The sequence below is a fragment of the Seriola aureovittata genome, chromosome 4 (assembly GCF_021018895.1).
Source record: "Seriola aureovittata isolate HTS-2021-v1 ecotype China chromosome 4, ASM2101889v1, whole genome shotgun sequence".
Classification (NCBI taxonomy): domain Eukaryota; kingdom Metazoa; phylum Chordata; class Actinopteri; order Carangiformes; family Carangidae; genus Seriola; species Seriola aureovittata.
In genome coordinates, this window is record NC_079367.1 from 4,456,372 (window position 1) to 4,507,441 (window position 51,070).

Here is a 51,070-nt window from a genome sequence, read left to right on the forward strand (position 1 = left end):
CAGTGTAACATGTTCATTCAATCAATCATTCAATCTTAATTTAAGATAGACTTTATGATTCCCCCTCTGTACTGACCCATGTTAACTATTTAGGAGCGTATTTGTACTTAATATATATTTTCCTATTCAGTATAACATTCATGCATCTCCCACCCCCCCCCCACCCCCACCCCTCCAACTTCTTCTCCTTCTGTAGGCACCAATAAGAGGAGGACGGTGTATAAACTGAATGACAACAGTAAAGTAAAACACAGTGATAATTATAATAAAATATCCCTTTTATAGCAGAAGTTGTATGTAAACACACACACACACACATATATAACAATTGCTTCATTATACAATTCCACCTGCCTCTTCACACCCTGACGCCTTTATAACTCTCATCACTGTCACAACAACATCGTTATTATTTAAACACGCCTCTCAAAACAGGATCTTTACTTAATGATGAGGTTTAATGAACCGTAAAAAGAACAATCGGTCGACTATAACTGCAGGGACATGAAAAATGTAAAGACTTGTAAATCAATTACACACAAGATGTGGATGTTGTTACAGTCTTCAGGATGCAGCTGACTGTCACGTCAAGCTGCTGAAGGACGGACTTTGGTCTCACATTGATTGATTGATGAGACAGAAGAAGTTTATAGACAGTGGCAATAAAACTGCAGTTAATGTGTAAAATGTGTCTGATAACTCGTCTGTAATCACAGTCTCATGTCTGTGATCAGTGTCTAATGTGCTAATGAGTCTTTTTTAATCAGGTGTATTTATTCTCCCTCTCTCACCAGGCTGTCGCTCTGTTTGTGCTTCCTGCGTCTGACCTCGGAGGCTGCCTGCGCGGCATGACGGGCGGCGTGACAGGTAGGACGTGTGGAGGTCGGACACGCTGGCTGACACCCAGCGTGTCCCGCTGCCCTCATTAGTAAAACCAGGGCGGCTCTGCGTGGCTCCCCGGCTGGAGCTCCTCTGCCTATCCTGGGCCTCCCCAACACGCCAAAAGCTGATTGAAGCAGCCAGGTCTTCCTGTTGCTATAGTAATAGGCAACACTGGCTCACCCCTTTCTCAATAACATGTTTTTGGCATCCCTGTAGCCGTGGCTTTTACGGCCTCCCCCTCAGAGCTCATACAGTCCCATTGTTTTCACTGTTCGTCTCAGTATTTTTGCAGGCAGTGCAGTTTTTTTTATTATGCACGATGCACCTCTTTAGTTACGCATGAATTTGTAATTCGAGGTTGCGGAGATCAGGAAAAGTTGTGGTGATACGTGCAATGCCACTGCAATCATTTTATATTTAATCTGTTCTGTAACCTCTAACAAATCACACATCAAGAGTTACTGAACACATCAACAGTGTTCATTCATAAAAAAATATTAACTCATTATATTTCAAATTAATTGAAAATCACATTATTACTGTCAATGCAAATTAAAAGAAATAAAATGTTGAAATTTGCATTTGAAAAAAACCCATAAATCTCTGACCTTGGCCTGTAAATAACATATTCTGTTTGATATTAACCTCCCACTGTTGACTTTACATACTGTATATGTTTACAGTCCACAGATTTCAGTGTTGTGTGCAACAGTGAATCCACAATGAATTCCTTAACTTGCAGGCGTTTTTGTGTATTGCGGCAAAACGATTGCCTGTTTTTGTGCAGTATTGCCCTCCATCTGTCCTTTTGTACTGTACAACCATACAGGAGCCCTCTCCAGCAGAGCATCGTGGGATGGGAAGAGCCTCCTTCAAAGATGCAGGCGGCCATGCACTCCCCTACTATGGCACATTGGTATCAGTTACACCATAATTTCATCACCAGCAGCTCTCTGAGAATCCTGCTTACATTAACTTTTTACAGGGATTGGCAACACAGAGGCAGAGATGCATGGCAATGCCAGCACTTGAACCCGTTTAGATTTAGCCCTCCTATTCAATAGTTGGTCTCAACATATTGTTATTTGTTGATGAAGTGTTGTATTTGTATGAACAAATGGTCTGCATTGTGAATAATCCCTGCAGTTACAGTGGGATTACATTGAGAGAAAAGGCGAGGGGGGATTAAAAAAACAAGAGGACGGGGAGACTTCAAAGTGGCAAAGTGTGCAGGGCTGTGTTTGAATGATGGCTGGCGTATTGTTTTGATAAGTGTTCCCTGAGGAGAACATGTGAAGCTGCGTGTCACTTGCTCCTCTCATCTCTGCGATAGGGAGCCGGGCACCGAGGGGATGTCAGAAAAAAACCAGCCGTAATTACAGCGTTCACACAACAATGCTGCGGAGCAGTTGGCTCACACTCGCTCAGCAGCCCAAATGTGAAATGCAAATTAATTAATTTGCTTTAAACATGAAATTAAATTAACATGTTAGACCCAGAGATGGTGATAATAACACTGGTGCACAGGGAGCAAGGGAAGAAAATAAAAGAATATAAAATGTAGACGATGTAAATCAACTCCCGTGACACACACAGCTGCTTTCATCACTGTTCATTGAGATATTATCAGCTACTGTGAGAGCTTGTTATGATGTCAAATACACTGTAAATTTCCATATTTGTTTACAGTGTGTGAAACTTTAATTAACGTTATATTGTTTCTGCTCACAAATACAAATTACAAGAGCGGCATGAATAAACATGAATTAATTAACCCATTAGTTTGGCCATGAACGTCTTTTAGATGATGAAATGATGATGATCATGGGAGGTCTCATTAACAAATCTGTTTATTGTGACATTTTGACTTATTTCATACATTTATATATTAAAATTTCACACACACACACACACTATAGTACCTCTAAAACACGCACAAGTCAAAATGCAGGAAACCACACGCACCATGTTTATGCATTAAAATAATTCAGCAGAATCAAGCAGCCTCTTATGTGCAGCTGCAGTGAAATATTTTTATTTCATTTTTTTAAAACAGCTTCATGGTGATATTTAGAGAAGCTGAAGTGACACAAATTATTCAAAGCAGACGTTTTCATAACAGATTTAAATAATGTTCCATATAACTGGAGGAAGAGGCCGTGACCACGACAGTCGTTTCATTTAACCCACAGCTTTGACCATTATACTGATAATTCAGTGTCAGTCTGTTGCAGTAGTCCCCAAACTAAGGGTCAGAGGTCACGAGATGAAAGAAGAAATGTTGCTTTTTAAAAAAAGGAAAAACAAATCTTTTTTTGTGAATTACTGTTTTACTCTTGTTTTCTCTCTTTAGACGTCAAAACCTCACAGACACAGAGGTGACGGGAGTCATGAATCTTCATCTTCCTGTTGAGGCTGTTGCAACCAAGTAAAGTCAAGTCTATTTTATTTATATGCCCCAAATCATGTATTTGTGTTCAGGTCTTTACGGTCTGAAGAGAAAACTGCCCTTGGTTTCAAAGTGGAAAAAGAAAATCCTTCAATGACGAAACATGGACGACGGATAAACACAACATCGTGTATCTTTATTAAAATGAGATGTGATGCAGTGTTTCTCACCTGTGACATAGAGTATTACGTATTTATTTTACCTAAACAGAACAAATTACATTTTTGAATTGGGTTCAGTATAAATGAACATTTTACTGAGCGTGAACAGAGAGCTGCATTTTGGATTTATTTCATAAAAATAATCAAATTTAATAATGATCAGCACTGGGCTGATGTATTGGTTTGATTCTGGTCTAAATATTCATCTTTAAATCCCTAAAATGTCTAAAAAATAGCCAGAGACCTGAATGGATGAACATAAACACACACAGTGTCTTATCCTATATTAAATGAGCTCAAAGTGAGAACAGGTGAGGTTTATAGAGAGAGACAGGTGGGGGGAACTGAGGGGGAAAAAACCTGTGACGGACCAATAACGTTATTTCTATGCACATGAGCGGGAATGCTGATTCTTGTATTATAATATTTATTAAATCTCAGATTCCCAGTTCTGCAGCAGCATCACGAAGCTGAGCAGATGAGTTTACACCCGGAGAAACCCACATTACTAGATTACTGTTGTGTTTCTCAGGGTGTTTCACTGCAGTCTCTCGTAACAATGTTGTGGTTGGGGGAGAGTGTACCAAGCCATCCCAGCTATTTCAAGTCATTGTGGTCTCATTACAGCAGGCTGTTGGTAATCCTCTGCCTTTGATCTGGAAGCTGAAGGGAGCTGCGTTTTACTGTAGTTCAAACAATGTTCTGCCTGCTCCCTCAGCACCTCCACCAGGAGCCCCGTGGTAACTGAAGAGCCACAGCCCGACAGTGGGAAGTGGAAAGTTTGTTTTCCAGCCGAACGCAGGTGAGACAGAAACACAGACGAAGCTTTGTTGTGTATTGTGTGTGTGTGTGTGTGTGTGTGTGTGTGTGTGTGAGTCAATCTGAGGTTAAGCAGAAGGAGATTCACTCCACTGGGGGCTTCAACAACGGGGTCAGAAGGAGCGCTGCTTTACAATACAAGTCGATTCAGAATATTTTATTCACGCCTGAAGCGATGATTCAAGTCAGGCGAGTCCACAACTAATGAGAGACGAGAGCACAGAACGCCATTCATGCACAGAGACCCACGAGGAAGACAATAACAGTGAACAACAGCTTCATCATCACAGAACAAGTCTGTTCATTCATCAGTTTGTGTATCTGGTATAGACGCATAACAAAACCAAACCTACTTGTGTTTGTTTTATAAAGAGTAGCTTATCAATAGTTTAATATAAAAGACTTATTGTGACGTTAAGTGTGGTTGAAAACAGACTGTGTTTCTGTGTCTGGATACAGCAAAGAAAACGCAGGTATAAATACACGCAGAATGCATTTGGATCAGAATGTGGATTTGGATCAGCCGGACCACATTCGGAGGTGGTCAGGATCGATCTGATCTCGGGCCAGGTGTCAATACAAAACAAAACAAAACAAAAAATCTGCATAATAAGTTGAAAGGACACCTAACTCCACCTTCGGAAGCGGATAGCGCTATGTTGGTTGACAAGTCGGACTAATTTGCTTGTTGAGATCTAATCACAGTGAATTTTCAGACTTCATTCATGTCCAGAGAGATCCAGATTTAGATCATGTGGTAATTACAGGTGTGAATGGGGCCTTGAGTGACAGGTTGGGCCACAAGTGTGAACATGCATCCGTTCCATGTAGAAACAGAAACAGCAGAGCACTGATGTTGTTCTGTATCACTTTATGTTCACAGATGACATTAAAAGTTTGAATATGCAGTATATGCACAGACAAAGGTCACGCCATTTGAAGAAATACTGAAACATTTCAGGAAATAAAACGAGCTTAGTTTATCTTAGAAGAAAAAATGAGGGGAAACGATGCACCTCGCTCTTGGTTAAAAGGTTAAAAGTCAAGAAATAGGTGCATTATAGTTTCAGATATTAGTCTTTCTTTTCTTTTTCTTTTTTGTATGGATGAAACAAACATACAACATGTCCCTTAGTGAGCTTTAAAGGTGCTGGTAGGCGTTTCCCCTTGTTCCCAGTCCTTAATGCTAAGCTAAGCTAACCAGCTGCTGACTGATACAACAGTTGTCTGCCTCAGTCAAACCGAGCTGATGGGAGCGGTGAGGGTTTTTCCCTTCACACACTATTAGTCATGTGATCCATTATTAAGATAAAAATGTCGATTATAGCTGAACCTTAGTTGTAATAACTTGACTCCATGTCTCCGTGTTGCACTGACAGCTCTTTGGAGCGCTGTGGTGTTTCTATACAACCCCGCTCCGCCGGGCTTTCACCACGGCTGCTTATGTCATCGACTCAGACAAACCCACCAATCAGGGACAAGCAGCTGCAAGAATAAACAAGAATTGCAACAAGAACTGTTACAATGTTTTTAACCAGAGAGAATCTGCTCTGACTTACAGTGAGTTTATGCACCTTTCTTCAGAGCTGTCAGAGGGCATTCTGGGAAATGGGGTGAATAAGCACCACAGTCTTTTTGTCTTTAAGGTTTTATTTTCTTAAAAGCTTTAAAAAAAAAAAAAAAACAACAAATTTTAAATGAACTTGTGTAGTATTTCTTATATTGTCATTTTGTAATTTGCCTTAATTCTATAAGTGACATATGTTATTGATTATTGTTGAAGATTTGTTGGGATGGCAGTCCGGTCTGTCTGTCTGTCTGTTGTTCTGTGTCACGTTGGTCCAAATAAAACACAATAATAATACTAATTTTGGAGATTTTCATCCATCACCTTCAGGTTTAAGTTTTGATTTGTCCAACCTTTTGGTTTACAACCAAAAACCTGAGAAACTACTGACATTACTAGTGACATTCTTTTTTTTTTTATATAGCCTATTAAATATTAGCACGCTCAGATGCTAAACTAAAGCGAACATGGAAAACATTATACCTGTGTCCCAATTCAGGGACTGCATCCTTTGGAGGCTGCATTGAACACCGATTGCGCAACTATTAGGCTGTCCTATTTCGAAGGCTCCTTTAAATGCCTTGAAGGAGCAATACCTCCATCAAGGCTCCAACAGGTGAATCCTTCGTGGCCCAACCTAGATTCATCACACTCTGGTAATGAAAATAATATGGCAGCAGACAGCGCCGTCAGTGAGCCCTAAGATTACACTTTTAAACGTAAGTATTGGGTTTCAGCTCAGTTGAACAGCTAATGGTACAACTGTTTTTGTAATAAAAAAAAAGAAAAAGTTACCTGTTGACACGGTTGCTAGGCAACAGGAGCAAACTGTAAGGGAGGGCACAGCTGGTGATACAAAGCGTAAATCCTCCATAGTGGAGGCCTTCATGGTCCAGACCACGTCCTCCGAAAGATGCGGCTCCTGAATTGGGACAAAGCTCATCACCTGCTAAACATACGCACGATAGCATTGTCATTGTGAGCATGTTAGCATGCTGACGTTAGCATGCTGACGTTAGCTTGTCACTCTGCTTGGTGACCAAGCTACTACATTAGTTGCTAAGAATCATGATGTTGGGCATTGCCACTGTGAGGATGATAGCATGCTAATGTTAGCATTTAGCTTTACTGTGCCTAAGTACAGCCTTGACAGAGCTGCTAGCATGGCTACTGTTGTCTTAGTGTTGTTAGGATTTAATTATGGGAAGAAATGACCGATTCTTTGGCTGTAGATGATTCAGTTTTCTCAATTTAAACATGAAACAAATAAGTCATCAGAAACTAACTAGATTGTGAATCTTGAATGATGATCTCTAACAGAAAGTATCTGAGGGGGAGTTCTCCTTTAAATCTTAAGTCATACAAGTACAAAGCATACTAAAGCTAAGAGGCAGTGTCCGGGTCTCTGGAGCACCCATGGGACTCTTGAAACAAAGCAAGGCGGTGCTTAATAAACCTCTAGAAACTACACAGCCAAAAGAACCGAGGAAACCAAAGGCAGCCAGCTCTCTGCTATATCCACCACCTGAAGCCCAACATATCCCTGCTCAAGCTCTGTAGACACACACACACACAGACAAACACACACAACCCGTGGATTTTTCTTATACCAATATGGGACTCGTACAGTCTGATATGGCCTCACTGACAAAAATTCTCTGGGATTGTGCTCATCGCTGGCTCATGTACCACCGCTGTGGGCTTCTGTTTGTCCCTGATCTTCAACATTTTGGTAGAAGTGTGGATTCCAATAAAGGCTTGTTAAACAACAGATTTCATTCTCTGACTCAAGAGGGCCCTACATGGCCCAGAGGCGTAAGCTGCTCCTTTGAACATCTAAATCCCCATGCAGCGTCTGACTTCCCTTTGTTATTCACTGGTGGATGTTCCTCCACTGTTTTTCCGTGTGTGCTCTCGCTCTGGAAAGGCTCCAGTGGACCGTGTAGAGGGAGCTTTTAGCTGTAAAAGATCATCTCATTGAGATCATCAAGCCCCAGTTAATTGAACTTTTATATGATATCCTTGTAGGAGCACAGGGCGAACATATTGTTTTAATAAAGAATTCATCAGCCAGAGATGGGGAGCCAGATTTAATGAGCCCTTCCCTGAGAGGGGGATGAGAGACATGAAACAAACACTGTGCTCTCAGCCCTAATGTCTGCTGCCCTCCCCTGCCTGCTGCTGTGAACACACACATTACATTCAAATGCCTCGTGTAGCAGCTTCATGAAGCCACAGCAGTGAAAGGGTTTTAGCACCAAAGTACATGTTTTTTTGTTTTTTTAAATCATCATTTAAACATTTAATTTGAAATGTGCCGATCATGGCAGCATTCCCTTTATGAGCATTTTATCAACTGCAGATTTATTTGATCAGGACAATGCAATTTAACAGTTTCAAAGCAAAGTATGAAACTAATGTGTCGCACAAAGAGTTTGTGGCTGTTGCTAATTCTCGACTTCTGTCCCTAGTTGGGCTTCTACATGTATAATCTCATTAAAACAATCAATAGCAAAAACTACACAATTTATAATATCCTGCAATCAGCTGAAATATACAGATGTGCAGATGTGCAGAGACGACAACAGCACAACAAGCAGACAGGGTGCAACAAAGACGATTAACAACAGATACAATTACCTAGAAGTGGCTGCAGCTCTGCTTTGCTTTAGTATGTAGCTTCTGTTGAGAAGGAATTTATATCTGCAGTTAATTGGATTTCAGTTGGTGTGTGTATGTGTATGTGTTGCAGAGTTGTCAGTCCTTTATGGAGAAAGCTGATTGTACAAATTTAGAATCTTATTAGGGAATTTGTTTGATCAATGTTCAACACAAACCAATACAGCTCCTTTATTATCAGAGAGAAATCTAGTTTTATTACCTTTATTACTTTTACTTAAAGCGCCACAAACGACGCCATGACTGACTCACAGAAAACCAGGGGTCAGGTCGTGTCCTAGTGTCAGAGCAGTGCAGTCTGGGAGGAGGGTACATAGGGTGTAGGGTGGTGGTGGGGTCAGTAGGGGGCTCCACTGCTAATATTTGCCCTGGTGCCCCCTCACAGGTTAATGTGTTTACTCTTTACTTAAAGTGTTAAAAGTACATACTTTGACATTAAATGGATATTGTGCAGGATTCACAGCTTGTTTTAAAGGCTGAAATGATTCCATTATTTTTTTTAGATGAACCACCAACAGCTGTTCTCTCTGGCAGTAACTTCAGTTTAAATGCCATTCATGAGACACTGAGTATCTGCATAACAACACACTGGAATAACTGACACTGAATGCAGCTCGAGTGAAACCTGCATGAAGACCGCTGATTGAAAGCGAGATTGCACCTTTTCCTTTAGGGCTGTCAAACGGCATTCTGGGAAATATATGAAGTGGGGTTTTTTTTGTTTGTTTTTTTGCCAAACTGCAAATGCAGTGAGAGTATTTTATATTGTTTCAAAAATGAAAACAATGTGTTCCCAGTATTATTTTTTTCTGATTGTTCTGCAGGGAGTAAAGAGGAAGAAGACGATGGATGATGAGCGAAGTGTAAACAACTTCAGTTTAAGTAAAAAAGAAAAGAAAAACGTCTGTTGTGACTGATTAATCCCTATAAAACGTTTGCAAAGCTGTTTTTTTAAAAAATATTTATACTAAAATATAGTCAGCGTATGATGTCACTTCCTGGTTAACCTCTGCTCCACCAGCTTCTGTAACTCCGCCTCTCGTCCGTCATTTCTAAAAATATGAAGCGGGTTCCTGAGGTTTATTTTCCATGATATAAGTTAAACAACGGTTCCTGTGTGTCAAGGGTTCATGGGAAATGGTGTTTGTCAAAGGCAGCTAAAAGCATAAATACTGAATTAACAACAATGTAAAGAAAGAAAGAAGGACTAGATCATCCCCATTCAAAAGTCTCATTCAGTAAAGTTAAAGTACCCGTTTAGTATAAAAGCTTTTGTCTGGTGTTTTAATCGCACTGAAGCCACGTTAGAATCAATTCAATTAGCCAATAACTGTCTCGACTGACCAGCTTAATGTCTCTAAATTGTTGCTATAAACACTAAACACTCTTTTCTTTCCTCTGCTTCATTATGTTCCATACAAACGTCCCCTCAGGACATATAGAGTGGTAATCTTTACTCTCGCTTTTCTTGTTCCCAGACGAAACATTCAACACAATGATTATTGTTCTGAGCGTCTCCGACCTCAGACAAACGCCCAGACACTGTGGATGAATCCGAAGCGTTTACAGACAGAATAAGAACAGTGCTGCACACAGTCAGACTGAACTACTCTGCATTGTTTCACTTTCTGGCCCATTTATTCTTATATTTGATTGATTTTTCTTTTCTTTTCTTTTTTTTCCAGCCGCAGAGATCAAAGGCAGGAGGAGACAAAAGATAAAAGAAGATAAAGGAGGAGCTGCAGAGAAGACATCCTAAAAGCTGTCACCATGTCACCTCCAGTTGTGGAAAACAGGTTCTGCTGCAGACCTGAAGTGAATGAGAATGTGGCCCCGTTCGTATTCTTCTGCCAGTATCTGATCTTAACTGGCCAATTTGCAAACTGGGAAAGTCGGACCTTCCTGTCCTCACGCAGGAATGAGCAGAGGGAGGGCGGCTCGTCAGAGAGAGTATTTTTTAATATCCTGAGAGGAATTCTCCTCATGCTTACCCTCGCCTCGCAGGACGACGGGCCCTTGACACACAATGTCATGAGCCACATTCCCTCAGCTGTGTCTGGTTACTGCTGGATCTTGTTGTTGCCAAAAGCTCAGGTAGAACAGCTTCACCCCATCTACCTGCAGGGTCCGAATGTTGGAGGGAGGAGGAGGTCAATCCTGTCAACGATGATGAAGTGTTTTCTTATCAGCAGCTTTTAAGCTGAACCTTTAAAGGGTCAGACCGCAACTTTTACTCATCAAGATAAGCTCACTTATGAGAAACACACTCAGTCTGCGAAGCAGTTTTGTAATCTGTTATTTTGGCAAATACAAAAGCTTAATGAAAATCCTGGGATTTTCTGGAAACTGGAGATGTGAGGTTTAGAAAACACGGGTAACGTGGTCTGACGAAGAGACGCTTTCGAACGGCCTCATGGCAATTTGTTACGATTTTGAGGCTTGATCCATATTCAGGGTGATCTGCGGAGTTTCCTCGTAAACAAACAAACGTTTCCAATCAAAAGACAGTGAGTGTGTTTCTGTCCTCGCGAAACATTTGCGAAGCTGAGTTTTTAAAACTATTTGAACTAAACCATAGTCAGTCTGTGTAAAGTTTTCCATGATGGCACTTCCTGGTTAGCCTCTTAGCTGGTCAACGACACTACAGCTTCAGCGACTAGACTACAAGCATCCACACAACTCTAACTCACGAGCTGTGAGGGTTAGCCTGTGACTGTCTAAGGCTCATGGGAAATGATGTGTTCATTAAAGGCAGGTAAAAACATAAATATTGAATTAACAACAATGCTGGATCTTTTAAAAAATGAGCGTCCCCATCGGAACATATGAGGAAAGCCAACACAGTACTGAGAAAAAGAGCTAAAGATCCAGTTTAACTTTGTTTCTCTGTTTAGCTCAACGTCATAATTAGCGGCGAGCTTGCTTTAAGCCCCTGTGGAGGTTTCAACATTTACTGCTGCAGTGGAGATGTGTTTTTAGGAGTGCAGCTATATTTTGCTTGGCACCAACACACACACTGTTTTCACAGTATTTCTACAGGTGCTGGTAATGCACAGAAACACACCAATGCATTGTTTTTCAGGTGATTTAGGACTGAAGTAAAGCGCACAGGTTTGACTGTGAATTATCAAGTAACACAAGTCATTACTGTACTTTCTCAGGGGCCCTCCATGAAGCCACTCGGGGCCCCACAGACGCAGGGGGAGGCGTTTGTGGGCGCATGTTACTTCATATACCCGTGAGACGACCTGAAGTCCAGCGGGAGGAGCAGATTTTTGTGTGTGAAGCTTGTGACACCCACAGGGAGCAGGAGAATGTCTCGAGGAGAGCTGGGATCTGTGCTGCTGCTGCAGTCAGGACTGCTGTTGCTCAACTGTGGTGAAACTGCCCGGTCACTGCGCCTGCAGCAGACAATGCCTCCTGTATTTGCACCTTCCCACCTACCCACCCTCTCTGCACCCCTCACACAGTGCCATATGGAGTCTTACTGAGTTCTTTAGAAACTGGAGGAGTGGACTCTGGCAGCAGGCAGGACTGTGTGATTCAACTTTTGGGAAATGAAACTCTGTTGGGAATAGGGAGGAGGCTGCAAAAGGTCCAACGAATTTGGGGGGAGTGACTCGGTTGGAGGGGGTGGCGGTGGTTTGGGGGTATAAACAGCAAGCCACTGCCACCGCCCCCTCCGTTTGAGCGACTTTGTGCCCTGCACATCCCTCTCTCTCTCCCTCTCCCCCTCTCTCTCTCTCTCTCTCTCTCTCTCTCTGAGTCCGGCCCGCAGTGAGGGTAGCAGGCAGGAAGTGCGTCCTTCTCCTCTGGTGCAGTCCGGTTCGCTCGTGTGGTCCCGCTGCGTGCAAAAGCACCGGCTCTGCTCAGTCTGCAGACATGACACCTGCCCTCCACGTCTGTGCCGTCATCTTCGCCTCAGCGCTCCTGCAAACTGCGACACCAGCCCTCCTCAATGACACGTAAGTAAAACAAGTTTGTGATGAAGCTGCTGCATCTCACGTTGTCTGCAGAAAGAAAAAAAGTTTTGGTTTGTGCGTCACTCCAGAGGACGCCAAGTGCACGCGCCAGTCTTTGCAGGAGGAGCAGCTGCACGTGATTGAGTTAGCAAAAAGTTGCAATGGTTTTTTTTTGTTGTTTGTTTGTTTGTTTGTTGTTGGGTTTTTTTAATCAATTCATGTTGTAACTTACTGTGGTGTGTGAGTATGACATCGTCTCACCGTGAGCCAAAAAGTCGAGTGGTCGGCCTCAGGATACTGTTACGCAATAGAGAAGATGTACCACCAGTGTGTGTGTGTGTGTGTGTGTGTGTGTGATAAAATAATCTGGACAAAGTAAAACAGTGAGAGATGATTGAACCAAAGTGTTTTAAAGGATTCACCAGATGTTTTGGTTTTTATCAAGATCAAAAACAAAAAGTTCACTGTCTCAGGATATTGATTTCCATTCTGATCTTTGTTTTTCACTCCTGTGTGTTATCTGCTCTGTGGTCATCATGTCTCAAATGCCTTTCATAGTTTAGTATCAGAGTCTAATGACTTTTCATCATCGTGCAACTTCCTCTCTGGCAGAAACAGCATCAATATGCTCAACAGCACCACCTCCCAAAACTCAATTAAATGTGTCCTTTATTTCTCATTGGCAGCAGCAGATCCCGAACCAGCCAACCAAATACTGATCTGCACGCCTTTTTTAAAGAAAGTACAAACAACACATTGACTTCATTCAAAATCTCACATAAGTATTAATCTCAAACTTGACCTCTGAATCAAAAGTAAAGTTCTGTGAGTGATATTTTACAAATGCAGTAGAAGTATAACGGAGCATGAAGTGCTCAAATGTTAAAGGAAAGTACAAAATTAAAAGTTGTACTTTGTATTTTTGCACGTTTAAACCTGCAGTGACTGTTATTGGCCTTTTGGGGGCAGCACAACACAGTTTTGACATATTACGACTTTTCAAGTTGATGTGTTCGCACCATAGACTGTAAATAAAGATGGACGTAGCCTCCGTGACATCACCCGCAGGTTTCTGAGGAGCGGTTTTGAAGCTCAGAGTGAGCCGCCCCACCGTCGCCATTTTGGCAGTGCCTGACTCCGCCCCTAACCTCTGGCTAATCCAAAAATGGGCAAAGAGGAGGGGCGTGTGTGGAGGCCAGACTTATGTATTATGCAGACCTTTAAGTCTTAATAAAATGTAAACAGGTGAGTTATATAAACAGGTGTCATGAAGGAGGAAATCAGCTCTAGAGAGCAAAACTGTTTTTGTACCAGGCTGTGAACATGTTTATTTCTGCTGTAAAGTTGGACATTTTAACATGGGAGTCTATGGGGACTGACTCACTGTTGGAGCCAGACTCTAGTGGCCATTAGAGGAACTGCAGTTTTTAGCACTTCAGTGTCGGCTTCATTTTTCAGCCCTTTATGTTTCCGCTTGGTTAGCACACAGTTTTCTATTTATATCTAACAGAGCAACATTATTTATGTGTCGTTGTGTTTGCAGAGGAGAGATTAATTAAAGTCCAATGTTCTCTCCTTTTATCTCTGTGTTTAACTGCTAACATTAGCCGCTAACATCATGTTCCTTTTTCTACCTACAGTATTTATGCAGTGACTGTGAGCTCCCGCTTGACGGGGGGTAAACAGGAGACCCTGTGTGCCCAGATCCACGGCCCCACAGAGCCCGTCTCTCTGACTGTCCTCCTCGAGGTGAACTCTGGCACCACCATCGTTCTAGCGGAGGCCGTCAAGCAGGACTTTTACCGCTGCGTCGACTTCCAGGTCTGACTCAACATTATGCACACACAGTTTGGCAGCTTGCACGAGAATGTGATATTTCCGTCTGTTTGCTTTATGGTTTTCCAGTGCCAGTGAGGTAGAGTAGAGCAGAACAAATATTTTCTATGTTCAGTGGTTAGATGCATCTGTGAGGTTTCCAGGCATAGTGCGTTTTTTCTCTCCTCGTCCCGTAGCCCTCCATTAAACTAATGGCACAAATCCTGGCGTCATTATGTACCTAATTATCCAGCCGGCGCCATGACTGAGGCTGTCAACGCCAATGGCTCTCTGTAAATTACTGCTCTGGTTTCTGTCACAGCGTTGGGCGCTGTTATGCAACTTAGAGGCCTTGCTACATATTGATGCGAAACGACCCGACAACCCCAATCAGCTCTATGACAATAGCACTTAGTTTCACTTGGTTCCCCAGTGTTTGGCCCTGCCGCAGGCCTGGTCTGGAATTTGTTTATCTGCCACTAAACAAAGGCTGCTTTCTGCCAGAGGCTAGCTATGTACCTGCATTCCTCTGGAAAACATCCTCTGCCCCCTACTCTCAGTCTCACAACACACACACACACACACACACACACACACACACACGCATACTAAAAAAAAAAAAAAAAAAAAAAACACCCCTTGCAAATTTTGGAAGTGGTTCCAGCCTCTGTTATGTAATGGCAGCTCTATTAGTAAGTGAAAACATATGCTATACAAGGATGACAGCATTTCATAATTAACCTCATGTAGTGGAGGGGGTCTGTTATTGCTCAATATCAGACGATTTCAGATGGATTTGCTTCCAAGCAGTTGTTCTATAACATTATAGTCGACAGATGTTTCGCAGGAAACACACTCCAAAGGAGGACAATGAGAAAAAAAGTGCTTGTCAGCTGGGCACAAATTCTGGTTCTGCATTAAAACAAAATTTAAAAGTCCTCCCTTCCTTCCTTCCTCTCCTCCTGGACATTCAAATAACCCGTGGTCCCGGTCCTGTCCGACAGATGTGATGTGTTTTCTGATACTGCAGGTCCCTACGGTGCGCAGCAGACTGGTGGCAAACATTAATGTCACAGTTCAGGGTGAGAGCGCCTTGATGAGCAAGAAGACCAAGGTTGTCATTGAGCCTCCTGGTTTTATGCACATCATTCAGACTGACAAACCCATCTACAAACCTGGACAGACCGGTAGGTGTCCTAATGCTCATCAGTAACACTCTGGTACTGCTCTTAAATAGCGCTTCATACACACTCATACATACTCAGGAGCGATTCAGGGTTCAGTATCTTACCCACTTTGACATGCGGACTGGAGGAACCGGGGATCGAACCACCGACCTCCTGATCGGCGGACGAGCCGCTCCACCTCCTGAGCCACAAGCCTCATAGTTTTAGAGTACGCTGCGATTCGGTGATACTCTGCTGCAGTTGTGTTGTTCATCTAGCGCACATTATTCTCTCTGCACTGCTTAGCAATTCAGCTGCACTCGCACAAATGTGGACTACTTTATGATATCTGCATAATGCTGAGCCACTCGTTGACAACTTCAGGAACTACGTCTATGTTCAGCACACAGAAGAACGGCTGTTCCTCAACAGTTCTTGGGGAGGTTGTTTGGATTTTTCCTAAAGAAAAAGTGCTTTGAGTAGGTTTTTTTTTTTTCCCCCCTTAATTTTTGCAACGTGTTTGGAACCATTAATATGTTATTGCTGAATTAATATAACCTTGTAAAAAGTTTGAGATACTGGTTCAGCCGACTTATCGTCTCTTTCTTACACCAGTCATATTTTTAGGATTGGTATTTCCTAACGTCCCATAATGCACCTCAATAGCAGCCGTTATTAGACCACTTGGTAAACACCTGCTTCTTTCAAACTCAATGTCCCAGAAGCCCAATCTGAAATAACCCTGATGACATCATCCTTGTGATCATCCTTAAAAATCAAATGGATAATCCAATCAATTAGACACATTAAAACCGACTTGGTTATTTCTACTAAACCTTTGACAACAGTTGGTTAAAATGTCTTCTGTGGCTCTGGAGGAACGTTGTCGAGCCTCAGGAAAAAACAAAACCTTGATGACGTCATAGTGATGATGTCATGGTGATGTCAATAGGGTTGCCTTGGCTTGAGTTTGGAGAAAGCCTGTAGTTAAACTGGGGGCATGGAGTTTGAAAGATGTGGATGTTTAACAGGAATCTTATATGCTTTTGATTTGCATTATGGGAAATGTGGTCCAGTGTCTTTGGCGAATTATGATGCGTCTACACGGAAAGCATTTCAGCCGTGTTCGTCATTCGTGACTAATGGAACAGATACACGACCTGAAGCATATTTTTTTACACTTCAAGTTTATTTTCCTGTGTTTTTTTTTTGTTTGTTTGTTTGTTTGTTTTTTTCAATACTGTACCTGAACGCATCCTGCGTCGACCCAGATGGAGCAACGTAGCTGCTGCTGCTCTGCTAGCATCATGTTCATGCTAACCCTTCTGTAGACACGGTGTTACCCATACTCGGGGCTAATATCAGGATATTTTGGCCTCTGCTGCTTCAGTTTGAATCATTTCTTCTCTTTTATTAAATTAGACCTTGTTTCTCATTAACCAAAGACTGGTGATAAATACCTTTTTTTTGATTTTTTTTATTTGTTCCTTACACCATCTGCTATCTCCAGAAACACTGTCCTATAGCAAACCAGCAGATTTCCCTCGAATCCCATCTGCTAGCGCTCAATTGAAAATGCAGTATATTGAAGGATTTCATTCTGTTTATTAGCTTCATTTCTTTGCTGTTTCACTATATCATTTATTTCTGTACATGTTTTACATTATGTTTTTTTTTTTCCTCTTTTTCTTTTTCTTTAAAGTCCAGTTTCGAATCGTCTCCCTGGATGCCAACTTCATCCCCGTAGCTCGAGTGGTAGGTTTTTATTTATCTTCTCCAATATCATGTGACACCGTGTGATGTATGTAATAATTCCAACCAGTGAACTTTGTAATCTGTGCGTGCTTTCCACTAAGCAGTCGGTGAATGTGAAGAGTGAGGTCTATTTTGGTTCAGGAGAGTGGGAGGTGAAAGGAGGGCTGTTTGTTGATTTTGAAGACAGCGTGGGTGTGAAGCGCTGTGTGGAGTAGTGTGATAAACATGCTGTCAGAGTTCATTTGGCACACACTGCATTTGACCCAAACATCTGAATCAATATGGGCTCAAGGCCTTTTCCGTTTGTGATGAGAGGCTGAAAACACAACTGCGTGCATTGACTATGAAATCCATTCAAATATCATACGATGAAGGTAGTTCGCTGGAAAGTGGTAAATCCCATCAGGTACAAAGAAGATTTCAAATGGTCTCAACATTAAAGCTGTAAGATATGAAATCTAAATGTTTTCACACAGATGGTATGACACTTAATCCATCTGCTTGTTTTGACACTTCGTCTGAGCTACATGAATGAAATATTTGAACCCAGTATGTTTGTTTTTTTTATAGCTGCAAAATTATCTAAGGTCTCTTGCATCATTTTATATAAACATTTACTGACACAAATACTCATGTAAGTAGTTATTTAACTACCCTGCTCTTCCTGTGCATTAAAAGTTGCTGCTATGCTTCTGTGAATTACCTGTAGATCAAAACCACTATTATACTCCACTATCAACAGATATACCGACACATAGAAGAATGTTTCACAAACGTTCCCATTAACTCAAATGTCATTTAGTGTAAATTGTGCAAATATGACATTAATTTTTTTGGTTGTTTCTTTTTTTTTTCAGTACAAAGTGGTGGAACTCCAGGTAAGACTTTTATATTTATAAACATATACACTCGAGAGTTATTTGATCAAATTGTTCATGGATTTAATTGATCACTCAAAAGTGGGTGTGACTGAACCTTTTACAGAAGAAAAGACAAAGATTTTCATTTATATTGTAGAAATACACAAATATGACTTTTGACTTAGACACAGAAACCAAGAATAACATAATTTACAGCTTAGAAATGCAATATTTATTTAAAAATGAATAGGATACTTAAAAGTATTCATGCACATAATTGTTTTATTTACAATGTGCTATTTTGAGAACATTTTAAAATCCATTTCGTGCTGGATTTTAAAATGTTTGACTTTGGTGATATACAGTGATATCATTACAAACTGATATTAACTAATCAAGGTACATTGAGATGAATAGGCTGAAATCTGATACTAGACTGCACCACTTTTCAATATAATTGTAATTTTTTCTTCACAGAAATTTTGTGCCATCTGCATAATTTGATATAATAATCACATGACAGTATTACACCTAGGGGCTTTAATATTAATATAATGCAGAATGGAGCAGCCGCCAACAAATGTGCGTCTTTCTTTACCGTTTTTGTAGGATCCCAATTCAAATCGCATTGCCCAGTGGTTGGAGAAGTCCATCGATGGCGGCATCCTTGATCTTTCCCACCCCATGATTCCCGAGGCGGCACAAGGAACCTACATCATCTCTGCCTCAACAGACAAAGGAGAGCAGATCTCCCACAGCTTTGACATCAAGGAATACGGTCTCCTGCAGTTTCATACTAAACAAATTTAACCATGACTCGCATTTATCAGAATAATGACTTTAATTTATGTAAGGTTTTTTTCCACAGCAAGATTTTTGACTCTGTTTCTTTTGTTTTAGTTTTACCAAAGTATGAGGTGAAGGTTCACCTGCCCAGTGTGATAACCATCCTGGACCAAGAGGCGACGCTAAAGATCTGTGGAAAGTGAGTGTCGCACTTAAAACAAACAGAGGTTAACAATGGCACTGATGTCTAGCGTAGACGACATCAGATATCACACGTAGCCAATTTAATTCTCCCCATTTTTTGTACAAGGAAACATAAATTGTAATGATTCTGCAGCCATTGTTTATATTTTCCTATTTTCTTAAGAGGATAAAACCTTTTTTTAGGAAACTGTGTCTAAGCTTCAAGTCTTTTGAGTGGGTGTTTCCCATGGCAGTGGTTCAGCAGCAACACAGCTAGGATATCAATTTCCATGGTGTGCTAATTACTGAGAACGTCACACTGTATTTAGCTACGTTGGTAGAAGACGTGTTGTCCATTTTTCAACAAGCCCACGCAGCATTAGCTGTCAACAGTTGATTTAAACTGTTTTAAATTTAGAAAACCTATTGTACTGTTAAGTTTGTATTCTACTTGGAAATAAGAAGCTAGCAAGCTAGGCTAACTAGCTTTCACTATTTGAACGTTGATTCCCACCAGCAGCTCCAGAACACTCAGTGTTGTGGTTTTGCTAGCTTTATCTGTCTCTCTTTTATGGGTCTATTTGTAGTTACAACCTTAGACCGTGTCTAAAGATGGACGTAGGCTCAGAGTGGGCGCCATCTTGGCAGTGCCTGACTCCACCTGACTCAGCTAATCTAAAAATAGGCAAAAATGTTCTTTCGTGCATGTCAGTTTAATAACTATCGCAAGCATAAGCTCCCATTAGCATCGTTAGCACAGCTGGGCGTCTCGAAGGCAAACACAAGGCTAATTCATTTGCTGGCTAATTGGCTAGTCAATTAGGTAAGCTAACAAGCTACATGTGGTTAGCGCATTATTGCTAACACATAAATACTAGCACTTCAGTTTAATGCCTTTTTAAGATGTCGTCCACATCTGGATCGAAGAATATCATGTTGTTCGCTGCTTTCTCATTCCACGCTTTGCTATGGGAACATATTAACCTAAAATCATTGAACTCGACTAAACACCTGCCTTCACCTGTGTTCTTGTGGTGTTTCCTGCAGATACACCTACGGCAAACCAGTTATTGGTTCAGTCAAGGCGGTGTTTTGTAGAAACGCCATCCGGTTTTACTGGTATTCACTTACCCAAGAAAATGATCTCTGCAAGACTTACCTGCTGACCGTGAGTATTCCACATGAAAGAAATGTGACTTGCTCGCTAATTATTTGTATTAATTTACTATGAATTTCATCCTCGTTATTATCTTCCAGACGGATAAAACTGGTTGTGCTTCACAAATTATGAACATGACCGAGTTCTCCCTCAACAAGAGCATGTACGATGACAGTTTTGATGTGAACGCTGAAATAGAAGAGTATGGCACAGGTAGGTCGACCGGATGCCAGATACTGATCGTTGAGCGATCAGCAGCAGTTTCTGATGAGCTGTGATCTCTTTGTTTATTACCATCCAGGGGTCGTTCTCAAAGGCAGCGGGCGGACCAGCTTCAGCAGCCACATCAGAACCGTCACCTTCGAGGACGTACCTGCAGCGTACAAACCTGGCATTCCCTTTGAGGGGAAGGTAATCAGTGCGGGAGCTATAACCCACTGTCATGCTATCCATGCTATAGTGGCGTGGTTCACGTCGTGTTCAATGTCAGTCGGTTGCCTCACTACTTAAAAAATATATCAACAAATATTGGACTGACTCCCGTAACGTTCAGGGTCTCCACAGGATGAATCCTATTGATTGTTGTGATCTCATGACTTGAGTTCAAGCTTGCTGATTGAATGTTTCTCCCTGAAATGCTTTGGTTTACGGTTTAGTGGGAGCGTTTCATGGTCATCCAGGTCATCTGTGAAGAAAAGCAACAGGACTAAAAATAGCTCTATGAAATAATGTGTGGTTATTTAGGGTCCCCAGAAGATGAATCCTTGTGTTTTTGGCGACAATTAACTTTAATTCCAGCGCCACCAGCACATCAAAATTTATTCTTAACAACACCTATAACAAGGTAGTTTGACAGTTTAGTCAGATAACCATGATATTTGCTGTGAATAATCGTTGTCCCCAGAGGTTGATTTTAATAACTTAAACGGCCCTACTTCGAGTGTTGCCAACGGGGCAATTTTACAGTTGTGCATATGAAATATCAAGATCAGTATTTATATCAATAACAGACAGACAGACAAAACTGATTGCTTCAGTGCTCCCCAGAGGATGAACCCTTCAAATATCAGACGCTTTATTAGCTTTTCCTCTTGTGCCACCTTCAGGCCTTTGTCACCTTTGCACTTAAGATGTCTCACGCAAAAACAAACCCTTTTAGCCTCAAACCTAATGACGACCTTGATGTGTTCATACATCTTGAAAGTGTGCTGTCGGTTAGCTTCTACCTTCTGACTTGTCTGCAGGTGAAAGTGGTCGGTCCAGACAATAAACCTGTCGTCAACGAGCCAGTGTACCTGTTTGCTGGCGAGTCACAAAACGCGACCCTCACTACGAACAGCTTTGGCATGGCTTCGTTTTCTCTGGACACCTCCCTCTGGAAGGACTCTGTGAATCTGAAGGTTAGTTACTGCTCTTATTCTGCGGCGCCCCCCCCCCCCGGGACCTGTTTATTTCAGTACAGTCAATTCATTAACTGCCAGTTCAGTATCAATTTTAAAATCAATATCTAATTAAAGAAACTTTCATCATATCCATCGTGTGGCCCACACAGGTCTATATTCCTAATTAAGAAAAAAACAAGTTGGTTGAGAATTGGTTGATAGGTTGATAACGGAGTGTGAATTTGACCTTTGACCTCTCGCTGTCATGCCAACAGGCGAGCTCAAAAAAGACGGACGAGAATGAACCGTACGTGCCCAATGTGCGCAGACCAGAGTACAGGTCGGCCCACCACCACGTCACGGCGTTTTACTCCAAGAGCAGCAGTTTTCTGAAGCTCATGCAGGTGAGCGGGAAGATCTCCTGTGACGAAGACGCAACCGTGCGCGCTCAGTACATCATCCAGGGGGAGGAGCTAAACAAGGGCCAGGAAGTCCTCGACTTCTTCTACCTGGTATGTGTCACGGTTTATGAGCTCCATCTTGTGCCTCGCTCCAGTTGTGAGTGAGAAAATGAGACGATATCCTGTTTGATTATTTACATGTTTACAAATTTATGGGAAAGCTTTTGTTTATAATATGCTCTTAACTGGAACTGATGTTTGTGTTTAATTGAAATGTAATTAAATCAATCCATTGACTGTAGAAAACAGGTGATCCTAATTGTGTCCTGTTTACACTGGGTGTGTAAAATGGATTCCAAATGGATTTCCCCTTCTTTTTTTTTCATATTTAAACTGCACATTGATAATTTCGCGTGTCTGTGTTTGCCTTTCTTTGTAGGTGATGTCCAGAGGGGGAATTGTGCAGCACGGTCGTGTCCCAGTGAATGTTAAAGCAGGATCAGGTACAAGCTGATGATATATGATAATAAATAATAATTTACAGTGGCTGTGTTCACAGTAACGATGTCGTCAATCTCACATATACAGTCAGCTGAAAATAGTCCCCAACAAATACACAATTTACTCCTGATTAAATGATCTGTGGTAGAATCTACAGCTGTTACTGAGCCCATATATTTGTGACTCATTTTTAAAGAGGTTAAAATCAGTGTTTTGTAACAGTTTAAAAGATGATGTTATGTCACGAATGGTCTGGGAAAGTATATTATATGTGTTTTTACGTTTGATGTTTTGATGTTTATGTTAAACTGTCGCGCGTCACATTTCTTTTCTCTCTGTGTTTCATGCTTCAGTCAACAAAGGAGAGCTGACCATATCGCTCCGACAGGTGACAGACCTGTCACCTTTTGCCCAGGTGGTGGTTTACACTGTGATGCCCAGTGGAGAGGCGGTGGCCGACAGCCAGGACTTCCCCGTCCAGCTCTGCCTCAATAACAAGGTCAGTTATTAAATCAATCCAAGACTTCAAAGCGTCTTTTTGACGTACGATGAAATACGAAAACACGTTAAAATTATTTTATACAGGAGGATAAACGTCAACTAATCAGCTCCCAAACCGTCTCTCTGCCTTGTCGTTTCCTGCGCAGGTGTCTCTGAAGTTCTCCTCCGTCCAAAACCTTCCAGCAGAGAAGACCACGCTGAGTCTCCAGGCTCAGCCACGCTCCATCTGTTCCATCAGAGCCATCGACCAGAGCGTCCTCCTGCTGCGGTCGGAGCAGGAACTCACCGTCGACTACGTACGACACCCGTCCTCTTTTACCCCGCGTTTAACATCCTAACACACACAGCGTGACGTGGCGTTTGCATTTCAAACGGCGTTAATGCCTTGATTTCAGAGATGGGCAAAAGTGGGAATGATAATTTACCCACAAAACACAGCGTGAACGGACATTAAGCTCATGTTTAATGTCATTTGCAAAGATGTGTTCATTGTTTTCCCGCTCCACATAGACAACCTCAGGCCACATGGATTCACCTGTTGTAGGCTTCTTTTCTCTTTTTTTATCTGCACTTTATTTCTCTTCAGACCCAGTGAATCCTCAGTTTCTCATATCTGAAGATGCACACTGACCAACAGAATGAAAACTGAATTTCTCACTGAATGTAACTCACTCACAGCTGATAGATTGAGTGTTGGTGTTTGTGTTTAGGTCATTAGTCTTTGCAGCCTCTCAAACAGCATTTAGACCAGATTGGTTCACGACAATAACGTTTTATTGCAGCTAATTTGCTCGAGAGTAGACGTGACTCCGAGCTGCTGCAGGTCTTGAAACACTTTTCAGTATTCACATCATCATTGCGTGGACCTCCATCACTCAGTGTGCTGACGTGCCCTCATGTTGTCTCGTGTGTGTTTGTGCAGGTGTACAGCCAGCTGCCTTTACAGAAGCTGTCGGGATACTCCTACGAGGTCGAGGACTCGGAGCCGTATCCCTGCTTCCCTCTGCCGGTGCCGGAGCCGGAGATCGAGCTCGAGCTCGAACCCGTACCAGAACCGGAACCGGAGCTGGAGCCGGAGCCGGAGATCGTGCCTGACGCGCAGGCGGCCCGTCGAGCGGCGCGCTCAATCTACTTTGGGCCCAACAATCTGAAGAATGACGTCTACAGCATCTTTAAAGTAGACAATCGGGTCGTTTTGATTGGCCATTAAAGAACAGGCTCATTATAAGGAAAAATAATGATCTGTCTATTAATCAATCTTTATTTCTGTCTGTTGACCTCTAGTTCTTTCTCTACCTCACTATTTGTGTCTCTATTTTTCTCTTTCATTATCTGTATTTCCCCCTTTTTTCTATTTCTTTCTCATTTCTCCATTTACCTCCTTCCCTCTCTCTACTTTTTCTCTCTGTTTAACTCTTTCTGTCTTTCTCTCTCTATCTACATCTGTCTCTTTGTATCTCCCTCCATCACTTCCTGTCTCTTTTTTTATTTCCATCTTTGTCTAATAACCCAGGGAGATAGACAGATATGAATTAAAGCAGTTTGCATGAGGTGTAGCACTGTGTTCTGTTTTAACCTGTGTGTTCGTCAGTGCTGATTAAATCATAAACGGTTTATGACTTAACAATCTCTCGTTTGGTTTTACCATCTCTCTCTCTCTCTTTCTCTCTTGTAGGAAATTGGGATCAAAATTGTGACCAACTCTGACGTGAAAAAACCGTATGACTGCCGTGACAGGGGATACGATCGATTATATTATGACATGGGTATGTTTTTTATAGTACACCACTTGTGTTTTCCATTGACTGTCCATTGATGCTGGTTCCAGAACAAGAAACTCCCATTATACTGTTAACTAGAGTATGCCGAGCTAGATGAGGGGCTCATCATGTTAGCTGCGGAGGAAACAGCTGGAGATCCACCACCTCCACAGCCCAAGGCCAAGACTATTAGAACATACTTCCCTGAGACCTGGATCTGGGAGCTGGTTTCTCTTGGGTAAGTTTTAGTTCTGTGATTTAAAATTTTTTTTTTTTTTTTTTTTCTTTTCCTTCTTTCTTTCTTTTTTTTTTTTTTTTTTTTTTTTTTTTTTTTTATCCATGTGTTCCTAGATCGCGTAGACTCTCCCGTTCCCATGGCCTTCAACATGATGCCACAGAGTTCAGGTGGTGTGCTGAAAGGTAAAGATGAGGAGAAGAAGGAAATCGTCAGGACATTCTTCCCTGAGACCTGGATCTGGGACCTAGTTACTGTGGGGTAATAATGATATATCCTCTGAAAAGGATATACACATTCTTCCTTCTTTCAGACGTGTCCGAAGTTTCATTTGTCTTTCTTTTTTCTTTTCGATTTTGAATTGATTAACTGTTTAGTCTTTTTTAAAAATGTTGAAAATATTGACAATGTTAACCGCAGTTTTCCAGCGGCCTGTGTGTGTGTGTGCTTAAGCTAACAACACAAAATCAATGATAATCTTTCATTTCTTTATTGAACACAACCATTAAACATCCACTGTGCAGGTGGAAAAAGTAAGTGAACCCTCTGATTTAATAGAAGCAGGTGAACCGCGAGTGTTAGAGCGAGCGCACCTATTCGAAGAGCCGGTGACCTTGATTTCCCCCGTGCCGTAGCGCCGACCTTGAGACTCGGGGGAAGGTGTAGGGCAGTGGATTGTTGGCCACACCCACTATAAATCAAACTGTGATTGGTTTAATTCACCTGCCACTTTCTAAACAAACGCACAGCTGTGGGGATTTCAGGTCTTCTGTCCTGGTTATGAAATCAACAAACAAGTAAACCAACTAAGCTTTTCTTTGCCTGGAAACAACAAACACAGAAAAATCTGATTGGATAAGATTAGAATTAGAAGAGAATAATTATTAAATGAAAGAGATTGATTGAATATAACGTTTATAATGCTGATATGTTTGGCTTACTCTGGTTCCCCACTGGTAGCCAGCATTAAGCAAATCAATGATTCTTCTGAGATCGTTTTTGTGAAGCATGGGTGACATCAGCAGATGTTTCGTCTGCATATAAAAACTCAAAATGTCCAAGTTAAAGTTTCTCTAACCCAAACCTTCAATCTGGATTCACTGACTGGACTCCAGGTCTGATAACTCCTCACACCAGTTAGCTTTGGTTGATGTCATTTAGTCGAGGGGTTCATGTACTTTTTCCAGCCTGAACTTGTTTGAATGATGTTTTCAATATGAACGAGACCAATACAATGATTTGTGAGTTATTAGTTAAACTAGATTGTGTTTGTTCTTTATTGGATGAAGATCTGACGACGTAACACACGACTTATACATAAATTACATTAATTCCAAAAGGCTCACTTAGTTTTTCTTGCCGCTGTTATGTGTCACATTCTGATACAAATGTTAGGTCCAGGTTCATTAATGGATTTGTGTAACATCACATATTTGCCATTGGAAACCAGTTCTAACTCCTGCAGGAAGTACTGTGTTGTACAGGAGCCCATCGCTCACAGTAAGAAGCTAATTGGCAAAAAAAAAAAAAAAAACTTTCAGGGCCTTTAAATGTTGGTTTGACTGTTAATACACGTCTCACGTTTTGGCCACATGATGTAACATGAGGAGCCACGGTGGCAGCGTGGTTTTAGGGATGTTTCCAATAGTTTTGGAGATATTTCAGACTAGAGCCGACATTTATTTATTCTTCTTTTCTCTGACTTGCAACCATTAGGTCACATTCTCATTATACGATGTAAAACATAATATTTGTGAGGTTGGTTAGGTGATAGGTCCACCAATAAAATATCTCAACAACTACTGAATGGATGGATGGACTGTATGCATGAAATTTCATACGGACATTCATTGTTCCCAGACAAAGCATCCAAATGGTTTTATTGATCTCCTAACTTTTCCTTTAGCACCAAGATGAAATTAACGTTTGTGTGTTTTTGACTTAATATCTCTACAACTACTGGATGTTTTGTCAGGAAATTGGTAGAGACATTCATGTCCCTTGGTCCAGCATGCTAACATGCTAAATTGGTAAACATTATACCTGCTTAAAGGTCCCATCTATTCTAAAGGTATCTGTCCATGTGTAGTGTGATTATAGATCAGCTCTAGTTTCTATATTAATACTGTGAAAGTATCAAAGCCTCAGTCCACAGAGAAACAGACACAGCCTGTATTCAGAAACTGAGCCTTAAAACCAGCCGTCAGGACTTCTGGAACTTTGTGATGTCACAACAAAGCAGTCACCAAGCCCCGCCCACCTGGACCCACCATCCAAACCTTTGAATGATCTGGTTTCTCTGAGATTCTTACCTGAAATCTGCTATATTTTTATTGGATCACTCAGAAAACAGTCAGCCAATCAGAAGAGAGGCTTAGAGCCTCCTCTCTTCTGATTGGCTCACCGACCTGTTGTTACTAGAGCTCCAGAGAGAAGCCTGAGAGAGGAGAAGTAAAACTACACTGAGATGGATTTTCGTTCTTAAAACCACAAATATATTTTCTTATGGATCAACACTTCAAATAAAACACAAGGGAAGTATTAAATATGGGACCTTTAACATAGCACTGATGTTAGCATGTTAGCATTAGTGGACCTTGAGGTAAAATGTACAGCGTCACAGAGCTTCTAATGCGGCTGTAGAGTCGTCGTCCCCCCCCCCCCCCCCCAGGCCAAAACATAAGATATCTCATCACGTATGACACAGATTGTTAAGAGATTTTCTGAACACATTCATGTTTCCAGCCTCCGTGCTGCGTGAGGTTTTCAATGTGACTGCTTGTATGTTTGTACAGAGACAGTGGGTCAGTGGACGTGGAGAAGACAGTCCCTGACACCATCACTAAATGGGCTGCCGGAGCTTTCTGTGTCTCCTCTGTCGGCTTCGGCGTGTCGCCTAACGTTGGACTGATTGCCTTCCAGCCGTTCTTTGTCAGTCTCACTTTGCCCTACTCCGTCATCCGAGGGGAAGTCTTTACACTCAAAGCCACTGTCTTCAACTATCTCTCCAAATGCATTATGGTAAATATTTAAACGGAGATGACAGAAGGAATTAATTTAAACTCATTTACAGTTAAAAGTCTGCGTGTACGAGTAATTTGATGTTGTGGATGTGAGCTCGTCAAGATGAAATGAAAACATTATGATAATTAGAGACACAGATATTTTATTGCTGAGGATGTTTTGTTTTTGTTTTTTTTCCTGTCTGCAGGTGAAGGTGACACTGGCTGATTCAGACAGCTACACCTTCAGAGACTGTGATGGCTGCCAGTACAGTGTGTGTCTGTGTGGGGAGGAGAGCAGGACCTTCTCATGGATCGTGACTCCAACCGCCCTTGGTATTAATAGATAACTGACCAGAAATAACACAGACTCAGTCCCCTTCAATGTAGAAATAATAATATATACATTTCAAAATATAAATATTTTTTGACTGGGCGTCTGAACATGAACACGACTTAAATAATTTAATGGATGTCAGTTTTTTTGCATTTTTTTTCTGCCCATTTATACGGCTGCCCCCGAGAACTCAACGCACTGCAACTTAAGAAAACACGTTCAAATAGACAAATGAAAACATCTTTATCAGTTCGAAAACACATGGGCTGCAAATATTCAGAACACGACAACTGAAATGTTTCCAGGGGACAGTAAAAAGACTGGGACACACTTGCATGTATTATAAAACATCCATGTGCACTTTTAGTTTAATGCTCTTAACTTCAAGTATCACAAAGCATCGTATGAGTGCGTCCCGTTGTACATTTACTACATAACACACACTTTTATAAACCATTCATCTGAATTATTGTGATATTTTTGATGCAATTGCAGATGGAAACTACATTCACTCAAGTAGAGTTTTGAAGCACATGTACTTCCACAATACTCATAACATTTCCATTTTATGCATCTTTTTACTAATATTTAATACATATTTGTAGTAAAACATATTACTATTTACATTTATTTAGTACAAAGTGCATCACAGTCATCGAGTCAGCTTCAAATGAAGGCATGAGTAACGGTTTAAAGAACCTTTTTAATGTCTGAATACTCTTTTAGAGGCTTTTCAACCTGAGATAAAACAGTTAAAATTCATTCTCAGAGGGTTTAATTGTTTAATTTTTTATTGTCTGTACAAAATGTCACCTATAAATATAATATTGGTGCCCTCTTAAAATTGATTGAACACTGTCTCAGTCAGTCACAGCTCTGGTCTCCCTTCCTCCCTCATTACCACAGAGACATTTTCCAGTTATTATCTCCACCAATAATTTAATGCAGTTTTCACACCTTCAAGATTAAATACTGATGTCTGTTTCGTCCAATACAATCTTATTCACTTTGAGTGACAATGATTAGACAGAACAAGCTAATTAATCTCTATTAAGGGCGCTGACAGCTGTTGACTCTGCACTGCTGGAAGCAGAGAAAGGCGTCTGTCGCTGTAACGCTGCCTGGTCTGAAAGCAGAGGATTTCCATCAGCCTCCATCAGCCGGGATGGAGATGAGGCTCTCATGAATGTCAAATTGCACTCCTCTAACTCCCCCTTAGAGGAATGCTGACAATCACTTGTACTAACAAGTCAGGTAGTATCTCTGACGAAACACTCAGAAACCTCTCCCTCGGGGGGTGATCTGTACTTGTCCTCTGTGTGAAGGATTGTGGGCTGCGAAGGGGAGGAGGGGGGAGGTTGTGGGAGAACGAGCCGTATGGGAGAGAGGCTGTGTAATAAGGCAACAAATAGGGATTAATGAGGGCAAATAAGATAGGAAACAGGGGGAGGAAGTAAAACACGGGGAGGAGGGATGGAGGAAGAGGGAGGATAATGAGTTGGATTGAAGCTGTTTCGCCTCCGTATGCACAATGTGACTGTGTGACAGGGTTGCGGTGATCAATACACCCCTCCTTTCAGAATAAGAGCATGTTTGTGTGCACACAGGTAAGGTGGACCTGAAGGTCAGCGCTGAGGCCCTGAGGACTGATGTACTGTGTGGGAACGAGGTGGCCACCGTCCCCGACATGGGTCAGATCGACACAGTGATCCGCACCCTGCTGGTGGAGGTCAGTGACCGTCAGACATGACACTTCAGACGGGTGTAAAGAGGCGCAGCGACACTTACAGTAATCAGAGGAATATTATTAGACCGTGCTGAACGCCACGAGCCGAAACGCATCAGTTCTTCTCTAAACTACGAGTGTTACTTCGCCGTTTTGACCTGCATGCGCCTTGGAAGTGGGCGAGGTTGTACCGTCCTCTTGTTACTAATGTAACTGGGGTTCTATGAGTTTTCAGTGACCGCCAGAATTGGTCCCGTGTGACGTGAGCGACCTGATAAATGAAGCAGGCGCCCAGCGGGAGACTCCGACTGAAACTACATCAAGACTCTGAGTGACGGTGAGCGCTGGTGGTCCTCCAGGACTCATAGAACCATAGTTACATTAGTAACTTCGCAGCCCCAGGGAAGATGTTACAGGGAGAAATGACTGATGCCTGGATCTGCTCCTGTGACCTGGTGGTTCAGGTGCTGGATGTCTTGGTGCTGAGTAAAGATCTTAACCTGGCCCCTCCCCTCACACATACGATTATAGGATCACTGATACAAAAAGAAAAAGACAAACGTGATTCATATATAAACCCCTGAGTTTATTAAATACAGCTGAAGAGTCAAATATTTTTCTCAGTGATTGGTGGAGACCAAAACTGAGATCAAAGAGGGTAAATGTATGTTACACAAAGATGACCCCTAATGAGTTTTAACTCCACTTATTTACTCATTGACAATGTGTTCGCCATTTCAACTTTACAGGATGATAAATATGTTTTGTTCACAGCTTCTCCTGCCGCCACCAAAAAGCCAGAAAGTGAATTAATGCAACAGCAAAGTCAGACAAAGAAATGTCGACCTGTTATTTGTTGACTGATCATGTTGCGGTAGATCTCTTCAGAGGATGAAGCTGCAATTTGTTCCAGTCTGACTCGAGCTCATTTGTTCTTCTTAATTTCCTAAAACAAGGCGGCACTGTAGTTTTTAGCAAACACAAACGGGGGAATAATGCCTCTGTTGGGGACTATTTTCTGGGTTAATCTACAGTTGGTGCTGTGGTGAGTGTTTCTGGCAGTTCGACAGTGTGTTTATGGTCATGATGAAAAATTCACTTGGTGTCTTTTAATATGTTCTGCTCTGTGGTAGAGATACATCAGGCTTTGATTATTATTATTATTATTATTATGTTATTTAACAACATCATCATTTCCTTTGTGTCTCTCCTTCAGGCGGAGGGAACACCACAGATGGTCAGTCACAACGCCCTCCTCTGCCCATCAGGTGAGCGCTCACAGACAACCTGAGAGTCAGCAGCAGATACGCCGAGAGCCTCGGGGTGATCGGAGAGAAAACTAGGGCACTACAGAAATACATCTGTAAATGTCATCCTGTCACGGAGGCCTGTGCTTGTCGAATTGCACAAGAGGAGCAGTTTGGTTGCCATTTCTCTAGATACACATCGATTTTTTTAGTTACTGATTTTTATCCACCAAGAAAAACAATTTGTGTCTTAATTTGATGCTTTTTTGCTTTCAGAATAAGATAAAAAATATATATTTATTTAATTAAATGTTAGTATTTATTTATGCTTCTGTGAGTGAAATGACAGTGAATTGTCTCTTTGCTAAAATGTTTAATTATCACAACAACAGTAAATACTGATGGATGAAACATAACACAAATGATACTTTGATTGGTAATAAAACACCAGTGTTGTATCTTTATATTCGACATGTAAATATTCTGTTCTGTGAACTTTTACCAGAGAAAATAAGCTCATTCTCTTTACCTGTGTTTCATCAGAGGGGCCGGCGGAGAAGAAAATCTCTCTCCTGTTGCCTGAGATGTTTGTGGTCGGATCAGCCAGAGCCTCCGTCTCCGTCCTGGGTCAGTAACATAAAACGTCTTGTTGTTTTGTTTTTTTAATCAGGATATAGTGGAGTTTACTTCCACCCTGTCAAGTGTTTTTTAATCTCTCGTTTCGCTCCTGCAGGTGATCTGATGGGCCGGGCCATGAAGAACCTGGACAAGCTCCTGGCCATGCCGTACGGCTGCGGGGAGCAGAACATGGTGCTGTTCGCTCCCAACATCTTCATCCTCAACTACCTGAAGAGCACCGGTCAGCTGACCCAGGAGATCCAGGACAGGGCGACACGCTTCCTGGAGAGTGGTGAGACCCTCGGGACCGTCTCTAAATCAGCTATGATGTGTTGGGATGGGTCTGATGAACCGGTGTGTGACTCCCAACCAAAAAGATCAAGGATGCATCTCATGGTCCTGCTCTCCGTTTCATACTAGATCGCCAACGTGTACACTTTCTATTTTATTCTCCCTCTCTTTTACATTTAAAACTCTGTGTCATTTGATTGAATCTTATTCGTGGTAACACCAGTTCGCCAAAGTTTGGGTTTAACTGCTGTGACTGTGTCTGTCTGAATCTGACAGTGGATATTGTAGTAATTTCAACCTTTTATGGCAACTGAGAAAATAACTAGTTAAATGCTGAAGCAGGTGAGGAGGCATAATTATGAATAAAAATGATAATAAACTTTATTCGTATAACAACTTTCGTACAAGAAATGCAGGTCAAAGTACTTTACAACAAAGAGATTACCTGCACCAAGTGCTTCACATGAAAAGACATTAATGTAAAATGAAATGTATTATGTAAAATCTGACTGTGTGTGTGTGTGTTTGTGTTTGCAGGATATCAGAGAGAGCTCACCTACAAGCACGACGACGGTTCCTACAGCGCCTTCGGGAAGAGCGACGTGTCTGGAAACACCTGGTCAGTAAAAAAAAAAAAAAAAAATCCAGAATCTGAGTCAGCAACATGAAATAATGGTGATTGATGATTCTGCTGAGGATCAATACACGAGATAAAACTGTGACATTTCATATGAACAACAGGAACTGGTGATCAAAACCTTCACAATGATTTAACTAATATTAAAATATGTTTTGTCCTATATTTATACAGTTCACTTTATCTTTCATGACACTGTAGGTTCTTTAAATGCTGGTTCCTTTATTACAGGTCACATACATTTTAGTTTCATAAAAATCCAAAATACTAATAATTTATATACACAGAATAGGTTTGGTGTAAAGGAGGAAGCAGGTCTCTGTCTGTGTTCACAGCTAAGACACAATAAACACCAAAATAATAAAGAATCAGATCGTGGTTATAAAACATGGAAACGCTGCAGTTACTTTAAAACAGTTACTGAACATTCATCCAGAGCTTTGCTGATAAACCGAATATTTTCAGCTCAAATCTCACACTTCATTTGACGAGAGAATGAAAAATGACAAGTAGACACAGTGGGAGTTGGACACACACACACACACACACACACACACACACACACACACACACACACACACACACACACACACACTGTTGGCAGCAGCAAGCATCCTAATAATTTACTTTATGAGGAACCTGCCAGAAAATATTAATATTTTCATTTAATGGGCTTAAAGCGCAGTCCCTCGGGGGATTTAACAAACCCTCTGCTGTTTTTGAAAGGGTGCTGGGCAGTTTGGCAGTTGGTGTGTTTGTGTGTGGGTGTGTGTTTGTGGTTGGGAGAAACTAGGGCTCTCAAGTGTTCGATTACATTAGAAATCCATCAGGATATTTCACAGAACGCAGTGTTGGGGAAGTTTGAATAAAGTGTGAGCAGATAAACTAGTTTAGATGCACGTATCAGTATTTGTTCTATGGAGAATGGGTCAGAGACTGTGTGTTAACATGAACCCCCGAGACCTATCAGCCATCTCTGTGGTTCCCCTCACTGCTGCCAAACTGCACAGAGTTAGCGACTAGCTGAACGTTGTTCTTATTGCACAATCATCATACAGTCAGAAACAAATGATGGCTAATGTCTTTATAAGGGGATAACACTGTATGTTAGTGTTGTTTTGGTTAGGTTGATCATTCTGCCGCTAAGTAGCCAAAAATAATTAATGTAACTTGAAAGCTGTGATAATCTGTTGTTTTTCTTTTTCATAATGCTAAATTATGTGAAAAAGGTCACTCATGTTTTCTTCTTCTTCTGTGTTTTATTTAAAGTGATGATCCATAAGAAGATATATTTGTGGTTTAAGAGAACCAAAAACCATCTCAGTGTAGTTTTACATCTCCTCTCTCAGGCTTCTCTCTGCAGCTCTAGTAACAACAGGTCGGTGAGCCAATCAGAAGAGAGGAGGATCTGAGCCTCTCCTCTGATTGGCTGACTGTTTTCTGAGTGATACAATAAAAATAAAGCAGATTTCAGGTAAAAACACTCAGAGAAACCAAATCCTGCAAGGTTTGGATGGTGGGTCCAGGTGGGCGGGGCTTGGTTACTGCTTTGTTGTGACATCACAAAGTTCCAGAAGTCGTGACGGCTGGTTTTAAGGCTCAGTTTCTGAATACAGGCTGTGTGCATTTCTCTGTGGACTGAGGCTTTGATACTTTCACAGTATTAATATAGAAGCTGATCTGATCTATAATCACACTACACATGGACACAGACCTTTAGACTAGATAGGACCTTTCAGCAGGTTATAATGTTTACTAATTTAGCATGTTAGCATGCTGGAGAATCATATATGAGCATCTGTACCAGTCACTGAAATCAGCTGTTTTTAGTTAAAAAGCTCCACTGTCCACTTCCTGCTCAGCACCAAACAACAAACAGACAAAGTTAGCGACCAGCTAACGATGAGCATTTAGCAGCTACAGAGTTTTTCTCTGAGCTGGTGGAGACCAAAGCAGAGGGAATATTAGACTGATTCCTCATGTGGACTGGAGGTAGTTGCTGTTTGCTAACATGTTGAAGTATACAAAGTCAATGTGTGTGTTTACAGTTTATTCTGCTGCCTCCCAGTGGCCAAAAAATACAGTTTTTATTATTCACTATTAACCTACTATAGTTCAACACAGTATCTGTCGTGTAATGTAATTTCTTAGCAAGGGGAATTTGTGAATCCATTCTCCAGAGATATGGGATGTGGAGGGACGTTTGCTGCCTCTCTCTCTCTGCTCCAGCTGTCTTCACTCTGTGGCTTAGATGACTACGTTGTAGATGCAGCTCAGGCCAAACGCTCTGTGTTAGTGTGAGACAAGAGGCTGTTATGTAATTGTCCTGAAGCTGGGTTCATTTTGGGGTTACCAACACAGGCACACATGGTCAGGTTTAATTGTGTGTGTGTGTGTGTGTGTGTGTGTGTGTGTGTGTGTGTGTTCCTCTAGGCTGACCTCTTTTGTGATGAAGTCCTTCGGTGGTGCGAGACCGTACATTTTTGTGAATCCCAGTCACATTAAAGATGCGAGGAGGTGGCTGTCGAGACACCAGCGACCCGACGGCTGCATCCGATCTGTCGGAAAACTCTTCCACAACGGCATGAAGGTAATGACGTAGATGTTTGATATGATTTCACATGGTTTCAATTAATATTTCCTATGAAACAAAATCACAGAATTGGCTCAGATTATGAAGAGTTTCGTTGCCTCCAGGCGAACAGCTCATACGTACAGCAGAGGGGAGACTAAACAAATCATCACCCGTCCCTCACAGTAATTTAGATATAATGAAAACAGAGCGAAAAGAAAAAAGCTTTAGGTGAAGCTGAAAGTCTGACGCAGCACTGACCCGCTCCTACCATGCGCCTGTGTTTCCACAAGGGAGGAGTGAGCGACGACGTGTCCCTGACGGCCTACATCACCACCGCCATGCTCGAGCTGGACGCCAACGCCACGGTGAGTCTGACATCACCTTGTTCATTTCGGACGTTTTGTTGCTGCAGCTGTGAGGTGTTCACAGGCTGCGTCAGCATGTGTTTCTTATTGTCTGCGCAGCTTTAAACCGTTAAACGTCTCGGTGGCTGCGTTTGTCATGTGAATTGCTAAAAACGTTGCTTAGCATACGTCCTCAAAACATCTCCAAGTTTCTCTTCTCATCTCTTCCTCTGCTCGGTGTCTGACAGGATCCCGTCGTTCAGAACTGTCTGCGCTGTCTGAAGGAAGCGGTGGCCGGTCAGCTGGACAACCTGTACACCACCGCCCTGCTGTCGTACACCTTCAGTCTGGCAGGAGACGAGGAGATGAGGAGCAAACTCATCACACTCCTGCACAGGAAGTCCAGCACACAAGGTGAGACAGCGAAGCCGTCAGCAGCAATACTGTCTGCACATCTGGCTTTCAGCTTCATTTTCCGCTAAAACAGTTTTACTGCTGCAAAAAATCTGCTGCTGAAACATGAAATAGTTTAGTAGTAAACCGAAGACGTGCTGAAGCAAGTTGAAGTGTCACTTCAAGATTTGGAAGCGTCAGTTGAAGCGTAAGCACTGAAAGGAGTTGAAGTGGCAGTTTAAGTGTAGATGATACATTGTGCTGAGAACAGATGTTAGATGAATGTAAGCAGGTGAAGTCAACTGTGTGTTAAACAGTTGAAGCTTCAGATTTGTTTTTCGTTTTTTAAAGATAAAAACTTGGGGAATGATGTCATCACTTGCATTACACAACAAAATATTTTTTTTATGCTGTTGTCTGTTATTTTTATATTGTTTATATCCCCCCTTCATTGTTTTTTATTGTAATATTAAATTAATATATTTTACATTTAAATGAAGTTAGCTTTAGTTGCCAGTGTTGCAGCCCGACCAACTCCGCCTCTACCAACATGCGTGTGAGGCGTTAGGGAAACATCTGTAAATTCTAGCGTCTATTAAGACTTTGCATGTGAGACGTTTAGGGAACATCAGTGAATTGTAGCATCTACCAAGAGCCAGCATGTGAGGCGTTTAGGGGACATCTCTAACTTGTAAATAACACACACAGAAAATAATTTGGTTACACTGTTCCCCTCTAAACTACATAAGTCTCTTCAGGTAACGTCTCCTCCTGTGGGAAACACTGTTTTTGACTTACATATTTTTCCAGTTTAACAGCTGTAGCTTGGCTGTTGGTGTTATGACAGTAGAACAAACAGAGGAAGAAAATGATTTTATGAAAGGAAATTGGTGACAAAGCAAGAAAAGAATTTCTACAGTCGCATCTAAAACTGAAACATTAAAACAACCTCTTACAGTTTGTAACTCTGGAGGCTGTGGACCTACATGTACATTCATTTAACTGATGTGCACAAACATAGTCGTTGCTAAGCTGCTAACGGATGATTCCCCTCTCCTGACTGGCAGGAGGGACCCGTCACTGGGACAGAGCCGTGGCTTCTAGGAAAGGCCTGGACTCCCTGGAGGTGGAGATCACGTCCTACGTGCTGCTGGCTCTGCTCTCCGGTCCAGCCATGCCAGAATTTGGTCTGGACTACTCCTCTGGCATCGTCCGCTGGCTGGCTCAGCAGCAGAACCCGTACGGCGGCTTCTCCTCCACACAGGTACGACAGACCACACACACACACAGAGACACACACACACACACACACACACAGGTGGTTTATGTGAAACCTTTTTAACCGTGAGTCGACTGTAACGGCACATTTAACCTCCCTCTGCTCCTCAGGACACGGTGGTGGCCCTCCAGGCGCTGGCTAAGTACGGAGCTGCCACCTACAGTGTGGAGGGCAGCACTACAGTGACGGTGACGTCGTTAGGAGGCCTGAACAAAGAGTTCACGGTGGATCAGAGCAACAGGCTGCTGTACCAGGAGGAGAAGCTGAGTGAGGTCCCAGGAGAGTACACCATCCAGGCCCAGGGTCAGAGCTGTGTGCTGGCACAGGTACGATCTGTTTATCTCCGTGAAACTGACAACAACAAAACTTACACCAAAATATTGGTCTCATATAAAGTCTTTGAATTTTTGTATTTCTCAACTATCAAGGCAGACGAGGCAAATTTATCTGTGTAGCACCTTTTAGCAACATAAACAAGCATTATGATGAAATATAAAATCAACATAAAGTGATATAAAAAGACTCATCCATAAGATTTTAAAGGAATAACAGAATAGAAGGATAAATGGATCAACTGGAGAGTAAAACACTAAGAACAGCGCAACATATGAGTAAAAGTCTGTTGAATAAATATGAGCTGAAGAGCAACTCCTGATATTTCACTTCAAACATGTCTGGATGTGATTTCAGTTGTATTTACCTATAAAATGAGATAAAATTAGAAGAGACAGACTATCTTCTTTTTCAAAGTCACTTCTCTTACTATAACATTTATACATCCTCTGGATATATGAAGATATATGTTTATAACATATGTTCATGTTATTTTGTTAATTCATAAACGCAAGTTTATTAAATCAACATAAATGTAAAAACTCTATATTCTTATTCATGTTTTTCTTATTAATGTTAAACGTCTGATCTTCACATTCTGGGAAAATATTCTCAGACTTTTGGACTTTTGAACAGATGTTGATGAACAGACGTTGATGAACAGATGTTGATGAACAGATGTTGCTGATGTCATGTCCCTCCACAGATCTCCATGCATTACAACGTGCCCCCTCCCCCGGACTTCTCTGCCTTCAACATCTCCAGTAACATCATGGCCAAGTGTAACACCAGCAGGCCGCAACTCATCCTCTTCGTGGACGTCAGGTGGTCATGTGACTTTTTAATCAGGCATTTTCAGAGCGAGTACAGATCAATAGTTTGTATTATTGATTATATTTTTGTAACTTCACTGGAGGCTTTTACCACATAAACTAGTGTTGTGTTTACACCAACTACAACTCATTACAAACCTATTGCCATAGAAATTATGATTGTGATTTTTTAATTTATTTTTTACTTGAAAAAATGAAGTTGCTCTTTCAGCTGCAGATGTTTGTGTGTTAGACATCAGGGCTTTTCACTCAGATTTAGGTTTAGTTTTCAGATTCAGTCAGGACAATAAGTGTTTGGAGAGTTCGATCTTAAAAGTAGTTGAGCCTGAAGAAGAATAACTGAGTCTCAGCTTTCATTTTTAGAGGTTTACATAAATATAGAAAGAAATGTGGGTGATACAGGTCTTAAAACACGAAGTGTAATACAAAGTGTAGTGGTCAGAAATAATTGGACAGATGCACATGACTTCAAACAAGTGTGTCCAATTACTTTTTAAACTTTGCATTTTCAGCACTTTGTGTTTAAAGGTCTGTATCTGCCGCACACTTATTTCTATATTGATGTAAACCTGCTTAAATTAAAGCTGAGACTCAGACATTTTAATGTGCAACTGTCCAAATACTTATGTTAAACAGCAATAGAACAAATTGTGCAGACAACAAGAAAGAAAAGTTAAACCACCTTAAATTGTAAAGGGGGGAAAAAAAAATCGAACTCACAGAAAGAGCTGAAAACCTTGTGGGCTCAGGTGTCAGGTGTGTGTTTGTGTGTGTGTCTCATGTGGTGTTTGACTGTTGGTGTGTATTTTGCAGGTACCAGGGCAGGAGAGAGGAAACCAACATGGTGATCATCAACATCAAACTGTTGTCGGGCTACATCCTGGATAAGAGCTCCCTGAAACTGGTCAGTCAGTCGTTCCTAACCACTTCTCCTCGACCTCGATGGAAAGCATCACGAGACCAAACATGTGAAGGACAGTTCATAAGGACTTAGGAAAAGAATATGTTGAAATAACATAATATGAAAGAAACATACAAGAAGAGAAAATAAGGATCTGAGCAAGAGATCACAATAAATTATATTCAACATTTATGTATATAGTATTTTGTTATGATGATTAAATTATCTGCTGCTCAGACACTTCAGGTTGTTTCACTCAGTTTGAACCTTCATAAGCAAAGAAATACTTTTTCAACCGCAGCCAAAGTTTCCTGTCAGCCTGTGGTTGATCATTACTGTCCCATACTGAAGTATGTGTTTATATTTATAGCTGTATCTGTGTCTGTTGCAGCTGAAGAGCGACTCCTCTGTGAAACGTGTCGACGTGGAGGAAGGATTCATCAACATCTACTTAGACGGGGTGAGACGGTCCGGAGTGTTCATATTGGTATTCCTGAATAAATCTTCACTGTAAAGCTCTGTATGGGAGGGGAAGTTATAGCTTTATTGTGTGTGTGTGTGTGTGTGTGTGTGTGTTTGCAGCTGAAGAAGGATGAGACAAAGATATACAGTGTGACACTGGAGGAGGATCAGCCCGTCAGGAACCTCAAACCAGCTGTGGTCAAAGTCTATGATTACTACCAGACAAGTAAGAGTCTCATCAACATCTTTTCACAATAAAGTGTCTAAAAACACTTCCTGTATTTCGCTCTTCTTATTTTCCTCTATCACCATCACCCCTCTATATCTCTGATGATTTTCTTCTTTTATTGTGTTTGCAGGTGATGAGGCCGTAACTGACTACACATCCCCCTGTGCAGAGAGTACGTAACATTTCTCACAGTTCGTCTTACCGTCTATCTGTTGTGCCATATCTGAAATAAAAAGTAGATCTGAATAATTAATTATGGTGAAAACAGCATGAAAAGAAACATCATCAAATTATCAGACTTGATGTGTCACAGTAGGAAAAACACAGGTGTAAATACTAAAATCAAGGATGGCTGAATTCAGTTTCACAAATATATGTCAGACTGGTCTGTAATGTTGGTCCAGTATTTATTTGGTTCACAGATCAGTCTGATGTTAGTCACACTGTTTCACAACAATAAAGACTTACTCATTTTAAGCAAAAACCATTAGACACCTTACCCCAACAAAGAAAAACATAAGGTGGGGGTAAGGTGTCTAAAAAATGACATAGTATACTAAGACATAAAGAATGTCATAGTATAGTAAGGCATAACTATGACTTTTTATGCCTTGCCATACCATAACACTTTTATGCCTTAATATACTATGACGTTTAGTAATTTTATACAATGGCATAAAAGCGTCATAACGTAGTAAGGCAGAAAAAGTCATAGTCATAGAACATGTCATAGTATGGAATAAAACGTCATAAAAACGTCATAGTATATTAAGGCATAAAAAAAGTCATGAAAAAGTCATAGTATAGTAAGGCATAAAAACTTCATAGTCTTGTCTAAACACAGTCTCTTTGTCTCCAGGTCTGTTTACAGTTTAAAAGTGAATAACAATCTTTCTGTTTCCCAGGTGACAGCGTCAACGAGCTGTAAACATCCATCCTGCAAAGTCCCGACGTGGCTTGTGTCAGTTAGAAGAATCACTGTGTTCAAGAAAGAAACTTATAGATGTTTATTTTTTTTTCTTACACTGTTTCTTTAATGTCTTTTTCTTTTTTTTCTTTTTTTACCCCTTTTAAACTTTTTTAGCTGTTTCAGTGTTTGAACGCCACTTTCTGTGTAATTTTAGGAACAGATTTAAATTTGTTCCACTTCCTGGTTCCATGGTAGGATTGTCATGATGTCATCAAATGAACCTATAATTAGTCGACATGAGAATCCACTCTACCGTCTCTCTCTCTCCTCATCACTGGATCCTTCTGAATTCAAGAAACACAGACGACGCTCTGTAACAGTTTTGTTTTTAATAGATTTGACAAAATCCATATTATTCATACCTGAAAGTGACGCATGAGACGTACAGGGTACCAATAACACAGTATGGTTTGAGTATTGATTCAGAGTGTATGTGTGTAAGTGTAAGTTTGTGTGTGTGTGCGTGTGTGTGTGTGTGTGTGTGTGTGTGTGTGTGTGTGTGTTTGAAACAGGAACTACTTTCTAGAAAAAAATAAGTACAGTCACGTGAGTGCTAGGTGAGTTATTCTGTGTGTTCTGCTGTACCAGTAATAAAAAAGGTAGATCGATACATCACTACCATACAATTTTAAAATGTAACTGACTGACAATAAAATTTCTAAAATGACAAAAATAAGTAAAAACTGTACTTATTTTCATACAATACTGTTTCATCTCAATAGTAATATTATTTTTTCATTCAGGCATCCTCTACAGTTTATTTAGTTTCCTTTCAACATTGATAACAACAGTAATGTTTATACCATCTACTATCAACAGACATGATTTAACAGCCTTGCCAGTGTTGAATAGTTTGGTTTGCACATGTTAAAAAGGCAAGGAGGAAGAGGGAGGGGGGCAGAATATATTAAATTCTTTTCACTGATCTCCTACTTAATGTTTTAGAAGTAAACATGTCACTATCTCAGGCACCACAATCATAAATTAAAGTTACTGTACCAACACATGAAACTATATCAACAACAGTTCCACATGCTCCATAGAAATCACAGTCTGTCAGTCTTCTGCTTCCACAAACAGAAAAAAGCATCCAGGTAAGTGTTGACTACAAACCAGCCAATCAATAGATTCACAATGTGACTATCAACATGACGACGAAGACAAGTCGACTCCCCGGTCGGTTAAAGTCTGTTAAAGCTGAAGTTTTCTTCATCCGGCATCGGCTCACAGTGGGGATTCAAAGCAGGAAATAAAGTGGTTCTGAATTAATGATTTGCCAGTGAATAAAAAGTAGTTCATTTTTTTGTTGTTTTTAAGGCAAGAGTCGCTTTGCTAAAAAAAAATCATACCTTTTCTTTTGAAAGTATAGTAAAGTGTAAAAACTCATAAAAATGTCATAGTAAGGCATAAAAAGTCATAAAAAGTCATAGTATAGTAAGGCATAAAAAGTCATAAAAACGTTATACTATAGTAAGGAATAAAACGTCAGAGTATAGTAAGGCATAAAAACTCATAGTATAGTAAGGCATAAAAAGTCATAAAAAAGTCATAGTATAGTAAGGCATAAAAAGTCATAAAAAAGTCATAGTATCGTAAGGCATAAAAAGTCATAGTATAGTAAGGCATAAAAAGTCATAGTATAGTAAGGCATAAAAAGTCATAAAAAAGTCATAGTATAGTAAGGCATAAAAAAGTCAAAGTATAGTAAGGAATAAAAAGTCATAAAAAAGTCATAGTATATTAAGGCATAAAAAGTCATAGTATAGTAAGGCATAAAACGTCATAAAAACGTCATAGTATAGTAAGGCATAAAAAGTCATAAAAATGTCATAGTATAGTAAGGCATAAAACGTCAGATTATAGTAAGGCATAAAACGTCATAGTATAGTAAGGCATAAAAAGTCATAAAAACGTCATAGTATGGTAAGGCATAAAAAGTCATAGTATAGTACGGCATAAAAAGTCACAGGATAGTAAAGCATAAAAAGTCGTAAAAAAGTAATAGTATAGTAGCATAAAAAGTCATAGTATAGTAAGGCATAAAAAGTCATAAAAACGTCATAGTATAGTAAGGCATAAAAAGTCATAAAAAGTCATAGTATAGTAAGGCATAAAAAGTCATAGTATAGTAAGGCATAAAAAGTCATAAAAAAGTCATAGTATAGTAAGGCATAAAACGTCATAGTATAGTAAGGCATAAAAAGTCATAGTATAGTAAGGCATAAAAAGTCATAAAAAAGTCAAAGTATAGTAAGGCATAAAAAGTCATAAAAAAGTAATACTATAGTAAGGCATAAAAAGTCATAGTATAGTAAGGCATAAAAAGTCATAAAAACGTCATAGTATAGTAAGGCATAAAAAGTCATAAAAAGTCATAGTATAGTAAGGCATAAAAAGTCACAGGATAGTAAAGCATAAAAAGTCGTAAAAAAGTCATAGTATAGTAAGGCATAAAAAGTCATAGTATAGTAAGGCATAAAAAGTCATAAAAACGACTTAGTATAGTAAGGTATAAAAAGTCATAGTATAGTAAGGCATAAAAAGTCATAAAAAGTCATAGTATAGTAAGGCATAAAAAGTCATAAAAAGTCATAGTATAGTAAGGCATAAAAAGTCATAGTATAGTAAGGCATAAAAACTCATAAAAACGTCATAGTATAGTAAGGCATAAAAAGTCATAAAAAGTCATAGTATAGTAAGGCATAAAAAGTCATAGTATAGTAAGGCATAAAAAGTCATAAAAACGTCATAGTATAGTAAGGCATAAAAAGTCATAAAAAGTCATAGTATAGTAAGGCATAAAAAGTCATAAAAAAGTCATAGTATAGTAAGGCATAAAAAGTCATAGTATAGTAAGGCATAAAAACTCATAAAAACGTCATAGTATAGTAAGGCATAAAAAGTCATAGTATAGTAAGGCATAAAAAGTCATAAAAAAGTCATAGTATAGTAAGGCATAAAAAGTCATAAAAAAGTCATAGTATAGTAAGGCATAAAAAGTCACAGGATAGTAAAGCATAAAAAGTCGTAAAAAAGTCATAGTATAGTAAGGCATAAAAAGTCATAGTATAGTAAGGCATAAAAAGTCATAAAAACGTCATAGTATAGTAAGGTATAAAAAGTCATAGTATAGTAAGGCATAAAAAGTCATAGTATAGTAAGGCATAAAAAGTCATAAAAACGTCATAGTATAGTAAGGTATAAAAAGTCATAGTATAGTAAGGCATAAAACGTCAGATTATAGTAAGGCATAAAAAGTCATAAAAAAGTCATAGTATAGTAGGCATAAAAAGTCAGATTATAGTAAGGCATAAAAAGTCATAGTTTAGTAAGGCATAAAAAAGTCATAAAAAAGTCAAAGTATAGTAAGGCATAAAAAGTCATAAAAAAGTCATAGTATAGTAAGGCATAAAAAGTCATAGTATAGTAAGGCATAAAAAGTCATAAAAACGTCATAGTATAGTAAGCATAAAAAGTCATAAAAAAGTCATAGTATAGTAAGGCATAAAAAGTCACAGGATAGTAAAGCATAAAAAGTCGTAAAAAAGTCATAGTATAGTAAGGCATAAAAAGTCATAGTATAGTAAGGCATAAAAAGTCATAAAAACGACTTAGTATAGTAAGGTATAAAAAGTCATAGTATAGTAAGGCATAAAAAGTCATAAAAAAGTCATAGTATAGTAAGGCATAAAAAGTCATAAAAAAGTCATAGTATAGTAAGGCATAAAAAGTCATAGTATAGTAAGGCATAAAAACTCATAAAAACGTCATAGTATAGTAAGGCATAAAAAGTCATAAAAAAGTCATAGTATAGTAAGGCATAAAAAAGTCATAGTATAGTAAGGCATAAAAAGTCATAAAAACGTCATAGTATAGTAAGGCATAAAAAGTCATAAAAAAGTCATAGTATAGTAGGCATAAAAAGTCATAAAAAAGTCATAGTATAGTAAGGAGTAAAAAGTCATAAAAAAGTCATAGTATAGTAAGGCATAAAAAGTCATAAAAAAGTCATAGTATAGTAAGGCATAAAAAGTCATAAAAAAGTCATAGTATAGTAAGGCATAAAAAGTCACAGGATAGTAAAGCATAAAAAGTCGTAAAAAAGTCATAGTATAGTAAGGCATAAAAAGTCATAGTATAGTAAGTCATAAAAAAGTCAAAAAAAGTCATAAAAAAGTCATAAAAAGTCATAAAAAAGTCATAGTATAGTAAGGCATAAAAAGTCATAGTATAGTAAGGCATAAAAAGTCATAAAAAAGTCATAGTATAGTAAGGCATAAAAAGTCATAAAAAAGTCATAGTATAGTAAGGCATAAAAAGTCATAAAAAGGTCATAGTATAGTAAGGCATAAAAAGTCATAGTATAGTAAGGCATAAAAAGTCATAGTATAGTAAGGCATAAAAAGTCATAAAAACGTCATAGTATAGTAAGGTATAAAAAGTCATAGTATAGTAAGGCATAAAACGTCAGATTATAGTAAGGCATAAAAAGTCATAGTATAGTAAGGCATAAAAAGTCATAAAAACGTCATAGTATAGTAAGGCATAAAAAGTCATAGTATAGTACGGCATAAAAAGTCACAGGATAGTAAAGCATAAAAAGTCGTAAAAAAGTAATAGTATAGTAGCATAAAAAGTCATAGTATAGTAAGGCATAAAAAGTCATAAAAAAGTCATAGTATAGTAAGGCATAAAAAGTCATAAAAAAGTCATAGTATAGTAAGGCATAAAACGTCAGATTATAGTAAGGCATAAAAAGTCATAAAAAAGTCATAGTATAGTAAGGCATAAAACGTCAGATTATAGTAAGGCATAAAAAGTCATAGTATAGTAAGGCATAAAAAGTCATAAAAAAGTCAAAGTATAGTAAGGCATAAAAAGTCATAAAAAAGTAATAGTATAGTAAGGCATAAAAAGTCATAGTATAGTAAGGCATAAAAAGTCATAAAAACGTCATAGTATAGTAAGGCATAAAAAGTCATAAAAAAGTCATAGTATAGTAAGGCATAAAAAGTCACAGGATAGTAAAGCATAAAAAGTCGTAAAAAAGTCATAGTATAGTAAGGCATAAAAAGTCATAGTATAGTAAGGCATAAAAAGTCATAAAAACGACTTAGTATAGTAAGGTATAAAAAGTCATAGTATAGTAAGGCATAAAAAGTCATAAAAAAGTCATAGTATAGTAAGGCATAAAAAGTCATAAAAAAGTCATAGTATAGTAAGGCATAAAAAGTCATAGTATAGTAAGGCATAAAAACTCATAAAAACGTCATAGTATAGTAAGGCATAAAAAGTCATAAAAAAGTCATAGTATAGTAAGGCATAAAAAGTCATAGTATAGTAAGGCATAAAAAGTCATAAAAACGTCATAGTATAGTAAGGCATAAAAAGTCATAAAAAAGTCATAGTATAGTAAGGCATAAAAAGTCATAAAAAAGTCATAGTATAGTAAGGAGTAAAAAGTCATAGTATAGTAAGGCATAAAAAGTCATAAAAACGTCATAGTATAGTAAGGCATAAAAAGTCATAGTATAGTAAGGCATAAAAAGTCATAAAAACGTCATAGTATAGTAAGGCATAAAAAGTCATAGTATAGTAAGGCATAAAAAGTCATAAAAATGTCATAGTATAGTAAGGCATAAAAAGTCATAAAAATGTCATAGTATAGTAAGGCATAAAACGTCAGATTATAGTAAGGCATAAAACGTCATAGTATAGTAAGGCATAAAAAGTCATAAAAAGTCATAGTATAGTAAGGCATAAAAAGTCATAAAAAAGTCATAGTATAGTAAGGCATAAAAAGTCATAAAAACGTCAGATTATAGTAAGGCATAAAAAGTCATAGTAATAGTAAGGCATAAAAAAGTCAAAAAAAGTCATAGTATAGTAAGGCATAAAAAGTCATAAAAAGTCATAGTATAAGTAAGGCATAAAAAGTCATAAAAAGTCATAGTATAGTAAGGCATAAAAAGTCATAGTATAGTAAGGCATAAAAAGTCATAAAAACGTCATAGTATAGTAAGGCATAAAAAGTCATAAAAAGTAATAGTATAGTAAGGCATAAAAAGTCATAAAAATGTCATAGTATAGTAAGGCATAAAAAAGTCATAGTAGAGTAAGGCATAAAAAAGTCGTAAAAAAGTCATAGTATAGTAAGGCATAAAAAGTCATAGTTATAGTAAGGCATAAAAAGTCATAAAAAAGTCATAGTATAGTAAGGCATAAAAAAGTCATAGTATAGTAGGCATAAAAAGTCATAAAAACGTCATAGTATAGTAAGGCATAAAAAGTCATAAAAAGTAATAGTATAGTAAGGCATAAAAAGTCATAAAAAAGTCATAGTATAGTAAGGCATAAAAAAGTCATAGTAGAGTAAGGCATAAAAAAGTCGTAAAAAAGTCATAGTATAGTAAGGCATAAAAAGTCATAAAAAAGTCATATTATAGTAAGGCATAAAAAGTCATAAAAAAGTCATAGTATAGTAAGGCATAAAAAAGTCATAGTATAGTAGGCATAAAAAGTCATAAAAACGTCATAGTATAGTAAGGCATAAAAAGTCATAAAAAAGTCATAGTATAGTAAGGCATAAAAAGTCATAGTATAGTAAGGCATAAAAAGTCATAGTATAGTAAGGCATAAAAAGTCATAAAAACGTCATAGTATAGTAAGGCATAAAAAGTCATAAAAAAGTCATAGTATAGTAAGGCATAAAAAGTCATAAAAAAGTCATAGTATAGTAAGGCATAAAAAGTCATAGTATAGTAAGGCATAAAAATCATAAAAACGTCATAGTATAGTAAGGCATAAAAAGTCATAGTATAGTAAAGCATAAAAAGTCGTAAAAAAGTCATAGTATAGTAAGGCATAAAAAGTCATAGTATAGTAAGGCATAAAAATGTCATAAAAATGTCATAGTATAGTAAGGCATAAAACGTCAGATTATAGTAAGGCATAAAACGTCATAGTATAGTAAGGCATAAAAAGTCATAAAAAAGTCATAGTATAGTAAGGCATAAAAAGTCATAAAAAAGAGTCATAGTATAGTAAGGCATAAAAAGTCATGAAAACGGCAGATTATAGTAAGGCATAAAAAGTCATAGTATAATAAGGCATAAAAAGTCATAAAAAAGTCATAGTATAGTAAGGCATAAAAAGTCATAAAAAAGTAATAGTATAGTAAGGCATAAAAAGTCATAAAAAAGTCATAGTATAGTAAGGCATAAAAAGTCATAGTATAGTAAGGCATAAAAACTCATAAAAACGTCATAGTATAGTAAAGCATAAAAAAGTCATAAAAAAGTCATAGTATAGTAAGGCATAAAAAGTCATAAAAAAGTCATAGTATAGTAAGGCATAAAAAGTCATAAAAAAGTCATAGTATAGTAAGGCATAAAAAAGTCATAGTATAGTAAAGCATAAAAAGTCGTAAAAAAAGTCATAGTATAGTAAAGCATAAAAAGTCATAGTATAGTAAGTCATAAAAAGTCATAAAAAGTCATAGTATAGTAAGGTATAAAAAGTCATAGTATATAAGGCATAAAAAGTCATAAAAAAGTCATAGTATAGTAAGGCATAAAAAGTCATAAAAAAGTCATAGAATAGTAAGGCATAAAAAAGTCATAGTATAGTAAGGCATAAAACGTCATAGTATAGTAAGGCATAAAAAGTCATAAAAAAGTCATAGTATAGTAAGGCATAAAAAGTCATAAAAAAGAGTCATAGTATAGTAAGGCATAAAAAGTTATGAAAACGTCAGATTATAGTAAGGCATAAAAAGTCATAGTATAGTAAGGCATAAAAAGTCATAAAAAAGTCATAGTATAGTAAGGCATAAAAAGTCATAAAAAAGTCATAGTATAGTAAGGCATAAAAAGTCATAGTATAGTAAAGCATAAAAAGTCGTAAAAAAGTCATAGTATAGTAAGGCATAATAAGTCATAGTATAGTAAGTCATAAAAAGTCATAAAAACGTCATAGTATAGTAAGGTATAAAAAGTCATAGTATAGTAAGGCATAAAAAGTCATAAAAAAGTCATAGTATAGTAAGGCATAAAAAGTCATAAAAAAGTCATAGTATAGTGAGGCATAAAAAGTCATAAAAAGTCATAGTATAGTAAGGCATAAAAAGTCATAGTATAGTAAGGCATAAAAAGTAATAGTATAGTACGGCATAAAAAGTCATAGTATAGTAAGGCATAAAAAGTCATAAAAAAGTCATAGTATAGTAAGGCATAAAAAGTCATAAAAAAGTCATAGTATAGTAAGGCATAAAAAGTCATAAAAACGTCAGATTATAGTAAGGAATAAAAAGTCATAAAAAAGTCATAGTATAGTAAGGCATAAAAAGTCATAAAAAAGTCATAGTATAGTAAGGCATAAAAAGTCATAAAAAAGTCATAGTATAGTAAGGCATAAAAAGTCATAGTATAGTAAGGCATAAAAAGTCATAAAAACGTCATAGTATAGTAAGGCATAAAACGTCAGATTATAGTAAGGCATAAAAAGTCATAAAAAGTCATAGTATAGTAAGGCATAAAAAGTCATAGTTATAGTAAGGCATAAAAAGTCATAAATACGTCATAGTATAGTAAGGCATAAAAAGTCATAAAAACGTCATAGTATAGTAAGGCATAAAAAGTCATAGTATAGTAAGGCATAAAACGTCAGATTATAGTAAGGCATAAAAAGTCATAGTATAGTAAGGCATAAAAAGTCATAAAAACGTCATAGTATAGTAAGGCATAAAAAGTCATAGTATAGTAAGGCATAAAAAGTCATAAAAACGTCATAGTATAGTAAGGCATAAAAAGTCATAAAAAGTCATAGTATAGTAAGGCATAAAAAGTCATAAAAAGTCATAGTATAGTAAGGCATAAAAAGTCATAGTATAGTAAGGCATAAAAAGTCATAAAAACGTCATAGTATAGTAATAACTGAACCAACTGAACAATGGTACTGACGGAGTAACGTCAGAGCCTGCTGAGACAAAATGGGAACTGAGAAATGGTCAGACCGATGACCCAAATCACAGCCTGCAGAGACCACTTAGATAACTGAACCAACTGTTACTGACGGAGTAACGTCAGAGCCTGCTGAGACAACAATGGGAACTGAGCCAACTGGTCAGACCGATGAACCAACATCACAGCCTGCAGAGACCACTCAGTAACTGAACCAACTGTTACTGACGGAGTAACGTCAGAGCCTGCTGAGACAACACATGGGAACTGAGCCAACTGGTCAGACGATGAACCAACATCACAGCCTGCAGAGACACATTAGCAACTGAACCAACTGTTACTGACGGAGTAACGTCAGAGCCTGCTGAGACAACAATGGAAACTGAGCCAACTGGTCAGACCGATGAACCAACATCACAGCCTGCAGAGACCACTATAGTAACTGAACCAACTGTTACTGACGGTGTAACGTCAGAGCCTGCTGAGACAACAATGGAAATGGGCAACTGGTCAGACGATGAACCAACATCACAGCCTGCAGAGACCACATTAGCAACTGAACCAACTGAACCAACTGTTACTGACGGAGTAACGTCAGAGCCTGCTGAGACAACAATGGGACTGAGACAACTGGTCAGACGATGAACCAACATCACAGCCTGCAGAGACCACCTTAGCAAACTGAACCAACTGTTACTGACGGAGTAACGTCAGAGCCTGCTGAGACAACAATGGGAACTGAGACAACTGGTCAGACGATGAACCAACATCACAGCCTGCAGAGACCACTTCAGTAACTGAACCAACTGTTACTGACGGAGTAACGTCAGAGCCTGCTGAGACAACAATGGGAACTGAGCCAACTGGTCAGACCGATGAACCAACATCACAGCCTGCAGAGACCACTTCA

The 51,070-nt window shown here is 39.2% G+C and overlaps 1 protein-coding gene across 2 annotated transcripts; it reads left to right on the forward strand.

Annotated features, from left to right (window-relative positions):
• The first annotated feature begins 12,239 nt into the window (after window positions 1-12,239).
• On the forward strand, window positions 12,240-41,883 carry LOC130167800 (alpha-2-macroglobulin). 2 transcript variants are annotated; one of them, XM_056374295.1, is made up of 36 exons: window positions 12,240-12,522; window positions 14,160-14,340; window positions 15,365-15,521; window positions 17,203-17,255; window positions 18,113-18,133; window positions 18,725-18,893; window positions 19,016-19,100; window positions 20,132-20,252; window positions 20,342-20,456; window positions 20,545-20,654; window positions 21,488-21,643; window positions 21,901-22,137; window positions 22,466-22,529; window positions 22,881-23,026; window positions 23,175-23,324; window positions 23,951-24,205; window positions 24,704-24,794; window positions 24,888-25,026; window positions 27,819-28,044; window positions 28,235-28,361; window positions 29,970-30,091; window positions 31,305-31,356; window positions 31,879-31,962; window positions 32,069-32,245; window positions 32,782-32,863; window positions 35,315-35,471; window positions 35,747-35,821; window positions 36,049-36,214; window positions 37,261-37,457; window positions 37,583-37,798; window positions 38,512-38,630; window positions 39,452-39,542; window positions 39,931-39,999; window positions 40,122-40,227; window positions 40,361-40,402; window positions 41,136-41,883. In XM_056374295.1, exons 1-36 carry the CDS (start codon window positions 12,440-12,442, stop codon window positions 41,156-41,158), a joined length of 4,464 nt encoding a protein of 1,487 aa, XP_056230270.1. In that variant the 5' UTR covers window positions 12,240-12,439; the 3' UTR covers window positions 41,159-41,883. The 2 variants fall into 2 exon arrangements, with proteins under 2 accessions (XP_056230270.1, XP_056230269.1); XM_056374294.1 differs by lacking the exon at window positions 24,888-25,026 and adding an exon at window positions 25,140-25,284.
• Window positions 41,884-51,070: the final 9,187 nt, after the last annotated feature.

Bases quoted from the DNA above. Each gene is read 5' to 3' on its own strand.
- LOC130167800 (XM_056374294.1), top strand. From the start codon at position 12,440: ATGACACCTGCCCTCCACGTCTGTGCCGTCATCTTCGCCTCAGCGCTC. The intron at 25,285-27,818 runs GTAATAATGATA...ATGTTTGTACAG, and splicing joins TGGGACCTAGTTACTGTGGG to AGACAGTGGGTCAGTGGACG. The intron at 31,963-32,068 runs GTCAGTAACATA...TCGCTCCTGCAG, and splicing joins AGCCTCCGTCTCCGTCCTGG to GTGATCTGATGGGCCGGGCC.